Source organism: Mus musculus, chromosome 2 (genome assembly GCF_000001635.26).
Source record: "Mus musculus strain C57BL/6J chromosome 2, GRCm38.p6 C57BL/6J".
Lineage (NCBI taxonomy): Eukaryota > Metazoa > Chordata > Mammalia > Rodentia > Muridae > Mus > Mus musculus.
The window spans coordinates 133,428,724-133,500,812 of NC_000068.7; the positions used below are offsets into that span (position 1 = coordinate 133,428,724).

General features: G+C 41.4%; 3 long non-coding RNA genes across 7 annotated transcripts in view; 2 read left to right on the plus strand and 1 right to left on the minus strand.

Moving 5' to 3' along the window:
• Gm31851 overlaps positions 1-1,135 on the minus strand; it is a 6,479-nt gene extending 5,344 nt beyond the window's left edge. Inside the window, exons 1-2 of one of the 2 annotated variants that reach the window (XR_866756.2) lie at positions 951-1,135; positions 224-380 (exon numbers count right to left, since the gene is read on the minus strand). This is a non-coding gene — a long non-coding RNA (predicted gene, 31851). Of the gene's footprint in view, positions 1-223 lie in introns of both variants that reach the window. The other variant, XR_866755.2, reaches the window with a different exon arrangement.
• Positions 1,136-3,373: 2,238 nt separating this feature from the next.
• Positions 3,374-23,252, plus strand: A430048G15Rik. 2 transcript variants are annotated; one of them, XR_001783619.1, is made up of 4 exons: positions 3,374-3,482; positions 15,916-16,031; positions 17,476-17,598; positions 23,065-23,252. It is a non-coding gene; the product is annotated as an RIKEN cDNA A430048G15 gene (long non-coding RNA). The 2 variants fall into 2 exon arrangements; XR_001783618.1 differs by lacking the exon at positions 3,374-3,482 and adding an exon at positions 14,411-14,494.
• An 11,102-nt stretch (positions 23,253-34,354) lies between these two features.
• On the plus strand, positions 34,355-38,292 carry Gm14100. Of its 3 annotated transcripts, XR_866758.1 has the most exons (4): positions 34,355-34,559; positions 34,909-34,965; positions 35,478-35,652; positions 36,808-38,292. It is a non-coding gene; the product is annotated as a predicted gene 14100 (long non-coding RNA). The 3 variants fall into 3 exon arrangements; XR_003954145.1 differs by having other exon boundaries at positions 35,478-38,292; XR_866759.1 differs by having other exon boundaries at positions 35,496-38,292.
• The last annotated feature ends 33,797 nt before the right edge of the window (positions 38,293-72,089 follow it).

Here is a 72,089-nt window from a genome sequence, read left to right on the forward strand (position 1 = left end):
TGGAAACAACAGTCACAGTTTCATGATCCAAAATAATAAATAATTATTGTATTTAGAATATATTCCAGCTGTGCTGCTGGCCCTATTTTCATTAGTTTAAAGATAGTGGCCGGCTGGACTCCCAGAACAGTAGTCAATCAACTCTCAAGTCATCTCTTTAAGAAAATGAGAACAAAATAGAGTTTTGCAGAGAGCAATGGCAAGGACCATTTAACCCACTGACCCTGCTGAAGCCAGGCCTTGTGTTTGCAGAGCCACTTTTGTTTCCTTTCTACTTTTGCATTTTTAGGTCTCCTCTTGCTGTTGTCTGCATGCCCATGTTCAGATGGATGCAGAGGTTCTATAACGCTGAAGTTTATGTGCAGTATTCCCTTATGGTGCTGAAGAAGAGGGAGAGATAGAAATAGCTCTGAACATGGACTTCTTCATGGGCAAAACTAAATCACCAGAAGTTGTACATTTTAAGAAATCAAGACTGCAGCATTTATATATCACCCTGCACCAGTAAGGTCTCCTGGTAAATTTTTGTTTTGTTTTTAAACAAATGCTTTGCTTGCCCCCTCCCTTCTGTTGCATTTGCTCTGGTTACCTTGTCATTTGGTAAATGGTGATAGTATGATCAATCAAAATCTCCTTTTATTATTCTTGAAATACATAAAACATCCCCCCTCCCCATACAGGTCTACATATAGTCTTTGAATTACACAAATATGTGCCCTATAAACATGGCATTTCTACACATCCTGCTTTAACTTACTTCCCATAAAAGAAGAGAGAGAGAGAGAGAGAGAGAGAGAGAGAGAGAGAGAGAGAGCAAAACCTCATGTGGAGCCTTCTTAACTTTACAGCTGAGAAGGAATGTCTTCTGATATGCCTGTGCTTTGATTAGCTTATCTCCACCCACAACTTCCCAACTCTACAGACCAGCTTCTAGATCCCTGCATCCAAACCTTCTGCCTCTCTACTAACTCATGAAGCCTTCATGTCAGGAACCATGGGACTCATTTACACGCTGACTTCCCTGCCTTCCTGGTTGTCACTCCAGCACTTCTGATAGTGGGTAGTTCTGCGAGGCATCCCTCTGCTGGGGTGTGAGGCAGGAATGCACAGCACCTAGTTGCAGAGGAGTTCCCAGGCTTGGGGTGGAATGGTGCAAGATGTCCTTAGGTCCAGATGTTGTTGGGGGAGATAAGTCTGACCACACAGAGAGATGGGCTTGGCCTGGGCTTTCCAGATAAGGGAGGTGAGACTGATGGCCACTGGAGGTGGGGTTTTGCAAGTTTGGTTCTTTCAGATGAGTGTGAGACATGGCACCCAGTGTTTTAAAGTTATCAGCCCTATTAAAATGATTAATAAGAAATGAAACCTGAATTAAAGTACTAGGGATACAGTTTAGTGGTATAGTGCTTGCCCAGCATGCATGAAACTATGGGTTCAATAATCCAGCAAACTAATTACATAGGAAACAAAAATCATGAAACACTTTCTTTGGGCTTGCGAGACCAGATGGTTTGTTGAAAGGTACTACCATCTACCAAACGTGACTACCTAAGTTGGATCCCAGGAGTGTATAAGATGGCAGGAAAGAACCAGTTCCTACCAGTTTCCCCCTAATCACCACACGTGCACGAGCCGTTCAAACTTGAGTCTCCTTGTCGCTAATATTTGGTTTCTCTAAATCTCAATATTATGCTAACTTTATATATCATGTTAAAATCAGTGGAGTTATAGTGTGACCACCAAGTCATTCCCACCGAAATGTATAATATATAAATAAATGAATAAATAAATAAGTAAATCTATCAAGTTTGTAGAGCAAGCCTGGCCAGCAGATTGCTTGCTGTGTGTAGTTTAGACTAGACAACAACTGATGCCTTTGGAAATATGTAGAGATTATTTCAGCTCTTTTAGGAACCATGACAATTCTACCAGCAAAAGCCTGTATCATACTATTGGGCAAAAGGGTCACAAAACTAAACCAATTATTCAGTTGCTTCTCAACAGGAGCCTTTCAGAGAAGATGAATCTTCCCTATTTAAGGAGAGGAACTCAAGACAGGAAGTTTGAGTGAAGTGTTAAAGTCATCTAGCAACAGAAAGTCACTGCCTCCAGCTATCTCTGCCCAGAGGAGAGCAATTAAACTATGTCCCCTGGGATTCTCCAGCCTCTAGATAGAAGCAGGATTCCATTGCTTGCTGCACTAACCCCACTAACACAAGCTCTTCTTATCTGCCAAATGCAGCTGCAGTTGAGTTCACTGGAAACATGTAATTGCTGTGAGAGTGTTCTGTGGCTATACGAGAGAATTAGAGGACATTTTGTATGAAGAACTAGGAAATAAAAACTTGAGTTTTTTTCCAAGTAATCACTTTACCTTTGAATCACATTTTATCTGGTGATGTTTAAGAGAATATTTGTGTCAAAAAAAATCTAGATAAAATTGCTTTCCTGATTTCAAAAATAGAGGAAAGAGTAAATATTCCTTTTTAACTGGTGTTGCCTTCGTTTGGGTCGAATTTAATGCAATTCTCCACCAGGTGTCGCTCTGGTGAAGACATGGTTCTCTTAAGGCTCTCCACCCACTTGTTTCTATGCTTGGGAATATTTTTGATAGATCCAGTCATTATTTCTAGGCTACACAGTCAAGAGAAAATGATTTACCATTATATATATATATAATTATATATATATTATATATTTATAATTATATATATATATATATATAAAAGATGGCTTGTAGACAGAAGGCAGGAAGGCAGATGACACCCAGCAGGCCTTGTATGAAGATCAATGGCCCCGGAAAGTATCAGGTCAATTCCTAAGTATCTAAGGAAGGACCAGAAATCACTGGTCTTGGAGGAATCTCCTGGGACTAGAATTAAGAATCTACATTCTTTAGAGACTCTCAGGCTTCCCTGGACCATATAAATAGAGTAAGTATGTGTGAGCCAAGGGGAGTGTGTGTATCAGGATTCGTGTTCAGGGAGCCAGTTAGTTCTTGATCTAGTCTCCTGAAGGTATACGAAAAGCTGTGTCCTCACAGTGCTCTGGGAGGAAGGTCTCTTGCTTTCTATAAATTTGAAACAGGCAGTGAGTCCTCAAGTATTAACAGCATTTGGCTTAGGTCATTTCTGGCCTTTCTCTGAGTTTCAATAACCCAGCATTGCTGGAATCCATCTTGAGGGTGTCTGAGTCTGGAGCAGCCAAAGGACCTGGAGTGCCTCTCTCCGTGTGTTCTGTCTTCATGTCTCTACGAGTTCCTAATGATTTTGTTGGGGCAGTCCCACTGAAGTCCAGCAACACCCTGTCTAGATTAGGTGGCATGCCATGTGACTAACCGGGTTCATGAGGCAGCAGAGCCTGAGACCGGCGAGAGAAACTGCACCGCCAGAACGCCTTGCCAAATCCCACAGGAGCTCAGTGGTGGAAGCAGGTGCTAATTATCGTTCGGATGAACAGGATATGCATTTTTTTGGGAGTGGGTAAGAATTTCTGGTTAGACAAGCTCCAGATTCTTTGGCCTACTTCGAAAGCACTGCCTTTGCCATCTGGGAGGACGAGGTTTGGTTTCCTGATGAGTACCTGCTCAGCCAAAATGGAAGGCTCAGCAAGGGGGTGGGGATACTCATTTGGAAGCCACTGTTATGCAGATAAAGGTTCCTTCCCAAACTAGGCCATGGGGCGTGTCAGTGCTCTCCTTTCTGGTTCAAGAAGAACTCTCTCTTAAACTTATTTTTATAAGACTAGGTATGGTAGCCCTGTGATGTAATTGGATAGATTACTGGCAGGAAAGAAGATTTTAAACTGTCCTAGATAGACAGTCTGAAGAAGGGGAGGAGCTTAGAGAAGGGTGGGGATTCTGACTGGGAACACAGCCAATGGGAAAACCCCGTTATTAAACCGAGCCCAGTTCACGCTTTCATCAGCAGGAGGGTTTAAATGTGTAGAGACGCTAGAAGTGGAGATCAGATAAGTCCTCCCGAGCTGGAGGCAAGGCTGTCCTTCAAAAGTATCTAAGTTGGGGTGTTGTTCAGGAAAAGGTTAGAATGGGGGTTTCCTTTCTTGGACTTTGGAAGATCTGGCCTGGTTCCTTTTTATAATGATCGGACTTCCTACCTTGATCAATGGTTCTCTCCCCTAGCTACATGGTAAAATCATCTTTAAAATGTTACCATCTCAACCCCACTTATCTCGATAAATTAGGATAAGGTTTCAGAGATACTGCTGCCCAGAAGTATTTCTCTCCTGGTGACTTCATCAGGGTGAAGAACCACTACTCTAGAATAATTATCTCTAAATATGGGGCCCACATGCTAATAGTCTCCTCCTCCCAAACCCACAGCATGTGTTGGACGATTACACCATTCTTCTGTATTTTGTAGGACATGTCTAAGTCTATGCTTCCAGTTATGGAGATGAGAGGAGCATTTGAGATGCTCACAGGGCACCTTCATTCTTTGGGTATTCAGAGAGCATCCTAGAACTAGAGTATGCGCATGTGCTTTGTGTTTCGAAGTGTCACGCTCATCCCCATCGCTCCATCTACTGCTCTCTTGGATCCATGCAGATGGAAACTGTAGCTATGCAACTCCAAGTCAGTGTTCTCGGAATAAATAAATCATCAGGTGAAACTAATCTACTGTGGTTGCAAGAAACTGATATAAGATTTGGGGTATTGTTTTTTTTTTTAAATTTCTCTGTGTTGGGGCTGAAGAATTAGCTCAACATCTAGGAACACTAATGGTTTTTGCAGAGCTCCTGAGTTGGATACCCAACCTCTATGTGGTAGTAGCCCACAAGAAGTAACTCTAGTCCCAGGGTAGCAGATTTTCTCTTCAGACCTCAGGCACACAAATGATGCCTGTACACACACACACACACACACACACACACACACACACACACACACACGCACACACGCACGCACGCACGCAAGTGCGTAAAACAATCCTACATACAAAATAATACGATAAACATATCTCTTAAGAAGTTATTTGGCTGTGTCAAAGTGATTAAGGAACCGTCAAACCTGGCTTTCTTTGTTGCTTTGTATTATTAAACAAAAATCCTCATTAAATATTATTACTTACTGTAACATGATAGGAAGATGTAAGCAGTGATTAGCAATTGATTATCGCTTCTATTTACATCTTCATTTATCGAATCAGTCTTTTAACTCTTCTTCCCGGGTGAAGAGTGTGTGCCTCTTTCTGTATATAGGAAGAAAGACAGAGGCTCTGTTCATCTTAAAGAGCCTACAAGAATCTACTCAGCCTACTACCAAGAAAGCTACGTGAAGTGATTTTAAGATTGTTGTACATGTATCAGAGTGGCCTGGGACACTTGGACACCTGGGACACCGCTTAAAAGGGAATACCTTCCAGACATGGTATTTAGAAAGAAAACTAAGGCCAACAGTGGGAGACTACTTTGGGTAAGGGGGAAACGATCAGTGACTCAAACACTCGGCACGTGAACAAACTAGGTACAGTAACTCTGGTGATCAGGGAGGAAGGCAACAGTGAGGCAGCTTCTGGAAGGTCAAGATGGACAGGTATGATGCGAAGGGACTAAGACCCAGGCCAGACACTAGACTAGAAGCATTCTGAGAGTAATGGAAGGAACCTGAAACCACCCATCCATAGGACTGAGAAAGCCAGGCTGAGGGATGTTAGGGAGCTGAGCAGGGGGTGAGTGGTCAGCAGTATCAAATGACATTGGCTGTTGTGGCAAAGACACAGGTCATGGGTGAGAGAGATGTGAAGTGATTCTAAGTGCTTTACACACAAGCTAAAAACAAATGATAAACCAATGGAAGGAGAGAGCATGGTGGCTAGAGGGAAATCTAGGATCAAGTTAAGACTTTTGTTTTTATTTATCCACATTATAGATTTTAGTTAGCGTACAGAGTAATGCATCTTGGTGACATTTTCATACATGTCAATCATCCTCCAAACTTTCTTCCCCTTGGCCTTCTCTTAAATAGTATCTCTCCTGCTTGAATTCCGTATATATTTTCTTTTTTCAATCTATATTCTGCATGGGAGATAAATACATAGTATTTGTTGTTCTGGGTCTGGCTTCTTTAGAATAATGATTTCCAGTTATATTGACTTTCCTAAAAGTGAGACAATTTCATTCTTCATTGAAGCTAAGCAAAACACTGTTTTGTATTTATGCTGTGCAAAGTGTGGCTTTTATAATGGAGGAGAATCTTTACTTGTGTAGGTAAACACCCAGTGCCTAGGGTGGGTGTGTGCTGTGTTTCACACCTTTGCGGGGCTCTCGGCTCTATGCACTTCTGTTACCAACTCCGTGAACTCATCTCTCTGAAGCATTCTGAATCTGACTACCAATTTCAGATGTGTTCTAAGCATAGTTGGTCTGTCATTGTCACTTAGTAGGATTCTAATAGTTAGGTTGCTTTATCTTACTCTGTCTCCAAAGATTTCCCAGAGGTCCTAAATAAAAGTAAACCTTATTATAATTCCTTCATGCAATGCTCCTGTGAGGTTTTTTTTTGTTATTTTTAAAACATTAAATATACTGTACTTTAATACTTCATACAATAACATCTTATTTTTAAAGTCATAAAATAGAATTATGCCGTTGACACTATTGCTCTAAGGAGTATGTGCTGTCTTCCTATTGTGTGGTGGAAGTCTACAGTGCTCAAATGGTGAAGGTTTTCACTGCATACATTATAACAGCTCTGTATTTGTAAACGAATACTTGCTCATTTTGCCTACCATTCACCCTGTTTCAGGTTGGCTGATGGATAACAGCAACTTTATTTCTTGAAGGTGGTAAAAGTTGGGCTGGAGCCATGACTCGGTGGTTAAGCTCATATACTACACTTGTGAAGGGCCTGAGTTCAGTTTCCAGCACCTATGTAGGCAGACAGCTCACAATAACCTGTAACTCCTGCTTTAAGAGAACCTGATGCTCTCTTTTGGCCTCCATAGTCAACTGCACTCATGTGAACAATGCCTGCCTCTCCCCTACACACAGTGTACATAATGAAAAATGAAATAGACCCTTGCTAAGAAAAGAGATATGTATGATGTTAAAATCACCTTCAGGAGACAAAATAACATTTCAAAAGTCAACATTTTGACATTTTACCTCAAAGAGCCTTAGTTAATATCTTCACAAAGGAAAGTATTTGTAGTTTTTGAAAACAAGTCTTTTGATGAAAATGGCCTTTGTCCATAAAGAAGCATCATTTATCTTCCTATTTTGCTTTGGATGTGAAATGCCCTCCACAGGCTCCTATGTTTGAACACTTGGTGCCCACCTGGTGGTGCTGTTTGGAATGGATGTGAAACCTGTAGGGACAAAGCAGGACTTGGCAGCAGGGAATGCATCCGTGGGTATGGGTCTTTGGGGTTATAGTCCAGGCCCTGCCTCCAGCCTCCCCTTCTCTCTGCTTCCTGCTTGATGCCATGTGACAAGCAGCTGACACAGCCCCAGAGCCATCACCTTGCTCCTGCATGACGAGTTCTATCCCCTCAGTGAGCCAAAATGTTTGTCTCTTTGTTTAGTTTTCTATTTTCTCAGGTATTTGGTCACAGGAATAGAAAAGAATTCATGGACTTTCTTTTTATTGTTCCTTTCCATTCTTTCAAACATTTGCACTTCCTTTGACCAATGTCAAGTCTTCACAGGTAAAGCAGCTAGTCCAAACTTCCCAGAGGAGCGCCATCATGCCCAATATCTGCACAAGCAAATAAGTGCACCTCTGTTCGTGTTTGCCCATATATTCTTGGGGACTGATCGTACTTTGGCCAGAGAGCTGCATGAAAGGTCCCTGCAAGCAGAGGGTCTGTGGCTGTAGTTTAGGAAGAAGGACAAGAAGAATGACGTTCTTGGAGACTAAGATTACTTTTATTTGCATCTATTCGTTTTATTAATTTTTTAATTAATTATTTTATTTATTTGCATTCCAATTGTTGCCCCCCTCCTGGTCCCCCCTCCCAGAGTTCTTCACCCCATTCCCCCTTCCTTTTGCCTCTGAGATGGCTCTCTTCCTCCCCTCCCTGGGCATCCCCCTTCCCTGGGGCATTAAGTCTCTATAGGCCACTGCTCGTCCCTTGCCTGTAGAGCCTTATGGTAATCCCTTATTACAGATAGGACAAAACACTAGAGACTTACTCAGTTTTTCTTGGAGACAGGTCAAAACACATGACCATACCCTGGCTTCTGAGAGGTAAGGGCAAGGCTGCAAAGAAGAGTCCCAAGAAAAGACTTTCTTCTCTAGTAACAGAATAGTGCTGGAGATGCGATTCCTCCCCCCCCCCCCCGCCCCCGTTTTTTTAAACTAGCTTTAAGCTCAGCTGTAAGTATGTGTGTACTTAAGGTTGTGGCAGCCATGTGTATGACCCTGAGGGAAAACCAAGAAGCAATGAGAAGCCACACCCATCAAGGCACCAGCACTCCTGGGTATCTTGTCAAGGGTAGACTGTTATTCTGTCATTTTCAATGATTTCCCAAGAGTGCTTCACTATTTTCTTAAGCAAGCTATTCACTTGGTCCCCGCTAAGGCTAGGCTGCGGGGCGCTGGAGCGCTCTCGGTGAGCGTGATAGCAATCACTGCTGCGCTTTGGAGAGTCTGGTCCACGGAAAGACAGAAAGTAATTAGAGGCTATCAGATATACATTTATCTCGACTTTGTGGGAAGTCTGTGGTCACAGAGGCTGCCTTGCGAAAGTGAAGTTTGAGAAGCTCTCTGGAAAATGGAACTGAATGGAACCAAGCCTGTGAGGAAAGCTTTGCTCTAGTGCCTCTGTGAATGGGTTAATAAAAACCAAATCACTTTAGAGCGGTTGGAGTCAGAGAATAGAATTGCAGGAGGAATGGTAGCCTCCACTATTTTTCAGCTGTGCAGGCAGTCTCCTAAATCAGACTAATGCAGTTCTGCATCAGAGGGAGGATTCTAGGACCAGCCCCACCTCATCCTCCCTCCCCGCTCTCCACAGCCCTTGTTTTGATCATGTTTATAAATAGGAAGCATCACCGCGCTCGCTCACGGTAGCTCCATCACAGACACTGATTTTCATTTGCTTCGCTGTGCTCCTTGTTATAAACGAGCTAATGAATGATCCCTTTCGGCTAAGAATTTCCATAATTGGTTTCAGCCTCAGGGTGCTTTTTTGCTTGTTTTTAAACATTTCAGCCATTTTGATTTATGTGACTGTGAAAATATCGACATTTTACTTTCTCGGCTGCATTCGATCTACAGACGATTATTTGGCACAAAGAAATTTCCAAAATAGCTGAACCTTTCCACTTATTTAGATTTCACCAGAGTCCCTAGGGAAGCATGAAAACAGTCCGAGCTAGGGTCATTTTACAAAACTGCTTAGAGTCCAGCAACTATTTCTGTGCTTTTGGAATTCTGTAAACATATGGGGGAAAGAAACTTTGTCCACAACTATGCAGGCGTTGCACTAGGCCCTGGATTCCCCTATCCATGCATTGTTGGGAAGGGCCAGGGCTACAGGCTACATGCACAGTGGAGACAGACACCTCTCAGTCTTGTTAGAAAACTCCTCCTGGCCCGAGAGAAAATAAGGCTGTTCTCCCCTCCCCTTCCCTCCCCTCTCCTCCTATAGCCTTTGCAGATGGATATCTGCCTGACTTCTAGCGCTAGATTCATCTCCTTTCCTGGTTGGAGATCACTCCTGCATGTCATAGGCCTAGCAAACTCTGTAGGTAGTAACAGAATAGTTTGTATTTACATTAAAAAGGGTTGTCATGATTACTGGCAGGAAGTGTTTTGCTTGTGGGTAAGAACGATGAGAGATGGAAATCTATCTTCATTGTAAAGAACTTTGTGCTTGTTGTTATGGACAATACTACTTCTCCTGTGGGTCTGGGTCCTGAGTTTAACAGGTCCAAACTCCAAGCCACTTCCCTCTTTGGCTAGGTAATGTGGACCTTCCAGCAAACCTCAGATGAACATTTTCCATGTCCGAATAAGTTAATAAGTAAGGCTCTTTTTCCCAGATGAGGTTATGTGGATGTGCTTATTATAGAAAGGGACAGGGAATTCAGTGGGTGTCCATCTTACAGCTTTGAATTTGTCTCCTCACAAAGCCTTCACTCTCAATGGAGCTATAATGTAACAGTGTACAAAAACACATGATTTGCTCTTGTAGACATCACAGGCCTTTCACAGTGCATTGCTGAATGAACAGTGCTACAGCATGATGCAGAGGGTAAATATCTAAAATGTTCAGCAATTTTAAAAACTGAGTGCTAACATTTTCACCGTTTAAAATTATAAGAGCTGTGACAAAACTTGCAGATTAGATGTTTCTTGCCTTTTGGGAGAACGTTTCTGTGTCCATTTCTCCAGGGAGGTCTTTTTGCCATGTTCTTAATGGCCTGACATCCAGGAGTTATCGGGTAGATATAAAATTACATTTACGCCATTAACTCAGGTCTTTTGCCATCTGATTTTTAAAAATATTTGGGTATAACATTTCCTGCGTCGGGTACCATTTCTTCCCATGTGCATTTCTTTTAATCTTATTGTTTTAAGCTTGAGCACACAGTGAGGTGTTTAACTTACGCTGAGCGCTTGACAGAGCTATTAAAAGCGCAGTTTCAAGTAAGAGAAATATTCTAGAATTGGCAGTTTTCTTGAATGAAGAAGGGCTTGAGGGAAACAAATGGAATCTCAAGTATGTGCCTCATATTTTCCAGTCCAAGAATTTATTTTCTGTGGCAGTATGAAAGACAGACTTTTTTCTTTGGTTGAAGCACATGTTTTCCCATATGGGTTCACTGAGATATTATACTGATAATATAGTGACAATACTGATAATAGAAATCACTTGCATGTACTTTACGATGTGCAGTGGGCTTCATGTGAATAAAGCTGAGTTTTTAGCCTATAGTCATTCATATATATATATATATATATATATATATATATATATATATATATACTTGTTAAATACAGACATATGCATTATCCATGGGCTTCTGACTACTTGGTCTAAAAAGAAAAGAAAAACCTTGCCCAGCTAGTGAGGACTGGTTGAAAAGGATTCATTCCCAAAAGAACGGACCCGCCGTGGATGGTAAGTGAGGATCTGACTGACCCACAGTAACCGGACACCTCTGTGCTGACTCCCAAGGGCTGATGCCTGTATCACAGTTGATAGTGTTTTATGATGTTACCTTTGGTTGCAGCTTGATTAGACTGAGGGATTCCTAAGAGATTGAGAAAGCACATCTCTGGGCGTGTCTGTGAGGATGTTTCCAGAGACAATAGGCTAATGACAGTCTGACTTAATGAATGGCTTAATTCATTTATATGCTCAGTGTGTGAGTGGACTGTTGAGAGGTAGTGGAATGGTGGAAGGTGGGGCCTGGTTGGAGGAAGTGGACCAAAGAGGGTGTGCTTTTTGGGAACTCCTAATTTGTTCCTTTTTTTCTTTTTTTTTCTCTTTCTTTCTTTCTTCCTTCCTTTCTGTCTGTCTGTCTGTCTGTCTGTCTGTCTCCCATGATGTAAAATGCTTCACCACAGAATCCCTGCTTTGACTGACTGAAACCTTTGAAACCATGGACAGAATTAGTCTTTCCTCCCCTTGGCAATTGTTTAGAGCACAGGAGTATCAGTGTTTCATTCCAGGGTGGTTTTGATGCTTCGAGGATGTTAGATCCGTTTTTTTTTCCAGAAGGGTATCCTAAGAAGAAGGCTCTGAGGGGAGGGACACTAAAAGTGACAGGCACAGTTGAAGGGGAGGTACTGAGCAGTACTTGGACACAAATGGTCCATATGGCATATAATAATTAGTAAGATACCTGGACAGGGAGAATGGTTTTAGGTTAGGCAAAGCTGGTGAGAACTGTAAATGACATTTTCTAAGAATTTCAAGAGAGTCAGAGGATGCTTGTACTGATTAGGTCCTCAAGTAGAATAGGGATTGTAAATTGTGTACAGAATCCCAAGACATTCCCGTCTACTATCCAGGCAAGGGTTAATCTCAGTACAGCCTGTAAAGGGCCTTACAGAATAATTAACCCCTCCCTCAGTGGGCTTTGAGAATGGGGATTGTGTTGACTTAGTTTGAAGGTATCTATGAGTCCCAAAAAGAGCTAGAGATCTTCCTCTCAAGGAAAACCGAGAGCATGAGAGATCAGGTTATGATGGCACCTCCTACCACTAGCTGTGTCTTGTGGCAGGCAGTGAGACTCCAAAAGTGGCCCAAGCAAGGAAATGGGATTTCAGACAGTGGGAAGTACTGGTTTCTGTTGAAAGATCACTGAAGAAGACTCTTTCTCAGAGTCTTCAGCTATGAACCTTCTTGGTAAATACTTTGCTCAATACTGAGACTTCTTTTTACCCTGGGGAATGGGAGAAAGTGGTAATCAAAATACATTATATGCCTGCATAACACTTTCATGATGAACCCTACTGTTATATAAAACTTACACATGCTGAAAGAGGGAGGGAGGGAGGGGGAGAGAGAGAGAGAGAGAGAGAGAGAGAGAGAGAGAAGAAGGAAGAAAGAAAAGAAGAAAGAAAGAAAGAAAGAAAGAAAGAAAGAAAGAAAGAAAGAAAGGAAGAAAGGAAGGGAGAAAGAAAGAAAGAAAGAAAGAAAGAAAGAAAGAAAGAAAGAAAGAAAGAAAGAAAGAAAGAAAGAAAGGGAGAAAGAAAGGAAGGAAGGAAGGAAGGAAGGAAGGAAGGAAGGAAGGAAGGAAGGAAGGAAGGAAGAAGAACATTTCTAAGTCTCTTTTTTTGGTGACTTAGAAATCTAGTACCAAGCCAGTACAAAAGGGGAAAGAATTCTGGGATTGTTTTAGTTTTGTCTCTTTTTTCAGTTTCGCTACTTTTGAGGTTAAGGCATTTCATGAGCAACTAAAATACAACCTGCGCTGGGGGAAGATTCCTTTTTTTTTTTTTTTTTTTATCATGTATGTTTTTTTTTAATTTTTTTCTTTCCATTTATTATTAGGTATTTAGCTCATTTACATTTCCAATGCTATACCAAAAGTTCCCCATACCCACCCACCCCCACTCCCCTACCCGCCCACTCCCCCTTTTTGGCCCTGGCGTTCCCCTGTTCTGGGGCATATAAAGTTTGTGTGTCCAATGGGCCTCTCTTTCCAGTGATGGCCGACTAGGCCATCGTTTGATACATATGCAGCTAGAGTCAAGAGCTCCGGGGTACTGGTTAGTTCATAATGTTGATCCACCTATAGGGTTGCAGATCCCTTTAGCTCCTTGGGTACTTTCTCTAGCTCCTCCATTGGGAGCCCTGTGATCCATCCATTAGCTGACTGTGGGCATCCACTTCTGTGTTTGCTAGGCCCCGGCATAGTCTCACAAGAGACAGCTACATCTGGGTCCTTTCGATAAAATCTTGCTAGTGTATGCAATGGTGTCAGCGTTTGGATGCTGATTATGGGGTGGATCCCTGGATAAGGCAGTCTCTACATGGTCCATCCTTTCATCTCAGCTCCAAACTTTGTCTCTGTAACTCCTTCCAAGGGTGTTTTGTTCCCACTTCTAAGGAGGGGTATAGTGTCCACACTTCAGTCTTCATTTTTCTTGAGTTTCATGTGTTTAGGAAATTGTATCTTATATCTTGGGTATCCTAGGTTTTGGGCTAATATCCACTTATCAGTGAGTACATATTGTGTGAGTTCCTTTGTGAATGTGTTACCTCACTCAGGATGATGCCCTCCAGGTCCATCCATTTGGCTAGGAATTTCATAAATTCATTCTTTTTAATAGCTGAGTAGTACTCCATTGTGTAGATGTACCACATTTTCTGTATCCATTCCTCTGTTGAGGGGCATCTGGGTTCTTTCCAGCTTCTGGCTATTATAAATAAGGCTGCTATGAACATAGTGGAGCATGTGGGGGAAGATTCCTAATCTGAAGTGTTTCAAAGCCACTGACAGGCGCTCAGTGAGGAAGTAAGGAGAGCGAGTGTATGGAGGTCTGTGCTGGTCAGCTCCTCTGATTTTCAGTGATAAAGTTGTCTTGACAAAGGAGAGGTAGAGAATGCTTAGGGCAGAGGGGACATGCCAGAGACATATTACCTTATGACTGTATCCCTTTTATGTACCGTGAAATGCTCCTCAATATTCTGGCTTAGGCAGCAGAGGTAACTGGCAAACAGGCCATTAAAGCCAGTACTTCCTGATTTTGAGCCTTTGGCAGATGTCACTAATCAATCCGCTTTCCTCTCTGACCTGGCACACTTACTAAATTTGTACTCCAAGTAGCAACTAATTGCAGTTCATATACATTTACTACTTTGGTTTAGTTTTAGAAACATATCTAGTTGTAAAAGCTTATATATATAAGCGAATATATATATATTCGCTTAGATTTTTGATAATTGTTTTGCTTGTTTCTCTTTTTTATTTGTCTGCAAAAGCTGAATGAGATTATCTGACCCAGTGAGCACTCGATGAGAAGAAAAAAATGTAGTTCTTGGAGCCTGCACAACAATGCTAGGAAGGCAATGTAAGTCAGGATTTCATTCCCTCTGACTGTGGCTAAGTGACATTTTGTTCACAAGGTATGAGACTAGACTCAGACATTATGATTTCTAGTTTCTATCCTGGGAACTAGGCCTAGTCTTTATAATAATACAAGAAAGATGGCATAACACTGAGAGTCAGTGTATAGTAACAGATCTCTTTACAGGTCCAAATAGGTACGATTTGCAGAAATCCTTGCCTGACAATCATCTGTTTGTGCCCTGCTGCCGCATCTTGGAAGATCTTAGAATCACTGTCTGAGACATAGTTTATACGACCCAGCCTAGAAAAAAAAAAAAAAAAAAAGCTTAAGCAACTCCACTTCTGGATCACAGGGTGTTAACATATTAGTCAACCCATAAAGGCTCCCACTGGTTTATATGGAGTTGTAGTGTTGCATCACGGGTGGAGGGGCCCAAATTGTTTTTGGAGAAATATAAGGCTCTGTCTTCAGGATCATGACCCATGAGTCACACCCAGGTTCCTGAAGCCAAGTGGGGACATGGAAGAACTTGGCTCAGACACAGGGATGTGACTCATCAGAAAAGATGAACTGGTTTTGAAAAATAACAAGAACCACCTTCTATTCTCTGCCTGCCTGCCTACCTTCTCTCTGTAACAAAGAAGAGAAGTGGAGGAGATTGTAAAAGATGCATGAGCTGCGCAAATTATTGTTCCCTCTGTGTGCTTTTAGAGTGCCTGGTCCATGTTACAATGGGACACGCTGCTCAGAGTTATCCTCAGGAAGGGCGACTGGCAAAAGGACACCTGTATTTCTTTAAAAAGAAATCACTTGCCAAGTGTGTGTGAGAAAATGAGTAACATTGCAACGAATTCATGCTGTGTAGTATCTAGGTCCAGCTTTGGTCAGATCAGAGCTTCTGACTTGCAGTTTATGAAGTCCACTGGCAGAAAGTTCAAGGTCATCATGATGCACCATTGTGTATACAGTGGCAGAAGACCTGTCCACATGGTGACAGCTTGAGAGTGGGTATGGTCATGCTGTGTCATGGTCCCATACGCCAGGAAAACTTGTCATCTTCTGAAACATGTCACATATGGATTTGCCAAAACATTAAGATTTTGGGGCACTCAACTCAATTTTCTCCCCCTTCCTCCTCAACCTGCCATCCCTTCTGCCACTGTCCCTGTCCTTCCTTCCATTCTCCTCTCTCTTTCAACACTGTCCTTGAAGTAGTGACTTTCCTGCTTCAGCCTTCCCACTTCTGGGATTTCAGGAATACTCCACCCTGCCCAACTTTATTTCATGATTTTCAGAGTTTAGATTTGAAGAACAAAATAGTATTTTAATGTTTTATGTATCAGTTATAAATATTCAATTTAACTCAGATGTGAGAAATTGTATTCCCAAATATCAAAGATTCGGCATCCTTTTCTTTTCAGCGGAGGAAGACCACAGTGGGAAATGGCACAAAGGCTGGCACCTCACCAAGAACGGCAGGGATGGAGAAGCAGTTAACAATGGAGGAGCTGCTTTAATTCTCCTCCTTTCTTTTCAGGTGAGTTGGGTGGGCTTCTTGTCACAGAAGCAGCCCATCCACAGCCACCCTCCTGATGAATGTGGGTCTTCCCAAACCTGCAAGCTGCGGTCTCCCCTGGGTTTCCTAAATCTCGGCAGTGCCCAATCTACTGTATAACAGTAGATAATATTTTCTTCCATTAGTTCCTCTTCCATTAGTTTGTTTCCTCTCAAACAGGCTTCTTTCATTTCCTCCTGCAGGGCTTGCCCTGTTCTTATTCATCTCCATTTGTTACTCACCAACCATTCGTCCTACCTCCACAACAAGCTCCCAGTTCATGTGTCTCTGCCATCTTGCCTGAATGACTGACTGTCGTAGGGATCTCCTTGTTTCTGTCACTTACTACCACCAGCCAGTCTACCAGGTGCCAGCAGAATAGTTTCAGAAGGTAATCATTGGCATGCCTCTTTCCAGATGAAAACTGTTTGAGATTTTAATTCAGCAGAGGTACAAGACCTTGAATGTTTGGCACCACCAATCCTGTGGTCCTTGAGATATCATTTGTTACTTCCTGCTTTTTCCTCAAACTTTAGGCCAGCCTTACGCTGGCATTACTTCTACTCTATAGCAGAGTTGTTTCCTTCACCTGCCTTCCCATTTAAATTTGTGGGGTGCTGAATAGACAGAGTGTGGCTGGGGTTTAGGGTGAGTATGGACCATGCGACAGAAGAGGTGCTCCATGAGTATTTATGAGTGCTTCTTGGAAATGCACTAAGTGGTGATATTCCAGCATTCTATTTGTTTAGATGTTTTTTTGTTCTAGCAGAATAGTTGCTGATAGAGTCGCTTAGCCTTCCACTTGGTTTGCACCTTATGACTTTCCCAAGTCATGGCCTTTAATATCCTCTGCCCTCTGATAAGATCAATATTCCTAACTCTTCTTGCTATGCCTGATGATGAATTCCAAGAATCGTGAACTTCCTGAGCCATCTGCTGACTTTTGTTTATTCATAGGAGAGTGCTGTTTGGTCTCTTAACAATATTTGTTGACTGGATGCATGACATGGATGGGTAGTTAGATGGATGGAGAGAGAGAGGTGTGAAGAGAGATGTAGATATGAATGGAGGGTGCCCTGTTTCATTAACAAAGTATTTTAGCCCTTTTATCTCAATAATTTTCCTTTCTGTGTGAATAAATTTGCTGGGCCTCTTAATCCCGAGGGAAACTGTTACACAATGAATCTCTTGGTTCATGAAAATTGATAGTAGCAGGACGAAATGGCTGCAGAAGCCACTACCTTCAAGGTAGCTTTTTGAGGAATCCGTTGCTTTATGCTTTTCAGTGTTCAGTTACTCAAGGAAACATTTGCATGATCAAAATTCAGTGACAAACTCATTCTAGCAGATTCCTGGCTCTCACTATGCGCAGGTTGGTGTTGTTGTTGTTTTGTCTTTTTGTTTTTAATTGCTGCATTTTGAGCAGGCTTTGGATGCAGCTCTCCTCCTCCTTGATTCAAGGGTTCTTCTTCCATGGCCAAGAATAATATCAGAAGAGGCGGAGAACCTCTGGATGCCCTGCTCCTTGTCGGTGGGATCTACCTCTTAGGTCAGTTTGTCAGGCTTCTCTCCTCCCTCTGCTCTGGTTTCCAAGACACTAGGTGCAAGTGCCCCTCTAGTCTTGGACTTCCCCAGCTAAGTCCCACTTGGCATTTCTGTGCAAGGTTATGGATACACACGAAGCCCAGAATTCACTGCTTTTTTAGAAAAAGCAAAATAAGAGAAGGCATTTTTCCATATTCACAGTTTCCCACAGAAATGTATTCATAAGCTTTAAACTAGCCCAGGCTATGTTAATGTATGTGGTTGGTTTCTGTGCCAATTTTCATTGTTAATAAGATGTTAAATAAAAGGTTTCTTGTCTTCCCCTCTCTACACTCCTCCTGTGATGCTGAGTTCATAAGCCCATTCTGTAAGTGTATTGGGTTTTTAGCAGAGTCAGAAATCATGTTGTTCTTTTAGCTGCTCACAATGTTTGCTTTAAGCCCTTGATAGGAACATGGGGCTGTGACAGCAGCAGCTGAGGCAAACAGATGACTCTATACAATGCTGTTTTATATGGTGGTCCAATTCATTCCTAACATTGGTTTTGGCCTCATGAAATCAGTCAGGGAAATTCCACCCTTTCACCTCACCCTGCACCTTTTTTTCTTCTAGGGAAGAAAATATTCATATTGCCTTTGGCTTCATAGTTCTTCCCCACAGTAGACCAACACAGCACAGTCTCAAAACCCAGGAGAACCCCAGCGGTTATTGTTATTTTTATTTTAACCAGGTGACGTGACCGTTCACAATGAAAGCTGTCACCTTTCTAGGCCATGAGCTGGCATGTCCTGGTCCATCCTGGTGGTCAGGTGTCAGTGTGTTTTGGTTCAAATGCTCTCTGCCCTATTTATTTCTGGTCACACCACACCACCTAGGACTGTCTTTGTGACTTTTGCTGCGCTGTTGACTCAAGTTGCAGAAGACATAGGGGTAGCAGAAAGGTCTCTAGCCAATTGTGTGGCAAAGCAAAGCTCTGGGGACTCAACTAGGAGTCATTGAAGCTAGGTCCTCTCCTCCTCGGATTCCTGGAAGGTTCTATGACTCCATGACTGATTCCCTAAGTCAAACTAGCCAGGAATGCATAGAGCCAAGGGAACACTGACCTATGTGATGTGGTAAGAATCAGCAACCCTGAAGGCAAGGCAGTGTCCATGTGCTTGCTGCTGGAGGAGCTTCCCTGCACACACCAGGCTTCCAGGGAGATAGCTAAGCTTCTGTTGAAGCCATTTCCATGTAGAAAACAATGGCAGAAGTCAAACCCATTTAGCCGATTCAATTACATGAGACACTGAAAGGAGAATGCACAGTCCACGACTTAGTACATTTTAGGATAAAGTATTGTTATTAATACTATTAGCAATTATGAAATTATTAGAAATTAACAGTGAGTTATTATCAATACAATAAAGATTACAAGCATCATATTATAATACCATTAATCATACATATAATCTATGCCCTGGATAATTAATAGTACTAGCAATGATTGATAGCTATTAATATATACTGGTTTGTCTCATAGTTTTTTTTTCTTCATCTAGACAATGGATGTATTTATGTTTACACTGAAAAACCCGACGTTTGTAGGAATTTTTGTAAAGAGGAATAAATTGCTTTGTGCAGTTCCTAGGCCATCAGCTCCTACTCAGGGCTTTCTCCCTGGTAGCCTCGGCTTCTTCCTCCTTGAAGGAGAAATTCAGACTAAAAGTAGCAGGTTGTATTTCAGCAGTGAGCTTGTAAGACCAGAGGCTGGCTTATGTCACAGAATGCCTGTCTCCTCTAGGGATTTGGGCACCTGGACTTTTATCTGGAAAAGCCTGTGTATCCCTTCTAAAGTACAGATTAAAGCTATAATATGGAGTACATAAAACATTGAGAAGGAAACCAAAATATTCACTTCATTTTTAAATTAAATGTAATTATTTCCTTTACAACCTAGTACCAGCCCTTTCTCTCCTCCCAGTACCTAGCCATGCAAGTTCTCCACCCTTTGAGCCCCCTCTGGGTTTCAACTGCCTCTCCTGCACATCAGCATCAGATAGCTGTAGGACTAAGCACATCCTCTCCCACCGAGGCCAGACAGGGCTGTCCATTAGGGCCTCAGGATCCACAGGCAGGCAGGCAACAAGCTCAGAGACAGCCCAAGCTCCAGTTGTTTGGGGGAACCCTCATGAGACCAAGCTGTTCATCTGCTGCCATACATGCAGAGGTCTAGGTCCTGCCTGTGCTCAATCTTTGATGGGTGATTCAGTCTCTGGGAGCTCCCAAGCATTCAGATTAATTGACTCTGTTGGTCTTCCTATGGAGTCCCTGTCCTCTTTGGGTCTCTCAATCTTTCTCCCAACTTTTGTAAGACTCCCTGAGCTCCATCTAATGTTTAGGTATGAGTCTCTGCATTTCTTTCCATTGGCTGCTGAGTGGTGCCTCTGAGAGAACAGTTATGCTAGGTTTCTGTCTGCAAGCATATCAGAGTATCATTAATAGTGTCAGGGATTGGTTCTTGCCCATGGGATGGGTTTCAATTTGGGGCAGTCATTGGTTGGCTATTCTCTCAGGCTCTGCTCTATCCGTGTCCCTGCACATCTTGTAAGCAGAGCTCATTTTGGGTTGAAGGCTTTTTGGGTGGATTACTGTCATTATCCTTCTAGTGGGAGTCTTTCCTGGCAACAGGAAGTGACCACTTTAGGATCCATATCCCCCACTGATAGGAATCTCAGCTATAGTCACCCCCTTATACCCTCTGGGGCCTTTCCCCATTCCAGGTCTCTGGCTTATCCTAGAAACTGACCCCTCCCAGCAAATCTCTCTTCTCTCTCTACTTTTCTCTCTACATATGGTCTCTTCATGCTCCCGCACTCCCCTCCTCACCCCCCCCTTTCACCTAGTTCCCTCCTTTCATCCACATTGGATATCTATTTTCTTTCCCCTTCAGAGAAAGATTCAAACATCCTTCAATGTGCGGTCCTTGTTATTTGGCTATTTGGCTTCTTTGTGTCTGTAGATTATAGCATGATTATCCTGTACTTTGTGTCTAATATCCACTTATAAGTACATACCATGCATGTCCTTTTAGGTCTGTGCTACCTCACTCAGGATGATATTTTCTAGTTCCATCCATTTGCCTGTGAAATTCATGATGTCCTTATTTTTAATGGCTAAGTAGTATTCCATTGTGTAGATATACCACATTTTTGTATCCATTCTTCAGTTGAGAGACATCCAAGTTGTTTCCAGTTTCTGGCTATTACAAATAAAGCTACTATAGGCATAGTTAAGCAAGTATCCGTGTGGAAAGGTGGAGTATCTTTTGCATTTATGCCTAGGAGTGGTATAGCTGGGTCTGGAGGTAGAACTATTCCCAATCTTCTGAGACCACCAGATTGATTACCAGAGTGGCTGTACAAGTGTGCATTACCATCAGAGTGTTCCCCTTGTTCTTCAACCGTGCCAGCATGTACTGTCCTTTGATTCTCTGACCTTGGCCATTCTGCCTGGTACAAAGTCAAATCGTAGGGTCATTTTGATTTGCATTTCTGGGTTTTTGATTCAATTCTACTAATCCACCTGTCCATTTTTATACCAATACCATGTGATTTTTTTTTTTAACTATTGTTCTGTAGTACAGGTTGAAGTCAGGGATAGTTCTTTTATTGTTCAGGATTGTTTTAGCTATCTGGGTTTTGTGTTTTCCCATATGAAGTTGAGAATTGTTCTTTCAAGATATGTGAAGAATTGTGTTGGAATTTTGCTGAGAACTGCATTCAATCTACTTTTGGTAGGATGGCCATTTTCACTATGTTAATCCTATGGATCCAAGAGCATGGAACATCTTTCCACTTTCTGATATCTTCTTCATTTTCTTTCTTCAGAGACTTGGAGTTCTTGTTATACAGGTCTTCCACTTGCTTGATTAGAGTTACACTGAGGTATTTTATGTTATTTGTGGCTATTGTGAATGGTATTATTTCCCTGACTTTAGTCTCAGTCTGTTTATCACTTGTGTAGAGGAGGGCTAATGATTTCTTTGAGTTAATTTTGTATCCAGCCACTTTGCTGGTAGTGTTTAACATCTGTAGGAGTTCTCTGGTAGAATTTTTGGGGTCATTTATGTATACTATCAAGCCATCTGCAAATAGCAATACTTAGACTTCTTTATTTTCAATTTGCATTCCCTTGATCTCCTTTGGTTGTCTTATTGCTCTCACTAGAACTTCTAGTGCCATATTAGAGAGATAGGGAGAGAGTGGGCAGCCTTGTATTGTCCCCAATTTTAGTGGAAACTCTTTAAGTTTATTTCTATTTAATTTGATGTTGGCTATTGGCTTGCTGTATATTGCCTTTATTATGTTTAGGTATGCCCTTTGTGTCCCTGTTCTCTCTAAGACTTTTAATATGAAGGGGTGTTGGATTTTGTCAAATGCTTTTTCGGCATCTAGTAAGATAATCAGGTGTTTTGTTTTTTTTTTTCTTTCTTTCAGTTTGTTTATATGATAGATTACATTGATGGAATTTCATATACGGAACCACTCCTGAAACCCTGGGGTAAAGCCTACTTAATCACAGAGGATGATATTTTTTGATGTGTTCTAGGATTCAGTTTGGGAATATTTTACTGAGTATTTTTTCATCAATGTTAATAAGGGAAATTGGTCAAAATTTTCTTTCTTTGTTGAGTTTCTGTGTGGTTTAGGTACCAGGGTGACTGTGGCCTCGTAAAATGAGTTTGGCGGTGTTCCTTCTCTTTCTATTTTGCGAAATAGATTCTGAGTATTGGCATTAGCTCTTATCTGAGAGTCTGGTAGAATTCTGCACTAAAACCATCTGGCCTAGGACTTTTTTTTGGTTGGGAGAACTTTAATGACTGCTTCTATTTCCTTAGGGATTATAGAACTATTCAGATAGTTTACCTAATCTCGATTTAGCTTTGGTAATTGGTATCTGTCTTGAAAATGATCCATTTCATTTAGATTTTCCAATTTTGTAGAGTGCATGCTGTTCCTCTAATAGTCTATCAAATGGCACATTATAGCATAAAGTTTAAAACAATCACCGTTTGGAAGTACTGATGAGTAACAATGACTTATCTGGGGTGTAAATATATATGTATATGATTTTGTTTCTTTAGGGATATATTAATATGTCTTGCTATTCATTGCCACTGTGGTGCTTTGCCTATATTCATAATTAAAGGGAAAGAAATATTTTAAATGGTGGTTAGTTCATATAGAATAAAACCTTTCCCCAGAGCTGGTTAATAGATGCCATAGTAAGAGTACAGCCTTAGCCTTCTCTGACTTCACTGATGTCCCAAGCTGTACTGTTAATGGTGCTAGGTGCCACTTCCCACCACCTCCTTAATTCTCATGGCTTCCTATGTATGTTTTCTTGCTTCATATGATATCCCTAGATCTGCGAGGATCTGCCTTTGCAAACCTTGGGTTTAATGACAGAACTTTTCCTTTACATTTAGCTATTGGAAGAATGCTTAGATGATTTCCAACACTGTAGTGGACAACAGCACCATCTGAAGCACTCGGTGAAACCCAAATACGTTCTGGTCAGCTTCCAGTTTGAGCGGACGGGTCTAGAGAGGTGGCTTAGTTTCAGTATTTTGAAGAACTCCTCACTTCTTCTGAAGCCGGTGCTCTTTAACAGGCTGATACTTCTGCTGAGAAAAGAAGCCTTTTCCAGGCTTGATATCTCTTATTTTATTGTATTCAGAGTCGGGGTGAGTGAGCAGCCATTGTTCAATGGTATGAAGACACCACAAGATCATGAAGGTGGGAAGGGAAGGGGCGGGATGGAGGAAGGATAGTGTAACGGGGGTTTTAGTAAGTGTGTTTATAACTGTCTAATATTTAAACAGTTTCCTTTAATCCAGCTAGCTCCCAAATAATTCAGATTAGACTATTATATTTATTAAACATGCTTTAAAGGCACAAGAGCTAAGCAGTATCACTCTGTTTTCATCCTCCGAACTAATCTGGCTACCTTCCACCCAAATCCCTGAAACACTTGGATTTTATGGCTTAATCTGCTTGAACTGTTTTGAATAAATGGGGGGAGGGGGGCAATGCTTATACGACAACGAGGCAGGAAATACTGCAACCAGATATAGGGAAGACAGAAATCAGCATCTGAATTGCACAATACAGAATAACATAATGCCTACAGCGTGGGAGGAAGACAGGAAGGGAGAAGGGAAGGAGGGAAGAAGAGAGGTTGAAGCAAGCCATCCATGCAACAACTCAAGTGGAAATGCAGGCATATATATATATATATATTTCAGTGGTGGGAACTGCAGTTGGTGTTTAGTTATGGAATTGTCATCAGTGTGAGTAGTTGAGGCAACTATCCCTAGGATGGGTAGTGATATAAAAGGGGAAAAATTGATTCACCCTTTTCCTCTCTCCCTCTTGCTCTCTTTGCCTTCAGGATGCTTCCTCAATGCTGTGACACAGGCATAAGGCCTTGATCTCATTCAGGCCCTTAGACTAACCAGCCTCCAGACTCATAAACCAAATAAAGTTTTGTGGATTTTGAATGACCTAATCTCAGGTACTTTACTTTTGCATCAGAAAGTATACAAAAAAGAAAAAAAAGGAAGGAAGATGGAAGAGAAAGAAAAGGGGGGAGAAAAGAGGAAAGAAACCATGAAAGACTTAAACTCCATTCTTAAACTCCATTAAGCTTATGGGAAAGTAAACTTTTATCAACAAGAATACAGAGATAAATTAAAATCAGCAAGAAGAATGGACGGATTTCGAAATTCAACAAATATTTACTGTGTGCTTTCTCTGTTCTAGGGCAAGGGTTGCAAACTTAGACACATAAGGAACCGGGCAAGATGGTGCTGATGGACAAAGGCAGGATGTTCTCTGCGCTCTGGTTCCCCCTCTAAAAGGAAACAATGACTGATATGTGACAGTCTGCCAACAACCCTCCGCCGGCAGTGTTTAGAATGGCTCTTGAAATCCCTTGAGGTCCTAGAACTTCTGTCTGTCTTCTCCAAAATTTCAAGGAAATATGACATTTTCTTTTAAGGAAAAAAAATGGAAACCTCTGCCATCCTATTGAAATATAAAATTCCTTCACAACATGGCCACTTGAAACAGCCACCCTATTGTTTCTCATGGACCTTCGGGTTGTATTCACAGCTACAGTGGGGGATGCCCAGGTTCTGAGTTTCCATGTTTGAAGTCTTAGCTAACAACATGGAAAGCTAGGAAACTGGAACCATCTAACGGCTATTTAGAGACCTTTCTGGGAAGACTCACTGACCAGAATTATCAACTGACCAGGTAACCTGTCTCATCAAGAGGGTCTCAGAGAAGTTGGACATTATGCTACCTTGGTTTTCTGTGGCTGTGAGACAGCACACCAACAAAAATTGGGAGACAAAGGTTTATCTCATCTTACACTTCCAGATCATAATTCAACATGAAGGAAACTCAGGGGAAGACCTTAAAGATGAAACCATGGAGAGATGTTGCTTGCTGGGGAGCTCACTAGCTCTCTCACCGGCTGAAGCTTAGCTACCTTTCTTATATAGCCCAGGACTACCTGTCAAGGGATGGCAATAATCACCATGGGATGGGCCATTCTGTATCAAGCAGCAACCTAGAAAATGTATACAGACATGCCCACAAATCAATCTGATTGAGGCAATTGTTAAACTGAGCTTTCTTCCCCCAGTGACACTATATTGTGTCAAGTTGGCAATTAAATCCATCCAGTATAGATGTTTCCTGTGGTGCCTCAGAGCTTCATGCATGAATGTTCCCTCAAACAAAGAGGATGCTTCACGGCTTTTTAAGATCTCATCTTAGAAAGTGTAAGGTGTTAATCCAGCCTTAGCGTCTTGGTCCAAACAGTGACAAATCCAGCTGGATTCCAATGGAGGATAATTATTTTCTGTCTCTTGCTTCAGGAGTGATTTTACCTGCCAGATGAACATGTTGAGCCGGAGATAATTTTACAACTCTTTATGAAATATATATAATCAATAGTAGTATATGATTCAAAGCTTTACTTCAGAGCGGGGGGTGTGGCTCAGTGGTACAGGGCTTGTCTAATATGTGAGACCTTGAATTCAATCCTTTAGCCTTGAAAATACAAATAAACATCCTTTTACTTTAAAAACAAGTTAAACACTGCAGGTGCAGTACGAAACATATCTATAGGCTGAACATGATACAGGTGTGTCTGTGTGTTGGAGGGTGGCCACTAGCTTTTCACCTTGGCTTTAGAGTATGAGAATTGAAGCATGGTTAAGATTAGGCTTCTCTTGCTTGTGTGTATGTGTGTGTGTGTGTGTGTGTGTGTGTGTGTGTGTGTGTGTGTGTGTGTGTATTTGTGAATAAGAGTGAGGGCACATGCCATGGCTCATGTGTGAACATCAGAGAACAATCTAGGGTTCTTCACTCACCTTTGGCGTTGTTTAAAACAGTCTTTTATTGTCTGCTTTATATGCCAGGGTAGCTAGCTCATTCTCTGTCTCTACCTCCCATTTCCCCAGCTTGTGGAAGGAACATACTGCCATACCCAGCTTTACCTGAGGTCTGAGGAGTCAAACTCAGTCTTCATTTTATGGCCCGAACCATGTCTCTAGCTCTAGGCACTTCCTTCTTGAGAACACCATATAGTAGTATGAATTTTTAGAATTTCTTTGAATTAGATATTTGCAATTTTTTGCTTTTTTTTTTTGTCCAAGTTGAGAGGATTTAGCATCAGGGGAGGTACTGAGACTAGGTGCCACCATGTACCAGGAAATACAGAAAAGTGGACTTCCTCCTTCTTAGCTCTAAGTGGTATAGTATACGGCTAAAGAAACGACATACCTCTAAAAATACTTGCAAGAATGACAGAATATGGCCCCTCACTCCCTCTGTAGGGATGTACTATTCGAAACAGACCTCCACATTACGATTGATACCCATGAATTCGCAAATCATTCATGAAACTCCACTAAAGCCTCCATTTGCTTTTAAATGGCATGGAACTCCAGGCTCAGATTCATACATTGCTCAGCTCCCTCGCTCCTTCAGGAATCAAGTCTTACTAAATATGTTTGGGAACTGACATAGGATTCAAGTACAACTGAAAGGGTGAGGGTATGCACTTCGCATTAACATTGTTGATCGCCAGGCTCAATAGTAGCTACGATGACCTGGGGAAAATGTTCTGAAGGACTCTAACTTCTCTGTCTTCCTGGGTATGGAATGACAGGGCTAAGTACCTCCATATCTCTTCTGACTAATAACGGATCCCTTGTCCTACAGAGAACACTTCTCACTATGACAGTACCTTCAGCCTACTTCCTAGCTCATACAGTGCATCTTTGGTAAGTCTGTGCATTCCATTCATTATTCAAAGGTTATACCCGAGCCAGGATTTCTATAGCCTTCACCATGATCCTGTGTGTCAGGGTGAGGTGTGTTACAGACGTTCAAGGTTATTGTCCAAATGTTAATTGTGTAAGTGAGGTGCCAGGTCTGGCAGTTCGATCCCAGTTCCCTCTGCATTTGGCAGGTGTCCAGATAAGTATGTGAGCACAGCCTCTGTCTGAGCTCACCTTTACAGGTAATAAGACAGGCATGTGGCATTAAAGAGCAGGAAGGCCATCAAAGGTTGGTAATTGTTTAACTCTTCCAGCACACACCTCTGAGTACACGACCACACCCAGCAGCCTGGTAGGACGTGCTGTGCATGACTGGGTAGAGGCATTTGATACAATGAGACGAGGAAAGGGGTTACACAGAAGCTCAGGGCTAACACAGAAGCCAGTCCACAGCTTGCCTAATATCTTAAGACCCCAAAGTGCCTGTGATTCTGGGAGACTGCTTCTCACTAGCTAGAGAAAAGAACAATCATGGGACCGTCTGCTGCCTCAGTTTCCTCACTGCTGTATGGTGAGGGATAAAAGCTTGACACCCTTAAGACTCATCTCAGCTCTGACATCCCCTAGTGTGGTGGTTCTCAAACTAGAGGAACTAGCAGAACCATTGGCAAGCTTAACACAGAGCCAACTTTGTTCACAGGGATGCTGATCCCGAGGCAGAGGCAAAACTTTGTTTTCTTATATAGTTCCAGTGATGCTAAGCTGCTGATTTGGGGGCCACACTCTTTCAGCCACTGTTAGCCTCTTTGATGCCTGGCTATGCTCTGAGGATCTTTTGGGGCTCTCTCACATACCCTTAGTGTCACAGGAAGGGGGCTCCTTTGCATGAGATTTCATTTCTTGGAATTTTTTTGGTCCTTTGTTTTCTTCTACCATTATATCAGCCATTTGGAGAACACTGGAGTTTGGAAAGGAAAAAAATAAAATGACACATTGGACTTTGGATTAGGCTATATAGCATAGGGGTATATTCTATATTCTACCCAGTTTATTTATAGCTTTGTAGAAATGGAGATTGCATTGTGCTTTAGATTGCCACTGTCACCAGCAAGGCGACCCACATTCAAATCATTCATGGGACCAGGCCAACAATATCACATTGTGCACTGATTTTTATGTGAAGCAGCCTGTAGGTGAAGAAGAAAGAACATTCATGCATTAAGAATCTAAAATGTTTTCAGCATTTTATTAGCCAAATTGAAGCCTATCACTACCAGCTTGCAAATTCCACATGGTTCCTTCTCGATTCTGTACCTTAAGGATAAGAAAAGGAGAAGTTACAGAGCATTTTACTTTGTCTTAATTCCTGTTGCTTTTGCTTTAATTAGAAAAAAAAATGTGTTCATCATGAACAGCCTGGCATTACTTTGACGGTCCTTTCTGTGTATACAGGTATTTCTTGATTTCCATGTGGGGTTGGTTTCAGGACTTCCACAGGTACACACACCTTAAAATGCTCAAATCCCTTACACAAAGGGCATGGTATTTGCCAATGTCCTGTGCATATTTTCCCAAGTGCTTTAATCATGTCCAGGTTCCTAGCTGTATTTAAAAATATAAATACTGTGTAAGAAGTGGTTGTTGTACTGTGTTGATTAGCAGTTCATGGTAAGACAGTGATAGATAGAGATTTAGTACAGGCACAATTTTTTAAAAAGCCTTCCCCCCCCCACCCCCCGGAGTGTGTTGAAGCCATGGATGTGGAACGCATGGAAACAGGGAACTTGCTATGGTCTGGGAGCTCATGCCATGTTGCTTTGAAACTAGCTGGCAGGGATCGGGACCTCTTGGCATTCACTTTTTGCTTGAATGTGAAGTACTATAACTTGCTTCTTACAAAGATAACATGCAAGTGGTGAGGCTGTTCCACCTTCTGTTTTAACCCCCATTCCTTTCCTCAAGCAGCACAAAGCCACAAGGCAAGGGATTATAATGGCCTCCAGCTAACTTTCCATACAAACTGTGGCTCATGCCCTCCTGATTGACTTTGGAATCTTGTTCTTCCCCAGCCAGGTCTTTAAGGGAGACCACAGATGTGGCCAATCCCTGTCATTGTAACCTTCAGAGACAGGTCCTAGCTGTCGTGACAAGATTCCTTAAATGAATGTTGTTTTTAGATGTTAATTCCGGGGTCATGAAGCAATTGACTTGAATGAAATCTGTCAACAATGGGCATTTCATCAGAACTAGGTAGTGAGCATTTGGAGGATTCAAATCTTAACATTCATATTTAACTGTGATGTGGAGCCAATTTGAACCAGCTCAATGCTAGTTGCCCAAATCTTTCTAACTCTACATTCAAGAATGACTACACTCAAGAATGTTATCAGCATGAAATCTGTGTGGTAGAAATATTTACGTAACAAAAATAAAAATATAATTTTGAGATATGATTTACTAGGACACTGCTATGCTTCAAGCATAAGCCCTGCAGCTCATTTTATTCTTGACGAACATCAGAAATTTAGCAAACGACATCAGAAGCATTCTGGTGTCATGGTCACCAGTGGGGTAATCCATGGGGGATGTGACAGTGCCCAATTCTTCAGTGAACAGAGTGTTTGACTCCAAAGAGTCAGTAAACTTCTAAACAGATTTTCAGCCTATAGTTATGAAATGTTCCTATCTCTGGTTACTGATGGGAAGATTCTGCTACTTGCCCTGGGCTAAATTTTGCCCCTGGAATTGTTTTGCCATCAGTTTCAAGTGAAGCTTCTGGGTGGGACAAAAACTCAAGCCTGGGCAGAAAAAACGTCAAGCCAGGCAGCGTAGCATTTGGTACCTGCTTATGAATAAATGTTTGCAATTCTGGAAACTTTCTCTTGAAAATTGTTTTCATCTTCTCTGATGAGTAGGTCGGTGGGTGGATGCTTCACTAATCTCTCATTGTGAGAAGCTGCCAATTCCAAGGAGAGGAACGGGTAACTATGAATTACCAAGATCAGTTTGCGATGTGGATTATCAAAGCCCTAATTAGGATCAGTATAATAGGAATCTTCATTTGCAGCTGGAGAATTTGGAGTGTAGGTCTGAGGGTCACCTGAGTTTCTATGACTTATGAGACAATCCTAGTTGGTTTCAAACCAGCTGACTCTAATGCACGCTTGTTTCTTCCCTTTCTGTAGAAGTTCACCCCTCCCCTCCTTTAGTGTTGTACTTAAAATTTCTTAAAGGGAAACTCCAGGGGAAGAAACAGAGGCTGCATTGCCTCGTGGGCTCTGTGAGGAAATGCTCACTGACCTGAACTTCCCTGTTATCTGCTGTGGTTTGGGGCCATGTTTCCATTTCTGCTCACTTATGTCATAAACTAAAAAACATCTCAACTACCTGTTCTTGCTGCCCAAGCACCACTACTACCAGGTTCAATACAAATTACAAGTCTTTTATATTCTGATGACCTTGACTCTCCACCATCCCATCTCAGAGTCCGGAGAGCAGTGACTGCCTCTACTTCTGAGCTCTTGTTTGTACCCATGGATCATTTCTATAGAGTGCACCTTGGATGGGACAGAACATCTACCAATCTGCTGTCAAGACATTTCCTAGAAAGACATTGGGGTGAACAAAACTGTTGTTCTAATCATTTCTTTGTCTTTTGGAGCCTATATAATCTTAGGAGAGTTACTCAACTTCGTTATGATTGCATGTGCTTATCTGTGAAATGGAGTATTAATATGACCCACTTCATAAGTTATTCTATGGATTAAATGAATTAAGACACATGAAAGTTTTGAAGCAGAGCCAAGTATACAGAAATATGGAATTAATGTTACTCTGTGCAGTGTATTAGCCAGCTTTTAGTGCTTCTTCCTTGATATACCCATGTATGACTGAAAGGTTAGCCTTGTGCTGCACACCTCATAGTCAGCCTTGCTGTTTAATTTATTCAGCTTGTCGCCCACCCATCAAAATTGTTGTATTAGCTATCTTTTATTGTCTAACAAATTTTCCCAAACATAGCCCTTAAAGTGAGTGTGTATTGCCTCAGTTTTTAACATCTAGAAATTCAAGAATAGTTTAATAGTATGGTTCTGTCTTTGTCTCTCCTGAGATTGAAGTCACTTTGTTAGCTTTGGTGAGTCTCCCCTGAGCTCAAGTAGGAGATGATCAGCCTCCATGTTCACACACAAGGATGACAGCAAGCCTCAGCTCCTTACCATAGGGGCCCCTCTAAAGCCTGCTTAGATGACCTTGCAGCATGATAGCTGGTTGTTCCAGAGAGAGACAGACAGACAGACAGACAGACACAGAGACATAGACAGAGATAGACACAGACACCAAGACAGAGACAGTGACAGAGATGGGACAGAGAGAGGAGAACCAAAGATGATCTTTTTATAGCCTATCTCCAGATGTGATGTCTAATGGCTTCTGCCATACCCTATTCACTAGAATCACAACACAAATCCAATCCATTCTGAATAAGCAAAACATTAGGCTTCATCATAAATGGGAGCAATTATCATAGAAACTGTGACATCTTTTCAACCCGCACAAATATCTTTCACAGTCTAGAGAACATAGTACTTCAATTTCAAGTAGTTGCATTCTGTAGAACAATGAACACAGTTAGCAAATGACAAAGGAATGAATTGGATTCCCTGAGGTCACATCTTATCTCTAGCTGTCTCTTCTTCCCAAGTCCTCTTGATGGGGTTACTCCATTGATGTGTTATCATACTCTTATGCACTAGATTACTGGACGATTAAAATCTACCCACTGTTTTAGACACTGTGCAATCCAGTAACCTAAGATGTGGTAAAAGATATGTGCTGTCAAGTTCTTTCTTCATTTGCAAGACAGAATCGGAGTAAGGACCACCAACATGCCCCTTATGTTCTAGGTTCTTACATTTTCCTTTTCCTCCCCTTCTTTACTCTCACCGTGACTTCCTTTCTCTTCTTAGGAGTGAACACAATAAAATTCAAGCCCAGGTTCAGCTTTGAAGTAAATTATAACACAAAGAAAAAGATCACATCTTCTTGGCTGGACTGTATATGTGCAAGACTGATCAGTGAAAGATACTGGAAAACAAACATTTATGGGAAGATTTTCATCTTCTCACTGTACAGTACTCAGAAAGCCTGTCTGCTCAGGGTTCTTATAAGTCATTTTGGGCTAGGGAAAGAGAAATGTCTCTTGCAGGCTAATTCAAAGTGGTCATGCTACACATTCTTTCCACACAACTTCCAGTTCTGTCTCCATTTCTGTTCCATGCATTGATCAATGAGTGGGCCACAAACCCTCCTGCAAGCCTCTGCCCCTAGTCACCCTTTTTGTTGACATTCCAAACTGCTAAGCTCACGAATGTCCTGGGAGGACAGTAGCTCCAGGACACGTATTCCCTAAGCGAGAATCCTTGACTTTCACGGTATGTGGCTTAGCTATTTTCCCATCCTTGTAAGGACTTGACATTGTTTCAGAAAATAGTGTCGAATTGGGGAATGTCGTTTCTAGGTTCTTTCTCACTGACCCGTGCCATTCAGTTTCCTTGCTCTCCTCAAAACCTTTTTTGGAATGAGGCAGGCTATAAAATAAACAAATAGAACTGTCCCTGAAGTAAAATGAGGTTGGATAATTTGAAGATTAGTTCTTTCTCAAACACTTGAAGGGAGTTGATGCATTCTAGACTTACACAAGGACACTGAATACATCTTAGGAGAGGAAGAATCACTTAATGGAGGGACAAGTCATTATGGTTGTGTGTTTGCCCAACTGTATACACATAGAGATCTTAGAAAAACCCAGCTCTTCCTTCTCAAGCATACTGAAATCCCATTACAGTCCTCATTGATGATCTAATCCATCTGGCCCAAGGGTTGCTGGGATCTGCTACAAACTGACTTCAAGCCAGGCATCCTTGGAATCAGTAAATAAAAACAGTGCTTTGTAAACAGTAGAACATGCTATGTAATGACATGTTTCACTATGCATATGTCCTACCATCATGTATAAGCTTATCTAAATAAGGAATGTTATCCAGAACACCTGACAGATCTTCTGCCCTGAAGGTGATCTTCAATACCCCTCAAAGGCCTGCGAGTTAAAGCTGAGGCACTCTGGTCTTTTGTTTCTTTCTTCTGTTTTGCAGCCATAGGGCAAAAGTCTGCTCTGCCACCTCTTCCTACTAAAATATTTGCCTGGTCACAAGCCCCAAACGACAAAACTATTAGACCGTGTACCTCCCATCCAAAGCGGTAGCCAAAGACAGATGCTTTGTCTTCCTAACAGTGCCTTCTTTGAATGTTGGAGGGCCAGACAGCTACCTGATCATTGCTGAACACTAGTTCTTCAGTAGAAAAAGAAGGCTGCAATGGAAAGTGGATTAATGTTGGGTTGGATTTTGCTGTTTCAGAAAACACATACACACATGCACAAACACAGGAATCATTCCACTGTGGGTAATAGGCAGTGGGAAGTAATGAAGAGTTGAATCAGAAAAGATATTTCCTCTCAATGGAATTTTCTGGAAGGCATCTCTTCTAATAATAAGTTGGAATCTACTTTTTAAATCCTTCGGTCGCAAAAGCAGAATGAAGCTGGTGGTGAGCAATGGAGATTTTTTATTGGGGGGAGGGTTATGACCATAATATAGACAGAGGTTAGTTACTGGGGCAGCAGCTCACAAGTACAGGGATGGTGGTAGTACAATAAATACATGTCTGGGAGACATTTGCTGGTATCTACAGATGTTTTTGTTGTGTAGTCGTAGGGGAGGATCCTGGTACTTGTGGATACAATCCAGGATGTTTCTAAGGATGATACTAAGAGTTCATCAGTTTCCTCCTTCTAGAAACCTGAAATATCTCTTTAAACAATGTTTGTTCATAAAGTATATTAACTAAAACCACATGAAGATAAAGCTTACCCACAATGGAGTAGATATGCCCATCTTTGATTTCTTTCAACTGAGCTTGTTTGAAGGAAACACTTTTTTCTTGGAAGTCTCTGAATATTGTTATCAAAAGCACAGTACGAAAAATGAACACAACTGGTAAAGTACAGAAATTATCATAGCCTTGCTGCTCATAGCACACCCAGTGGCTCTTCAGCTGAGAAAATAAAGGGAACACAACTCTGCTTCCTTGGTAATCTCTGGGCTTTAGAAAATAATGACCGAGCATCCTTATTTATTTTAAATGATTTGGATTTAGCATGATTTCTGGATGGAATTACTAGCAGCACCCTGTCCTGAATTAGATAATCAATAATATTATCATGCTGTAAAGTGTTACCTGGGGAAGGAGTGGTCAAGTACAGTAAAAGGCAGGCATAGTTACCCCAGGTTTTCTGGGTAGTGTCTGGAATAGACAGGCTAGACTGAGAACAGAGGCGTGCCTGCCAGAACCAAATGTTCCCAAAACAAATGGCTTTATCAGATGAAACTATAACCCAGATCTGAAAATGATTGAATACAACTTCTGTGGTGAGAAAAACAACTTAAAGAGTATGAAGACTGGCTAAAGTTGAACTTCAGGCCACGAAAGATTCTCAAAAGCTGAAGCCGTGAAAGGGGGTTGCAGGGAGCACTCAGAGTTCATGTTTCTACCTCCACAAAGTACAGGTAAGAGACAGAGCACAGGGCCCTTGCTTCTAAAACTATGCAGCTACAAGGCAATGCCGGAAGCTAGTTTTCCACCTGCCAGCACAGGGACCTTCTAATTACCCAGCATTACTGGCCATTCATCTAACAAATATCTACTCTAACCAAGCTTGTATGCTACATAGTGAAAGGCATGGAATGTAAAATACTTGAATTCTAGTGAACAATTTTCAGACCAAGAATGGAGGCCTATGACGGCAAATCTGAGTGCTTGTGAGGAAACTGAGAAAACAAGGCAGGAGTCTAGTAACCTCAGTTATGGGTGTTCCTTTTTTGTTTATTTTGTTTGTTTTGTTTTTCTTTTTTCCAGAAACATACAGTTGTTCATGGAATGTTTTTGTGTTCCTCCCAGGTGTAGCTGATAAGAGTAAGTTTACCTTCCATTTCGAATCAGGCCTTTCTTTAAACTTTTTTATATCCTGGAGCACAGTACTTGGCTCCAGCATTACAATTTTTGGTGCTCTTTTTTTTCTTTAAATGGTACATTTTACATTTCTCTTTGCTCCAGTGGCTCCTTTCACTGTGAATCTCTGTAAGGTGATTACTAATAACCACAGGACACAGTCAATACTAGGCTGTCTTGAAATTTTTCCTGTCAATGCTATTAATACAAAACTTTTCAATTTAGCCTCTGGTATAATTTAAGGACAAAAGCAGAAAGCAGACACATTCTATGCCAAAATGTCATAGCAATGGTCTCTGGGCAATGTTGATAACATTCTTCCCCTCTTAAACTATTGAACTGGGCCCCCACAGTTCATATCAGCCTCAGCACCATTGACTTCCGTGATCTTACTAGGATGGAGTGCTAAGCCTTGCTTGAAACATTCATTTAATTTTATTTATTTATTTATTTATTTATTTATTTCTTGTCCAAAGCTCTAATGTCTTCCATAGCTCTCCAACAAATAGCATGACCAAGACAGTCACAGCAGCACCTCATGCCTGGTCACGACTTCTGTCCTAGTCAGCCTTCTATTGCTGTGAAGAGACACCGTAACCAGTGGAAATAAAAGGAAGCTTTTACTTGGGTGGCTTGCTTTCATATTAGAGGGTGAGTTCATGACCATTGTGGTGGGAAGTAGACAGGCATGATGTTGGAGCAGTAACGAAGAGATTTACATCCTAATCCTCAGATATCAGGTATACAATACACACACACACACACACACACACACACACACACACACACAAACACACACACGAATGGGAGAAGGAGACCCATAACCAGGATGTTCTGTCTGGATATGAGAGACCAGTGATAATGCTCCAGTTAGTTCTGAGGGGGGCACAAGAGAGCCAGCTAGGAGAAATACTGATAGTCATGTGAAGATCCAGCTCACAGCTCTCGTGGGATCAATGAATTGACTCTATCACATGCCAGGAGGAAAGATGATAAATAATTTTTTAACTTTTCTTGATAAGCAAAAAGAACACCAGACTCTTGAATAATTTTATGAGCATTTCAAGGGAAAGAATTACTTTCATGTTAGTAGTTGTTTATTTTTGATTGTTACCTCATCAGAATGCATCCCCCAAATTAAGTCATATACAGTCACTGTGGCTCTACCACTCTCCTATTCACTATTCCTCATAAGAAGCTACCCCAAACCCTAGTGGCTTAAAAATGATGCTGAGTTACTTTCTTTACTGTGGTATATTAGAGGCAGCACTTAATGAGGATAACTCATTTTCATCCCACCCAGTGTTAAGCAGCTCAAGAAAGGAGCCCTGAGATCCCCCATTATCACAGGTACTCCAAGGGATTGCCAATATCGGAGTTGTTCATGAGAAAGGCTGGTCCATTTAAAAATATTTTGAGCTACAATGGACAATAAGAAGCTGATCTGGTAAGCAGGGAACAGATGTGTTCTGCCTGGCTTCATTTGGTCACATTTGTTCAGGTTCATTATCAGAGACTGGGCAAGACAAAGTGGAGGAGGCCATCCCACCAGAACTGCTGTAGTATTCATAGGTTCTGTAGGTGAGAAACCTGACCAAGAAGCGAAGGCCAAGATTCCATCTAGAGAGAAGGGAAATGCATCTGTGGAAATTAATGAGAAACGCAGACATTCCATCTGAGTTCAAAAACTGAAAACTGGTCAGACCAGAAAAAGATCTAGAGAAATATAACAGGAGACAAATTTCACAGGGTTTGCGACATGATATCTTTGGAATGGAAAAGAATTTGTTTTGCTTTCCACTGCAGGAGAATAGTCTCCATGTCAAAGGGGACATCCTGACTTTCTAGGATCACCAGGATTACCATCTCCACAAGAGACACCTTCTTACAACCGGAGACAAATAAACTTGTTCAGAATTTAAGAGCCAGTGGAATGCCTTTGGGCTTGGGCTCACTGGTTACTTAAATCAAATAATTTTCTTCTTCTGGATGTCTTAAATCCCAATGATCACCATAGGACACATTAGAAAGACCATGAAAATTCTGGAAGGTTCCATAGGAAATGTTCCTGCCAGTAGGATATTAAGGTTGAACCAGCCAAGTGAAGAAGGGAATCATTGCTCTTGGAGGGTGTTGAATTTCAACCAGAGACCAGAGAAGACACTCTATCCTCAGAATGCTTGAAGTTTTATACTAGGCCACTCCTGGGCTGCTTGGACCTGATCTGCCTTTGGACACATCAGACAAGAATTAAAGTGTTTGATTATTGTGTTTCAAACGTGAATTTTCTCTGGCCTCATCAGGGAAACTTGGAAAAGATGAGACACCATGTGCACTTTAATTGTTAGGTGATTGGCAAAGGAATGCTCTTCCTTGTTGAGAAAAGCTGTCAGGGAACAGAGTGCATTAAACCAAAACTGTTGCCACATCTGCATGTGGGGTTACAGGGCTCCGTATACCCTCCCTGCAGCTAGGGTCATAATCCTACCAACATGTCTTCTGTCATCGTCAGTGAACCGACCCCAGACAGCAGGGCAGTGACAGTGATCACGCCTTCTAGGGGCTCCAGATGAACTGGTTTTGGTTATTGTCTGTGCTCTGTGTTTCTACATACATTTACAAGGTGGACCAATAGGAGCTCTCTCAGAGTGCTGACCCATTCCAGACTGCTCTCTTTTCAGGGCTTAATTTCCTTCTCCAAATTCCAGTCCCTGATACTATCACATTAAGGGTTATAATTTCAGTGTTTAAATATAGAGGCCACACAAGGGTTGAGTCCATGGCAACCACATATCTCCTCCCCTTTCTTGCAGTTGCTCCCTCCATTGTAGACGGGACAGCTTTTACTAACCCATTTGGTTCTATTCATTTTTTAAAAATTCTCATTACCTTGGTTTTTAAACCATCACACAAGAGACACAGTAGACACTCATTAGACACAAGAAATTCTTCTTCAATGGGCGTGGGCGGAATGACATTTTGGTCTAACCTGACGCAGAGGCGCCTTTTGCAGTGTGGAGAGTGTTTTCTGCTTGTGCAGAATGGGCGGCCAGAAGCACGGCTGACCTTAGCCTCTGCTTAAGCAGTATCCTACTTCCCAGTTTCTTCTCTTAAGTACGTTGGTTCATCTGAATGGTATTTTTATTTGTTTGTTTGTTTGTTTGTTTATTGAGACACAGTTCCAAATAGCTTAGGCAAGCTTCCAACCTGCAGGGTAACTTAGAATGACCTTTGATTCCCGATTCTCTTGCCTTTACCTCTCCCATTCTGGGTTTCCAGGATGTGGCCACTAAGCCTGGTTTGAACACTCTTTTTAAAGAGCTAAATTAATAAAACCTCCAGGAAAGCCATCTGTGGTCTCTATATCTTAGTATTTTTGCTTTTAAAGTAAAAGACCTTGATTAAGTTAAACCAAGTTATTTGTTTGTTTGTTTTTCTTACAGCTCTGATGCTGTAAGATTGTATGTATGGAAGCAGGATTGTCTATGCATGACCAATAGTTGAATTCACTAAAACCTTGAAAGCATTGGGCTTATACACTTCTCATGCAACAGCACAAGCAAATCAACGTCATTGGATGAAGTTCTCAATATGTTGTCCTGGCTGGCCTGAAACTCACTATACAGACCAAGCGGACTTTGACCTCATGGAGATCTGCTCTCTTCTTCTTCCCGGGTGCTGGAATTAAAGGTGTGTGCCACTATGGCCAGCTCACACCCAGAAGCTTTATGAGTTTATTGAATATATTGAATGTGTGTTAGAAAAACAGCAAAGAATTTCCTTAAAATAGTTAAAACCCGAAGGAATGTCCTTGCTTTGCATCATTATCCATGGGCATCTATGAATCAGCAGGGAAAGCTCCACAAATAGACACATTTGGTTTCCTAGACATTGTTTATTTGGTAGCGGTTGGGTGGGAGGAGGAAATGGGAGGTAAGATTAGGGAGAGAACACCACTTATAATAACTGTGGATGTTATTAAGCAATAATGCCTGGGACTGCAAAACCAGTCAGTTTCTGAAATAATCTCACAGGACCTCCGATACAGATGATGAATGGAGTACATTTTGGTACTTCATCATAAATTTAACTCTAATTGCCTTAAGTTAATGATATACTTCCTCTGAATGTAAGAAAAAACACAAAAGAATATAGAGTAACAATGTCAGCTTCCTAAAAAATAAAAACGACGAAGGCATAAATTAAAAATAGGAAGTCAGCAGAGAGAGCTATTGCACTAACATCCAACTCCACCCTGGCATGACTCGTAAGCAATCTGAGCATATTCTTAGGAAAAAATTAAATTTATGGCTGCTGACATTAAAATTGAAATTTGTAAGTTAACTAAGGAAACTTGTATCTGAGTAACAAGTATGGAATTTATCCTCCAGGAGTATGCTGGTTTTGAACATTGAGATAAGAATGTCAAGAGCTATGCTTAATAAGTATTTCATGGCTCCAAATGGATCACTTCTGTGGTTTTTTTTAAAAGGTGATGAAATATTTGATACAACAAATAAGAACAAGGAAACAATCTGTACAACGACTCAGGATAGAGTTTTTGACCTGAGGTTTTGGTAGACAGGGAAGAAGGTGTCCTTCAGAACAGGAGCATCGCAGATAGGATGCAGGACCATAACTGCACCAACACTCACAGTGAAGATGATGCTCTTTCAACACAAAATAGATGTCTCCTTATGTGTTTCTTGAAAATAAAGATAACAATTCTTAAGCCATGCCAGTGAAGAGATAAACAGCGAAGACATTCTCTTTCAGTCAGTTCAGTTTTGAGACTTCTTTCTTGCCCTTTTTGTCTCACACAATAATCTTTTCAGCTAATAATTAAACTCAGTTTTGCAAACCATAATGAGCAGTGAATGGTGAGTTTCCAGAACTATGCTAACAAAAGGGATAGACAATTTTATATTGTCAGGTATGGTGTTCAGAGGTGTTCTTATACCAGATTTCCAGACTGGGTTAGATCATTTACTTGTGAAATATTTTCATTAAGTATCATTCCTATATTTTTTTAATTTATAGAAGCAACAGTCATACATCTTAAAAGTCAAACTGTGTAGAAATATCTAAAGAAAAAAAAAGAAATTCTCCTACACACCATTTTAAAAAAATAAAATAAAATAAGGTTGTGGTTAGTTATAGTTATCTTCTCTGACATAAACAGTTCATAATTTTAAAAATTCAGAAATTGTGCCAATCTACGTTTTCTGTAATTTCTCCCACCTTCTAACACTGGCTTAGAGATTCCCACTGCTGGTCAATCGCAGGCATTAGTTAATATAAACCATGGCAGCTCCCTTGGTGGAAATGGTAAAGATGCCAAAGACAGCCCAGATGCAATGCCTGTCTTTCACACTGCACCTGCTTCCCCAGCAGAGCTGCTTACATTTGTTTCTTAGGCTCTGAAATATGGACAGATGAACATCTCTTTTTCTACTGAGAAATCAAGGCTGCAGGGTGACTGCAAGCCAGACTGCAACAGCCGTGAACACGCAGAGACACAGAAAAAGAAGTCACTTTCCGTGAACTAAGTCATCCTTTCCTGGACTCTGAAGGGGGAATTTTACCTAAAATCCCCTTTCTGAACGTAGACAAAGCAATAAAAGTTACTAGTGATGCCTACTTCTTTTTGTTCTACTCTTTGTTTACCTTTGATTAACATTTTACTTCCTTCCCTTTGCCTTAGTTGATTAGAACAAGCTGGTACATCTTCTCTTTACAGATTGATAGAGGAAGCAGCAATGGGTATTTTTGATTGCATGGGTCCTTATTCCTTGACTTGAAACTACCTCAGGACAGTTTGATAAACATGGGCCTCCCTTTCCAATGCCTAAGAGAGTGAGAAGCTACATAGAGGTTATTCGTGTTTGGACCCTACTAATATAAAATAGATACAATTGATTTCACCTCAAAGAGTACACAAACTACCAGACTTCTTTCCCTCTTTAACGTACTCTTGTTTGCCACACAGTAGGCTTTCTCCAGTGCCGCTTATCTGCTTGACCTTCCCACTCATTGACTCCCCACTGACGTTGGAATAAAATTATTCCTGGTATTAAACTCAAGAGCTCTACATGACCAAGCATCACTAACATTTCCAAGCTCATGGCCCTCCAGTCCAATTCCACGTCAAAGCTTTTTCCTTGGAATCTTCTTTTCTTGATCTTTTAAAACCACAGCTCTAGGGCTGGTAAGAAGGCTCAGCAGGAAAGTTTTTATGATAAACTTGATGACCTGGGAACTATATGGTGAAGGGGGAGAATGGGCTCCTATGAGTTGTCTTCTGACCTCCCTGCATGTGCAGGCACACATATATACAGATAGAAATAAATGTAGTATAAAAAGTAAGATATTTCCTCCAATGTTCAACTATTTGAGAATATTTTGTCATCTTCCCCCTCCTATCTAAACCACGCAAATCAACACATTATTCTCTTTTGCTTCATTTCCAGGACCTATCACTGTTTGTCAGTTTTTTTAATTTACTTATTGCTCATCTCTTTTGACCAACATAATATAGAACCCAAGATGAAAGGAATATCCTATACAGATGATTCTATCCCTAGACCTTGAAATACTTCTTGCACCAAGTTAGTGCCCCATAAAAGTCTTCTGAGAGAATTAATCCATGCATGACTACCACACTGCAACCATAAGAAGTAGCCTCCGAAAGTCACTCTGTGTGACTACTTCTAATCACTCTGTTGTCTCCTTGTGTTTTCGTTCCTGGCCGTCCATATGTTCCTGACCTTTGTGTGGCTTACTCTTTGAAATTGTGTCATCTCCAGACACTCCCACTCTAATATCTGATACAGCCACCGATCCATGTCTTGGGGGTGAGAAGTCAAGTAAAGTGGTCATTTTTACCAGCAGAACTAGTTCTAGCTCTTGTCATTCAGAGTATGCAGCTCTAGCTTTCCCTGCGAGAGCCTTGTGCCCGCTGAAAATGGGCACATAAATCACAATATGTTCAAGCATGTTGGCTTTATTCACTTTCCATTTTGTAAAAAGAACATCTGTGATATCAATTTGCTGAATGCATAGATGCATATTAGAATCGCAGAGCATCTTCCAACATGTCAACCATATTATCTGTTGACATTCGTACATAAAAGGTTCCTAGTTCTCCACAGGGAAAGCATGAGCCACCAGCTGGTGCATTTTTATCCCCAATTTTCAACTTAGTAATTAGCACCTTTAGAACTCTTATGCTGTGCCAGACTTCCGTTGAGGCCTTGCTTGGTTAATCTCCAGCCAGATGCTGTATGACACAGGGCATGTTTGACCCATTTGTACAGATGACAAAACTCAAACTTAATTTCTCAGTATCATATCACTAGTGGATGCCAGTGACAAGATTTGAACCCAGGCAGTTATAGATAATAGAGTCTTAAACAACAAGTTCTACTTTTCACAGTTTTGACGTTCAACACTGTGGTTACTGCCTCTGCCTTGCAGACTCCATATGGTTCACCTTCAAATTACAATCAAGTCCCTTTTAAACATCTCTTTAACACCATGAAGACCAAAAAAGAAAGTGCCCAGCTCCCTACCACTCCCCATGGCCTCAGTTGAATTCTTCACTGGGAAACATCATGTACAGTATGAACAATGTTCTAGCTACTCACAACCTGTTCTGTTCTTTCTCTACCTGCCTCTTCATCTTCTCTTTTGCATATTATTCATCTCTCCAGACCCAACTCTCATATCTTTTATCACCTCCTTAGAGGAGTTGATGAGTAGCCTGTGGTGCGTCTACTCTGTTGGTCACTGGCTTTTATTAATCTCTCTTCATCCTCAGCTATCTTCAAAGACAAACTTCCAAAATCAGGCTTTGACATTTGTTTCTAGGACATGCTCTGTGTTGTAATATATTTCTTAAAACTTTTTATGTTCTGAAAAATAAAAGGATACATTCTAGAATAGCTAAAACATTTAAAATGCCAAGTGTTCAGCTTTTGTAAGATTGTTTGGCTGTACCCACAGAAGCTAAATGTGATATAAGATGCAGAAATTCTATTCCAGAGTATCCTGTCTAAGGAGCCAAATGTTTATGATCCAGAGACTTGTTCTAGAAGGCTTATAAATGGTACAGTTTATGATACCAAAGACTGGAAATCACCCAAATACCCAGAACTGCTATAATTCACAAAGAGATCACAGTATTTATTGTTAGGTATATGTATATACGTCTGCAATGTGTAGCTGTAAAGCACCAAGAATGAAGCTACAATAGATGTCACAACAGCAGTGAAGACAATAAAAAGCCAGGCACAGAAGAGCACATCCATGAAATTCCCCCTCACTGGAAGAAAGGGGACAAAATGTGTCTTTAAGGGTTAGAAGTGCAGTTCCCATTGTGGAGGTAGAGCTGACTGGAAGCGGTCACAAAGAACCTTTCTGGGTGTTGGTGTGCTTTGTTCTTAACTGGGATGATCTGACTGTAAACAGTCCTCTCTGATGGGTAAAGTTTGCTCCCCTCTTGGATCTGTTTTGTCCTGTGATAATTTGGTGGAGACATTGTACAAGGTGAGGGAGGAGGGACAAATAAAGGAAGCATAGGTGTGAGAGACTGTTTGGGAAAGTGAAGTGAAGTAGGAAAAAAGAAAGGCTCACTGTTCAAGGAGTTCCAGGTCTCAGAATTTATTTCAAGTCTTTCTTCAGATGAGACTCCCTTCCAAATTAGCATGAATTGTGCTAGGAAGCTGAACCCTGTGTATGTATGAGGGAGAGAGAGAAAGAGAGAGAGAGAGAGGGAGAGAGAGAGAGAGAGAGAGAGAGAGAGAGAGAGAGAGAGAGAGAGAGAGGAAAGAAAGGGAGAGAGGGAGGGAGATGGGGAGAGGGGAAGAGAGAGGGAGAGAGAAGCTAAAGTCAACCTTAGGTGCTATCCCTTAGATATTGTCATTTTGTGAGATTAGAGTTTCTTTCTGGCCTAAAACTTGCTAAATTAGCTATTCTGGCTGGCCATTCCCAAGGATTTATCTGTCTCTGCCTCCCCATTGCTGGAATCACAAGTGCATGCCTCCACACTGGCCCTCTAAGTTTCAGGTCCTTGTACTTTCAAGGCAAGGTCTTTAATGGCTGAACTATCTCCTGATCCTTGTTTTATGTTTAAAATTTTATCTCACTTTCTATCCAACTAGACCTTTACTCTTCACAAGGTGCAATGTGACATCCTTTAGAACAAATGAGTCAGAGTCAAGCATCTACATGGCTAACAGCAAATGTACAGTTGCAGCTATTTCAGCTTAGGATAGTTTTACTTGGCCTGTAGAGGATGGTGATTATCAATTGTGCATGAAGGAAGTGGTCTGATTACGTGTAGACATCTCTCCTTTCTGAACAGTGGAACGGATGGGTGTTCACAGCCCCTGCTAATTTGCAAAGAGTGGATTCATTTCACAAGCCAGTGACTCTGTCTGGCATTGTTCCCATTGCAATGGCACATTCATGCCATTTCTTTAGTAAGTTCAAAGTTATATTTCTTCCCTGTCACAGGAGTGGGATTTGATCTGTGTTTCTTGGCTAGAGAAAACTCATGAAGATCAAACACAAGCTTTGGCAAATGAGACAGTGATCTTCTGCTGAAGAAAATGAATTTTCCCCTTTTCCTAAGGCAAGTAAGTGAGAATGTTGGGAGTTATGATAGTGTTGAATTTCAGATCCAGTAAACTGACAAAGCCCTGTTCTGATGCACTATTTCCTTCTATTTATTTTTATGGCTCCCTGAGAGCACAAACCAAGCCTCAGACTGACGGTTGAGATGAATGATAGTCCTTAATACTGATAGCGTATATGAAAAATGAAACTGCATATTTTGAGATGTGTGCTTCTATGTGTGTGAGTCTCTCTCTCTCTCTCTCTCTCTCTCTCTCTCTCATTTTATTTTTTTTTTTTCGTTTTTTTTTTCTTTTCTCTCTCTCTCTCTCTCTCTCTCTCTCTCTCTCTCTCTCTCTCTGTGTGTGTGTGTGTGTGTGTGTGTGTGTGTGGTCCTTATACTGGAGTAATATAAGGACAAAGGGAATCACAGGTCATAAATTAGTGAATAAAACGTTTGAACGACACCCCTAGCTGTTATCCTTTTCTAGCGAGGGACACACCTTTACTTTTATGGACAGTTTAAAGCAATTGTGTCCATCCTATATGCTTGTAAGATTTATAGTTGTCTTCGGTCTGCATGTAAGATTTGTGTTCTCATATAAACTCAATAGCCAGAGTCTCATCTGCATGATGAAACACACAAAGTAATGCTTTATTGGAATAATGGTCAACACTTAGTGACTCCACTCTTTTCCTAACTACTTTGACTAAAATTTCCCCCTATGATACCCAGAATTATTGAGATTCCTCATGTAAAAATATTCTTAGGAATTTATTGCCTTTACATATTATAGGTGATGAGAAACTGTGATCAATTAAATTACAATGTGCATAGATTTAAGGTTCCTATAGATTTATTTTAATAGCAAGTGGGGCTATATTCTTAACCTTGTTGAGGATGTGAATTATAACAAGTGAAGGAGACAGGGTTTTCACAGGTTGGAAGTGTGTTCCTTATTACTATTAGCATGGCATCTTCTGCTGCTTCAATGAATAAAAAGCAGAGTGGCTGGAGGAGATATGGAACCACATGCCAATCAGATGCCTAGACAGACCTTTGTAAACTCAGGATCTAGCCAAAACCCACTGGGACCAGATTAGCTCAAGATCAAATTCTAGCCCTAAGTGAAGTGAAGGGGAAGCCAGCAGAGGCTGTCTGTTTCATCGGCTGGTAGAATGCCACTGGAGAATTTCAGTCTCTTCTAAGGGAGATGGGGGATTTTGTTCTGCCCCTGACTATGGCCCTTGGCTCTATTTATTCTCCTATCCAGAAGCTAGCTGTCAGAGAAGTTCCCATTCTATTTAACTATTTTAAACAAATCATGTGTGTATGTGTATATGTGTGTGTGCATGTATGCATATGTGTCTGTGTGTCTATGTGTCTGTGCCTGAAAGAGAAAATATACACAAGGGTGGCTATCTTAGTTGAGAATTTCTAGAATGACATCCAAAGCATGGATTTAAGGGGGACCAGTTTATTTGGACTGCATATATGACAAGAGGATCCTCAAAAGTCATCCTAGACCAGTTTCTTAAAGAATTATGATTGTGGAGGCAAGGGCACCTGAAGGTACTATGGCCCATGGGTAGATTAATGACTCCATCTATTAACACCTTTGAGAAGGATCAAGTTACATGTTCAACAATGTTTTCAACTTGTAAATTATTCTAAATGGAAGGGAGTCTGTGAGTCAGTGGGCACCTTCAGAAAGACTGGCAAGAGTCCTGGGGCCTCTTCAAACTCTTCTGACTCATTCTGTCTCACAGGGTTAGTCAGGTGGCTCCTCTTTATTAGAGTCTCTATCTAGGGACTGGTATAATAATGGCCTTTGTCACTCTTGGGAATAAAGGTGCCCTGACCCATGATGCTGTGAGGCTAAGAGCTCTAATGCTTGTGTGACACTCTTTCTATTTTGTCCCAAGCAATGAGTTGAGTCAGTAAGACAATCCTATTCCAGACTTTAGGATACTGAGTCTCATTAAGCAACTATACTAGAATTATCAATTACTATGGCAGTAGAGATTAGGTACTAGAACATCTATATTCCAGGTTATTCTTCAGTTTTCCAGGCCTTCCATTTCCTTTAGAAAATGAAGAAATAGGTGTAAAATAGGCCTGGTTCTTTCATGACCCAGAAAGACTTAGTCATACATAACCTGGGGATAATTTAACTCTTCTGTGTCGTAGTTCTATGTTCATAGTTCTATGGGTAACAATGTTGGAAAGCTATAATACCAGATACTCCTAGACATACAGAAGAATGAAGACACAATAAGCCCATTGCAAATAAAAAACCTTGTAAGCTGAAAGTTCACTGAACACAGTACCTCGATCTGAACATCACTGAACACAGTACCTCCATCTGAACATCACTGACAAAGTACCTCCATCTGAACATCACTGAACACAGTACCTCCATCTGAACATCACTGAACACGGTACCTCCATCTGACCATCACTGACAAAGTACCTCCATCTGAACATCACTGAACACGGTACCTCCATCTGAACATCACTGAACACGGTACCTCCATCTGAACATCACTGAACACGGTACCTCCATCTGAACATCACTGAACACGGTACCTCCATCTGACCATCACTGAACACGGTACCTCCATCTGACCATCACTGACAAAGTACATCCATCTGAACATCACTGAACACGGTACCTCCATCTGAACATCACTGAACACGGTACCTCCATCTGAACATCACTGAACACGGTACCTCCATCTGACCATCACTGACAAAGTACCTCCATCTGAACATCACTGAACACGGTACCTCCATCTGACCATCACTGAACACGGTACCTCCATCTGACCATCACTGAACACGGTACCTCCATCTGACCATCACTGACAAAGTACCTCCATCTGAACATCACTGAACACGGTACCTCCATCTGAACATCACTGAACACGGTACCTCCATCTGAACATCACTGAACACGGTACCTCCATCTGAACATCACTGAACACGGTACCTCCATCTGAACATCACTGAACACGGTACCTCCATCTGAACATCACTGAACACGGTACCTCCATCTGAACATCACTGAACACGGTACCTCCATCTGAACATCACTGAACACGGTACCTCCATCTGAACATCACTGACAAAGTACCTCCATCTGAACATCACTGAACACGGTACCTCCATCTGAACATCACTGAACACGGTACCTCCATCTGAACATCACTGAACACGGTACCTCCATCTGAACATCACTGAACACGGTACCTCCATCTGAACATCACTGAACACGGTACCTCCATCTGAACATCACTGAACACAGCAGTACCTCAATCTGAACTTCAGAGCTTCGCCTCACCTACCATAAATGGACCGAGAACACTTACACTGATGATGTTTAATACAAAATGTCCTTTACTAGAAAGTGTTGAATATTTCTCTTGAGTCATTGAATTCTGTGCTGAAAGGAACAAATGGTCCACAGTTGCATTGTCCTAGAGATGCAAAGGCAGGGACTTTCTGCAGCTACTCTAGTCTTAATATATTCACTAAAGTGGGGTCCCTTCTCAGGTGACCCCTCACACCCTCTAACATTAGCAGACAAGAGCAGGGGCCCTGCTAGGTTTTTTTTTAACTTTTATAAATGATAGACTGTCTTAAAACACACAGTAGTGTATTTATAATACTAAATTATATTTGCCACACAAAAGAGGAATCCTACTCCTGAGTTTTGATCTAAGAGTAATGAAAGCCGAGACTCACATGCAAAGCTACATGTACCTGTTTGTAGCAGGTTTACCGATAATTGATACAATAGAGAGAGAGCTAATGAATGAATAACTGGTGTGCCAGTAACATACTGCAGTACCACCTGCCAACTGCTCCTAATAATAAGAAATAATAAGATAATAATAATTCCTAATAATAAGAAATAGGCAACAAATAATAATAAGAAATAATAATAATAATAATTCCTAATAATAAGAAATAGGCAACAAACTAGTTCTGAGCAGCAGTGTGAAGACTTCCCATTTGGTACTTTGTGTAAAAAAAAAAGTGGCTACCTACTTTATATTCCCACAAACATTATAATATCTGTGAAAAGCAGAGTTGTGAGGACAGAATATGGCCTTGTGATTGCCTAGACCTTCCTAACTCTAGCCTTAAGAAGAGTTTGGCTTTATGGAAATATCTCAAAAGCTTTCACAGGGTGAGAAACTGTTCTGTACTGCATGGCTGTGGACACCTGTCAAAACTGGCTGAATAAATTACACCTCAGTTCCTGTCCCCCAGAACTAAGAAACAGGAAACTGGTAGATCTATATTAGGTCACTAAGGTAATAGTGACATGGTAAGGGACAGAAGGGTATCAGAAGTGATCTAAGAGCCGCGGAAGGTTTGGCAGTGAGGTTATAAGATGTCAGGCTGTCCCTTCTGGAGCCCAAAGTTGGTAATAGGTTCTTGGGGCTATAAGTTCTGGTCTTGAGCCCTTCTCCAATTATTCTATTATTATCAGTATCAGCACTGCCCCATCTGTCTCTGTCTCTCTCTCTCTCTCTCTCACACACACACACACACACTCATACACACACAAACACACACACACTGACCCACTCACACCCAGAGCCATAGCAAGCATTGCAAAGGGCAAACATTTCCATTGCTGCCAAAAGGTCAGGCTGAGGATGAAGCTCAAAACCTCGAATTTGTCCAGCTGTCATCTCCCCGTCTCAGTCAATACTATGAATGTCCAGTTCTATCCTGAACATACCTGCAAATACATCTACTTGGAAAATACTGGCAAATAAATTTAGAGAGGTTTAAAGTGGGAATGAATACCTCAACCTACGGGGTGGAAAAAACCTGTGTCCTGCTCCTGTGGGCAACCCAACCTGTTTAAACTGCTAAAAACACTCAGGCAGAACAAGGAGAGCTGAAGAAATAAGCCTTTACGAAAACAGTTCCCTCAATATTCCTAAGTTTAATGGCTCAATATTTAGCACGAGTTTCATAACTCTGGCTTTTTTTGGGTGAAGGAAGCTAGGGGAAATGGGAATACAGTAAGGAGTTTCAAGACACTTGCTGTTTGTAAGGCTTCTTTTTAATGCACCATGATGCACACAGCCTTGCCAGGCATGGGGTCAGGCTGTTTCCTCGCAGTGAACACTCAGGAGGCAAAGAGGGAAACTAGGTTAGGCTAGCAGGGAAAATGTGAGGAGCCTGGAAAACGTCATCCCAAGGTCTGACCACGATCCTCCATTACTTTTGCCTGTGCCCTCTATTCCCTACACTCCTAACAGGACCCCAGGGCTCTGATGCTGATGCTGAAGTAGCCATGGGCCCAAGAGGCTGCAGTCTAACGGAACAGAAAGAGACCAAGCCACCGGTGACAAGAACATAAGGTGAGGACTGTCACTGGAGGCCAGATAGGCTGAGAGGCCAACAAATGTGAACTTGAACTGTTCCTATTTGTTCTGGCTTTTACTTGTGAGTGGTGTAGGCCTGAGCAAGCTATTTAACCTCTCTGAGGCTTAAACTTCTGTCTTAGATGGTAATAATAATAATAACATTACCCAAAACATGTGTTTGAGGGTAAATAAAAAAATTGTGCAAAGAACTTGGCTATCACCTGACTCATAGGACATAGTAATGACAATAATTTCATGAAAAGGGAAAGGCTGAAGGAGATTCCAAGATAGTAGTGACACTGTATTATAATCACTGTTGCTAATGTAACAAATAGCTAGGTTAATCAGCTCATTAAGGGAAAAATGTTGATTTTGGCTCATGGTTCCAGAAACTTCGATCTGAAATTGGTTGACTGAATTGGCCTAGGGCTTATTTAGAGAGCATGCAGCAGAAACAATCTACTCATCTGATAAATATAGGAAATAGAGAGTTAACCAGGAAGGGACTAGATCTTAGTCTCTCCTTCAGGGGTATAGTCCCAGTGACTTAACATTCTCCCACTTGGTGGAACATCTTCCATGCTCCACTCTGTCCCAATAGTTCCACAGGCTAGACCCCAATCCTTCTACACAAGGAAGCATTCTAAGACACTATTCAACCATGCCAACTCTTAAGCCTGATGTAATTTCTTTTTCTTCCTTTTGAGATCCAGAATTTTAGTATCATAGACACAAAACACTTAGGAAGCAGTGATATTGTTGCTGTGTATAGCAACATTGAGTATCTCAGATACACTGGGAATCTGAGTGTGCTCCAGTCACCCTTCCCAGTTCACTTGCATTCAGTGAGGATGCATCTCAATGTGTCAAGCATCATTGCATTTTTTTTTCTAATCACCTGAACTTTTATTGTGGCTTTTGGTCTCATTTTTGTTTACTAAATAACAACACACACATTCACACAATGCACACTGATATTCATGCATGCACATGAATTCACATTCACACAATGCACACACTCATAAATGTACATACACACACATTCACATTCACAAAAATAAACACACCTACTCATATGTGCATGTGCACACACACGCGCATACACACACACACACACACACACACACACACACGCAAGTAAAATAAAAGTTAACAGAATTCTGTGCTTACCAATAATGTCAGAGCTAGAGGTTGTCAGTGGCCTTCAACATGTATGACCAGGTGATGGCCTTGCTGCTCTCCTTCCTCACCATGAAGCCATGTGTGATAGAGTTCTACCATGTGTGTGAATTCCCCAGGTGGACATCCTAGGCTTTTTTGCAGGAAAAAAATAATTTAACTGGGGAATATATTTTCAACACATGGAAAGATAAAGTTTTGAGAACCTTCAGAACATTTGACTCAAAATACCCTTCAGATACCACTGCTCGGTATTTACCATACTTCTCGGAAAACTTTCATTCAATATTTCATTTGATGTTAGTAGTTTGCCTATTTGTTACAGATACACTAATATGTAAGCATTCGGTGTATATGTTGAGTTTGGAATATTTTTTAATTCATACAGACAAAAAAAACAATTTAAAGTTGGATTTTCGAATTAACAAATGGAAGCTGGAGAGATGGCTCAGTGGTTAAGAGCATTGGCTGCTCTTTGAGAGGCCCAGGGTTCAATTCCCAGCATCCAAATATCATCTTACAACTGTCTGCAGCTCAGATTCCCATGATCTGACTCCCTCCCCTCTGTGCAGGTCAAACACAAATGCCCATAAAATAAAATAAATAAATAAAGTACAGAATTAACAGATGCTAGGGTCTTTTAGTCCAACTTTCCTGTGATGGATACTATGTGAATAGATAAATAAATCTTGCTAGCTGATGCACATTCTTTAACTTCCTGTGCATGTGTAGGCAATGCACGCCCTTCAGGGGACAGTACTAAGGCATGACTTCCTCTCTTTGCTTCTGTTTCCAGTGCTTGCTGTGAAAGCATTTCTTAATAAACTTGCTCATCTGTTTTTGGGCTTTGGGCAGAATTCTGAACAACTCCTACCCCATTTTTTAGTACTTTGTACATGCTATATTTGGAAGATCTTGTTGAGAGATAGGACACACAACAATTCATGTGGTATGAGGTGACCTTAGGCACGTTGATGTTTTCAGGCCTTAGTTTCTCCATCTGTAAGACAGGAGCCAATCACACCCACTTCTTGTAGGGCTTACTAACTTTTCCATGCACTTGGGACTGGGCAACTAATAAATAAATGTTAGCTGCCGGGCTTCCCTTGTTATTTCCCTTTTAACTGGCAGGCCTCCTGGAGAGCTCATAGTCCAGCACAGAAGCAAACACAAGTCTTTACAAGGTCTACGTGTCACTAGAGACCCTAGGACAGAGAGAGGCCAGTGGACTCTGAACAGGAAATGAGGAAGCCTCAAAAGGAGAGGTGAACCTTGATTCATTTCCTCAAGAAGAAATGCAGTTTCACCAAGAGAAGAAAGGAGAAGAAGTTGCAGACACAGCAGACAGAGCAGAGCATGAGCACTGGCTTAGGTGGGTCATGGATTCAGGGAGATAGATGTGGGCTGGGAGTGTACCAGGGAGATAAAGAGCTCCAAAGTGTGCACACCTTCGTGTGCTTGTAGATATAATCTGGCTTCTTTCTTGGAACTTACATTCCAGAATTAAACATCATTCGGGTATTTGTGACAAGCCCTGTCTGCATGGTTCTTCTCTCACCATACACTATCACGCTCCTTTAACTTTGCAGCCCACTGGCATGCCTCCAGTGGACAGATTGCTTAAATGCAACCAGGCTGCTGGGAAACACTTTGAGATTTGGTGATGACGTTGGCATTGACAGCTACAATCACTTGGTATTGGTTGGTGGTAGAACAGGGTTTCCCAAGCTCTAGTGATTCGACTACAGTGTGGAGTATGCATTCGTGCTTCTGATGCTTCTGTGGCCAGCTGGACCTGGTGAGGTGGTGCCTGATGATGTCACTCAGAGAAGCCTACTGCAGTCCCCTCACCCCACCCCATGCTACCGGACCTCTGTTTGGTCAGTAGTCCAATTACATTGATTAGATTATTTCCAATCTTCTGCTTTCTCTTGGTCCCCAAGGCTATAATCAGACAGTGGGAGACTGTGACAGCATGTAGGGACAGGAAGAGAGAGTAGAAAGCCACATGGCTTATTGCACTCCCTTCTGGCCTCTCTCGGGTTCTAGTGGTGGCAGCGTTCATCTGTGGCCACAACTCTTGCCAGATGACCCATCCTCCTGCCCAGGCTATTCATTTCCTGCCAGTGCATCCTTCAGCTCCCTGTGGCTACTGGCAGTCCTGGTGACCAGCCCCTCCCTCTTGGTTGGTTTTCCCCTGCCAACATGCCCATTCTGAGGCCGATACTAAGTACTCTCAGTCTAACCTTTTGGGACAGGCCACTCCTTTCCTACAGAGATCCCAAGCCATCCAACACCTTGCTAGTCCAACCTTTATCCTGAGGTAACTAGAATGTCTCAGCAAAACAATGATGTCATTTTTCAAATTAGTCTTTGAGAATTACCTACAATGAGTTTTGACCATATTAAGTCCCTTCTACAAGTTTTTCCAGATCTCTTTCCTAGCTACTCAACTTTGTCCTCTTTGCTTACCTGTCAAGTCCAAACTGTGCTGTCCACATGCTATCAGATACATGACCTTCTTTGGACTGGGTTCTACTTACCAGTAGAAACGCTCTCAAAGAAACCTGAGTCTTCCTCCCCTAGTAGCTATCATTTTTAATAGCTCCTCAGCTAGAGGTGAGAATTAACATATACCTTCCCTCTTCATATTGAGATTTGGTCTGGTTTGGGTTTCCGAATCCTGTCATAACTACGGTGAGTTCATATGTACAGTTGGCTCAAGTTGTTTCCTTGTTCATCACTTCTGGCTTTCCCAGTCTTTCTATCACTGCTTCTGAGGTCAATGATCTCAGAGCCCTGGGAGGAGAGGGTGCAACATAGATATTTCATGTGAGTCTGAGCATTCCTTCTCTAAAGGTTCTTATTTACTGCACCTTGGTCAGCTATGGGTCCCTCTGTTAATCACCATCTAGTGCAAATAGACATTTGTCTGATGAGAGTAGAAAGTTGCATTGATGTATGGGTACAAAGATAAGTCATCAGGAGTCAGTTTAATACTATGTCCAATTAGCAGGGGTCTTGTAGAAGGTTCTCCCCCTATGACCTAGGATCTATCTACCACAGGTATGGATTTCATCTTGAGAAGCAGAATTTAAATTCAATCAGAAAACAGTTGGTTTCTGTGGTGATATTCCTGACACTATTGCACCAGTGAACATGTCTTGTCAGGCCAATTATTATTGAAAATGGGTAAGACTTGTAACTATCTCCTCTGGCAGATTGCATATCAAATTCCAGCCTTATGAAAGCTAGCCACTAGGGATCTTCATCCAGGTCAGTACTAGCTTGAAATCTCCATGGTCTATGACTCGGGTATGTTATGTGTTCAGCAATAGAGTCTTAATATCAAATTTTGAATGGTAAGCAATATTCTGTAATGTTTGAGGGCATCTTGGACATTACCAACAATCTGAAAGAGGAAGGGTTAAACTAGAGTGAATGATAGAAGGACTGGATAGAGGAGGTGAGGAATAAATATGAAGGGAGGAATATATAACTCCAAAGATCTTTGGGAAAAGTCACATGGGAGCCTGCCTACTACTGAAGAAGTTTCAGTGTGTGTGTGTGTGTGTGTGTGTGTGTGTGAATATGTGTTTGTGTGGAGAGGGAGGAAGGAAGAAGGAGAGGAAGAGACAGAGACAGAGACAGAGAGAGAAAAAGTTAAAATGTAATTATTCTATAATGGGTCAACAGTGCCCTGGCTAGACAGCACAGTGCCAAGAATAGGTTTCCTTCTCTGGTGCTGTTGACATCATGTATTTTGATATAATCTTTAGAGGATTCTCCTGGACACTTAAATATTATTAGGTGCTATTGTCATTACAGACATTGTTGAAGTGCTAATAGATGGCAGAATTAACAATTGTCAGGTCTGGGAAAGTATCAAGGGCATCTCGCCTGGGACAACCCTTAATGTTTATATTCAAAGAAACCGAGGCCCTTAGTGCTTACTCACATGCACGCAGTTTACAAGTAGTGGAGCTAAGGATAGTATCCGTCCACATTGAAAGGGGGCCAGCTGTGTTTACATCCATTCTGTTTGGCTTCTTTAATTAAGCTGTTGATTCCCTGGATGACCTCATCCACTTGTTTTAGGCAGGAGTTACGTAAGCCAGGCTTCTCCACGAACACTTTATTTGCTCCCTCTGAGAAGCGCATCATACTGTACCAAAATAAGCATGAATTCAAGAGAATACCCCCATTTCATTGCTCCTCTGCCTGCCTCTGACTCATTTACTCCTGGGCCTGTGAGCTTGCTCTCATCAATCACTCCTCCTCCGAAGAACTCCCTGCAACCGCTGTCCTGCCTCACAGTGTCCCTGTGGCTGGAGTTGAACACCAACCCCACAGAGGGTTCCCTGTTAGCCAGTGGACACCACTTTCTCAGGCTCTCACCTCTGCACACAGAACAGATTCATCTTGGGAAGGTTAAAACCCTTCTGGATTTCAGAATATGTGTCAGGCCATCCAGTTATAGGATGGAAATGTGCTGGCATGTCTATTCGATGCCCAACCTGAAAGCAACAGAATGAAATGTGAACACTTTTGTCCTGTCTTATTTTTAATAGATATCAGGGGTTTTTTTTTCTGGATTTTAAACAGATACACAAACAACCATACATTTCAGTAGGATGGGCTTCCCCTCTCAAAATGATCACAAACTTTAAATTACCTTCTTACAAGAGTCTTAAATACATACCAGTTTGGAACTGTGGCCACCAGATTTATGTCACATAATGCTTCTGTTTCTATTCTATCCATGTAAGGGGTTGATCTGAGGGCCAAATAGTAGCCGGACCATTTGTTTCACCGAGTTAACAAATCAGATTGGGTAAAGCAGGCAAGTTAGGAGACCAGAGCAGGCAAAGCTGCATGTGCTCTCAAGATCTTTCCGCTCAGCTTCTAAGAGGTGGGGATCCTCCCAGGAGGTGGGATGGGGGTTGTTGCTATAGCAGCTGCAGGTACAGGCAGGCCATACCTTCTCTCAGTAGCTTTATCCCAGAGTCCTTTTCACTGGTTAGCAGAAGCAAATTCTTAGTGCTTGAAGCAAGCCACAAACATGTCTACCTAATCACCCTTCAATGTTAGAAGGAGAAAACAGACTTGAATTTTCTACTGTCATTCTTAATATGTAATATGTAATCAATTTTTATTATGATGATAGAAACACAGTATCTACATTCTTCACAAAGTTTGCAGTCCTTTCAAACAGAATCCCTCACAAGGATGAAGAGTCAAAGCAGTAAGGCAGGGCTGAGAAAGGAGGGATGCAAGCTATAGGTTGTGTGTTTTTATATTCATTGACTCATTGCTTGCATGAGGTAAGTGAGGCTTGTGGTATGGGCATCATAAAGGAACTAGTGAAGTAGCAGGGATTAGGACTCCTGTCCATACCCAACACACTGCAAACTCTTTTTTTTTTTCTAATTTGTGTAAAGGCTTTGTATTCCTCTGCCTTCTTCCAAAGTACTCTGTAGATAATGATCTGCATGCTATCTGTTTGTTACGAGATGGAACCATAGGGAAATTGGTGGAGAAAAGATGGGTGAATAATTAGGCTATGAGCAAGCAAAGTGACCAGAGCTGCTCAGGTTAGGACCAAGGGGTCTGGGTGTTTCTTTTTCCATCTCCTATGACATGAGCTAAGGGTTACTTTTGGAGCATTCACACAAGAAGGGATTAGAACTCTGGCCGATCCCAATTGCAGGGAACCGTTCCTGAATTAGGAATTCCCTGTAGGTAATTTCAGAGCATGGACATGGACATGGACATGGTTGCTTGTGTGTAAGAAGTAATTCAGTTCAATGGCATCATCCTTTAACTGCTCCTCTTACAGAAGCTGATTGTAAGGATAACAATTGTCATTCCCTTAGCAAGAAAGCATATGGGAAAAGTCCCACCACATTCCAAATGCCAGTCACCATTACTGTCATCTACATGCGTTCTGTAATGAACAATCTCATTTTAGAGCATGCGTTGACACAGACTGACTAGGGAAATCAAGGTCCCTTCTTGGTCTTCTTAGTGTCACTAATGAAAGAGTTTAAGAAATTACTCAAATGGATGCTCACAGACAATTTTACTGACGTTTGAAAAGAGAAACACCTCATGGCAAGAAAGCTATTAATTTCAGCCGCTGCCAAAGGAGAAAAGAGGAGAAACAGTAGAAAAGCCATGCGCTTTGAGTTACTAGTGTAGGGATCCATCACCTGGTGCCAGACAGATTCATAGAAGAATATTCTTAGCTTCTGGTCAGTATTCAAAAGAAAGAGAGAGACAGGGAAGAAAAACAAAAGGAAAGATTATATGACCCCCCAAAGGTGAACAGATCTAACAAACATTGCAGCAACCTTAAGTCAGCTTCTAGGGTCTTCTCTAGGGGCAAGAATTCTGGGAAGGAAAAGTATAGTATCTTATTTAGTGAATCATCATTGACTTAAGGTAAGCCAACCTTCCTAGGGGTGGTGTCTCCTTCCTGCTGGGTAGCCCTTGGCCACATGTTTAGCCCAACTAGACTGTCAGGTCCCCAGACAAGTCAGAGATTCTATTCTCTTGACCAGAAGAATTTTTTCCTTGGTAGGCTTTTACTGCCTCTCTACAAAACTTCCTCTGCATGGATTATAGAGGGTTTATCAACAGTATATATTGCCTTGCATTGAACAAATGGCCAAACAATGGCAAAATTTTTAGAATGTGGACATTCCTCAAGGCTTCGGTGAGACACAATTTGCCTTTTAAAATTAGGAAATTACGGCATAGAGTGACAAGCTAAGACTCTTACACAGGTTTACTGAGTATCCCATGGAGATACACACACACACACACACACACACACACACACACACACATATATGTGTCATAACTATGAATGTATGTGTGTGCTTATGTGCATATGTTTATTTATATATGGATGTAAATGTGCCCAATAGATGTGCTTTTAGGCTTGATTTGTGCATGTGATACATGTCTTATACAAACATATACATGTGCATGTATATGGGTGTGGGGAATTTATTTATCCAGATCTTTGGTGTGCTGGCTAATCTTTTTTTTTTTTTCCATTTTTTATTAGGTATTTAACTCATTTACATTTCCAATGCTATACCAAAAGTCCCCCATATCCACCCACCCCCACTCCCCTGCCCACCCACTCCCCCTTTTTGGCCCTGGTATTCCCCTGTACTGGGGCATATAAAGTTTGCAAGTCCAATGGGCCTCTCTTTCCAGTGATGGCCGACTAGGCCATCTTTTGATATATATGCAGCTAGAGTCAAGAGCTCCGGGGTACTGGTTAGCTCATAATGTTGTTCCACCTATAGGGTTGCAGATCCCTTTAGCTCCTTGGCTACTTTCTCTAGCTCCTCCATTGGGAGCCCTATGATCCATCCATTAGCTGACTGTGGTGCTGGCTAATCTTATGTCAACTTGACATAAATTAGAGTCATCTGAAAGGAGAGAACCTCAGTTGAGAAAATGCCTCCTTAAGACTGACTGTAAGTCTTTTTTTTTTTTTTTCATCAGTGTTGATGGATAGTACCATCCATAGGCTGGTAATTCTGGGTTCTATTAGAAAGCCAGCTGAGCAAACAACCAGGAACAAGCCAGTAACTAGCTCCCCAGGTTCATCAGCTCCTGCTCCCAGGTTCCAGGCCTGCTTGTGTCCCTTCCATGACTTCCTGTAGTAATAGACTACAACATGGAAGTGTAAACGAAATAAAATCTTTCCTCCTCAACTTTCTTTTGGTCCTGGTATTTCATCATAGCAATAACAACTCCAAGACACTTGAATATTCCCCACCAGCATGACATAAGCTTCCAGCCATGTGTTCCCTCCTCAGTTCTGTATCCTGCTTAGATACTGAAATGATGTCTCTGCTACTTGATACAGCCCCACCCACTGCCCCCCACACACACCCCCTAAGCTATTTGGAAGTAGGTCTTAGATAAGAGGGATTCTCTTTCCCTTGTGTGTTCTTTTTCTTATGCTACTACATGGTGACTTAGAAACAGTCATTCTGGCTCAGTTTGTTGTTTCATAAATAGTATGTTCTATCTTATGTTAAAGGGGAAAGAGAGACTGATTTCAGTTTCACAGGTGTATGATATGTATGCCATTTAGGAGAAGATAAAAAGTGTAAGTATTTAAGGATGTTGGAAAATTTTAAGTGTTTCTCAAACATTTGTGTTTAATCTGTTAGGAACTCTCTGTTTAGTTTCCTTCCCCATTTTAATTTGTTAATTTGTTTTGTGTGTGTGTGTGTGTGTTCAACTTTTTGATTCTTCGGATATTCTATATACTAACTGTCTTAGTTAGGGTTTTACTGCTGTGAACAGACACCATGACCAAGGCAAGCCTTATAAAATCATTTAATTGGGGCTGGCTTACATGTTCAGAGGTTCAGTCCATTATCATCAAGGTGGGAGCATGGCAGTATCCAGGCAGGCATGGTGCAGGAGGAGCTGAGAGTTCTACATCTTCATCCAAAGGCTGCTAGTGGAAGACTGACTTCTAGGCAACTAGGGTGAGGATCTTATGCCACACTCACAGTGACACACCCATTCCAACCAGGTCACACCTATTCCAACAAGGCCACACCTTCAGATGGTGCCACTCCCTGGTCCAAGAATATACAAACCATCATACTAACCCTCTATAAGATGTATAATTGGTATAAAAAATGCTTCATTCATTGATCAAATACTTCTGCTCTTTACCTTCCAGAAGCTATTCAGTTCTATGAGGTCCCATTTATGAACTGTTGATCTGTTTAGGGCCTACGCCCTCTCTGTTCCATTAAGAAAGCTCACTCATGTACAAATGCGTTCAAGTCTATTCCTTACTTTCTCTCCAATCAGATTCCAAGCTATATGGTCTTCTGTTGAGGTCTTTCATCCATTTGGAGTTAAGCTTTGTTCAGGATGATAAATATGTGTCTATTTTCATTTTTCTATATGCAGCACTTCAGTTTGACCAGCACCATTGACTGAAGATGTGGTCTTTTTTGTTTTATTTTGTTTTGAACCTGAAATCTGGGATGGTTCTTTTATTATTCAGGATTATTTAAAATATCCTGGTGGTTTTGTGTTTCCATATGAGCCGAAGATTTTTTTCCAATTTTGTGAATAATAGTGCTGGAATTTTGATTGATATTGTATTGAATTTGTAGATTGACTCTGGTAAAATGGCCATTTTGACAATATTAACCTACTGATCCACAAGCATGGGAGATCCTTCTATTTTCTTATGTCTGCATCAGTTTTAAAGATTTTATTATACAAGTCTTCCACTTGCTTGGTTAGAGTTATTCCAAGTTTTTTTAAATGTTATTTTGAAAAGTACTGTATCCCCATTTTCTTTCTCAGTATGTTTGTGATTTGTAAATAGGAAAGCTACTGATAGTTATGTGTTGATTTAATTATATCCTAATACTTTTGCTGAAAGTGTTTCTCGGCTATAAAAGATCCCTGATGGTGTTCTTTGTGTATAAAATCAGGTCATCCCCAAATAAGGCTATTAGGTCTTCTTCCATTCCTATTTGAATCCCCCTCATCTCCTTCAGTTATCTTATTGCTCTAGCTAAGACTTCAAGTATTACATTAATTAGGTATTGAGAGAGTGGACAACTTTGTCTTGTTTCTGATAATAGTAGAAATATTTTGAGCTTCTCTCCATTTGAGATTGTGTAGTTATACATTTCCTTTATTATTATTATTATTATTATTATTATTATTATTTATAATGTTATACATTTCCTTTATTTATTATTCATTTGTATCACTAGTCTCCTCTACCTTTTACCATGAAGGGGTGTTGGATTTTTGTCAAATCCCCTTCCTGCATCTAGCATTCATTGCTGCGGGGAATTAAAACTGTCATATCCCTCATGAACTTTAGTGTGGAGATTACTAAAAAAGCTGAAAGTTGACAAGATCTATCACAATATCCAACTATACCACTTTGGGGAATATACCCAAACAATTCTACATCTTACTTCAGATACACTTGCTAAACTATGTTTATTGTTTTTGTATTTGTAATAACCAGAAATTAGAAACAACTTAGTTGCCCATTAACTAATGAATAGATAATAGAAATTTGGTATATTTATACAATGGAATATAATATAGCTGCTAAGAAAAATGGAAGTATGAAATTTGCACATGATTAATGAACCTAGAAAAAAAAATGTCTTAACCGAGATAACCCAGACTCTCAAAGACAAACATTAACTATTTTTCTTATGTGTGGATGTTTGTTTTTAAGTTTTAGATATCTGTGTTTCATTGAGAATGACCACAGAGGTTATGTAGTTAGTAAGGGGCCAGGGGAAAAGAGAGGGTCTTACAAGAAAGGGGAAATAGAGGTATTATTATAAAGAAATAAAGGGAAAACTCGAATAGGAAAATTATATGAGGAAGACACTGGAAAGGCATGGTAAAGGAAGAAGTATGGAAAGGAATAACTAATGTTATCAGGATTTTGAAAACCAGATGGAAACTTGCTACTATAGAAATTTCCTAAAATGTATATGTCTATGAAAGGGATTTAAATGCAGTCACTATAAAACAAGTGAGGCAGTGCCTCAGTAGACACCTTATGACACCAAGTAAAAGCTCCAGTTTTTATAATGGGTTGTGTCTTATAGTTTTCTGGTATCCTTATCCATTTGATGTTAAGACTCAGTTGCTGAAGATACCACTCACTTATGCCATCAAACATGGAGAAACTGAGCTGGTACCCAAATAGAAGTTTCACCTGTATTGACTGTTGTTCATGATGCTGGAAGACATTTTTCAGGATCCAGAGGAGTAGCATAATCATCAGTTTCACCCAGCTATAAGCCCTACAACTTACAACACAGATTTAACTTCAAGATATACTGTGTAATAGTGGCACGGATGTTATAGACCCAACCACCTTTTTATTGGGTTTAAGGCAAAAATCCATGAGACTTAACCCATATAGGACACTGCTAACTTGGCCAAGAACCCAAGACTAGATAAGTTACAGACCTAGAGGTAAAGCTACTATTATTAGTCTGCTAAAGGAAAATAGAATAAAATGATTCTTAATAACTCTGTCATACCAATAGATCAGCCTTCATCAGGAGTTTCTTCTTGCAATAGATGGTAATTAACAGAAAGATTTGTAACTAGAAAATGTGCAGAGAGGAAAGACTTTGGAGCACTGAGCTCTAAATCTGATGTCTTTATCAAACCTCACTCCTCAGGGCTCAGGGACATATGTGGGAGAAGAGAAGAGAAGAAAAGATTATAAAAGTCAGAGATGACTCCAAGAAAATTGTGTCTTAGAGACACAACAGAACTGATGTGCATATGAACTCACAGAGACTGTGATAGCACACACAGGACTTGCACAGGTTCATATCAGACAGAATTACAGCACTGGGGAGGAAAACTGGATGTATTTCCACCCCTAACCAAGAAGCTATTTGCAATTGACACCTGCTGGGAAAGTGAAAATTAGTTTTTATTTTTTACCCAAGTGGAGTGTCACTGAAAATACCAACCATACTCCTGGGCAGGCCCCATGACCTAGGAGTAGCTGACCAATGTAAAGCAGACTCCATGTGTGCATGTGTGCGTGTGTGCGTGTGTGTGTGTGCGCGTGTGTGTGTGTGTGTGTGTGTGTGTGTGTGTGTGTGTATTTACTATTGTACTATTTTTTGGTTTACATTTTTTTGTATAATTGATTTTTTTCTTGTTTTAGTTTGTCTGTTTTGATTTTCTTTTTTTTTTTCTTTCCTGATTTGCTTTTTGCTTTTGCTTTTGTTTTTGTTTTAGAAAGGAAGATGGAGAAAGAAAGAAGTTGGGTGAGTAGGGAAAAAGAAGATCTAGAAGGGTTTGGGGGATGGGAGAACTATGATGGAAACATTTTGTATAAAAACTTTTTAAATAAAAATTTAAAATTCTAAGTATTTAAGTGGAAGATTCTCCTGATTAGTTAAGTGTTGTATCCCATTTGAGTTGTGAAAAGATCCCTACCAAAGGGATAGAAGTGGCTTGTTCAAGGCCACCCAGATTCTGATCTCTGTCCCTTTCTTCTGCACCACAAGGCTTGTGTTTTCTCCAAAGTCTACCAAGTCCTCTCCATGAGCGTTTGGAAAAGACCCATAATGTGCTGGTTAATCTCTGTGTTCCTCTCCCACGCCCTCTGCCTGTCTTTGCCCTACTTTATGTCAGAGCTAACTTCTGGCCACTGCAAACAGGGCTTGGGTATTTGTGCCCCACATTCTCTCATGAGGATTTCAGGTTTGACAGGAATCAGGATCTTTGACAATGGCCATGTGGTCAATAACCAGTGACTTCCTCACATGGCTGTGGTTCCTTCTGAATTCCTGTGCCTCTACCAGAGGTGCACACCACTGCCAGTGTTGAGAAGAGTGAAAAATCTCCTCATTACTGCTGGTCCTGGTAGTTCATGCTCCTTGGCTTTCCGTCCCCCTTCTTCCCTCTGGATGGTTAATATGTCTGTTAACACCTTTTCATTGAAAAGTCAGATAGCACTAGCCCTTCTTGTTGAGACAGAAAGTGCACGAAAGATCTCTTACTTTGAAAATAGGAAATTAAAAACTATCTTGCCAGGGTCGAATGTGGGTCAAATCACCCTGTGTATGCAAATGTGCCCATGTGACCCAGGAAAAGGTTTTGGGTTTGGTTGAGTTTGTTTGTTTTGGGGAGACAGGGTCCCTCCCTAGTTCTGGGACTTCAGACATAGACACCATACTTTGCTGAAGGCATTTTTTTTAACCAGCCATCATTTCAGGGGTGCAATCTCACTGTATTTAATGCCTTAAATAAATGGGACATATTACAGTTGCTCTTGATCTTCTTTCTCCATTTCCAAAGAAATCCAATCTGGCACTATGGCAGAGTCTTGACGTATTCATTTTAAGAATTGGTCCCTTGATCTAGATGCAAAATGGTGAGATCTCAGCTCTCTTGGGTTCTTACCTCAAGCAGCTGCAGTAATTGATCTGTAAAGGGTGCTCTGCCTCTCCCATTCCCACCTGTTACTTGAAAGCCGAACCAGAGTGACTCACCAGCAGCCTAATGCATCAAAGAAGGGAAACGAGTTCTTAATAGGTGGGGTGAGTGCCCCAACTGCACTTGAGGGTTTGGGGCACTGAGACCAGCCCAAGAGAAAAGGCAAAAGGCAAGTGGTTGCTACAAGCAGCCATCTCTAGCAATGGTCATTCTTTGAAAGGTTCTCTTCCCTATTTCCATTTTGACTGGTCGCATCCCCCAAACACCGATCTTTAGTCTTCCTGGTACTTCTCTCAAGAACATTTTTTGTCTCTTTAGTATACATCTATTAAACTCAGTCAAATTCTACTGAGACTTCTGGGTGCCTATCGCATGCAGGTGCTAAGGAAGATGTAGGGGGAAAAATGATTTTTTTTCCTGACCCACCTGAAAGGTCATTTGTTCTGGGTCAAACAAAACAAAACAACAACAACAACAAACAAACAAAAAACCCCAAAACAGAAGCACACTAAGATAAACTGTGAAATTGCCTGATAAATTAAGGTATACATTTCAAACAACCTGCTAATCGAAGGAGACCCCCTTTATATGGCAGAGGTTATGTGTTATTAATGGTTAAAAGTGTAGGCTTTGAAGCCAGTCAGGCCTGTGTTCAGAATTCAGCTGTAGAAGACACATGCCTTTTGACATTAAGGATGTGGCCACCTTTCAACCCAGTACAGGCAGGATTTTTTGTCTTTGTTTTTGATAAAAAGATCCCATGTTCTCCCTTCAGTTCTATGTTCATTGACTATTGGCAACTTCAAATCTCTTAGAAGTAGTGAAGTTTCACATTTGTAAAAGCTGGTCGCAAGGCTGCTTGCTTCTCCTTGCCTGGAGGGTTAGATGTGAGCATTTAGCAATAACCCTGCCTCTGCCTTTCCTTTTCATCTCTAGAATGAGAATAATATGGAGGGCATACATGTTATGTGATGTTGGCTAACTATAGACATAAAATCATAGTGCATTGTTTCTCTCCAGGTAGAGTACCACTGACACCACAAAGGAACAATTCCATCCAAGTGTGGCTTGGTGAGCCCTGAGTTTATTGAGATTATTCACAGGATCGTTGGTGGCTCACAGGCAGCTGCAACTCCAGCGAAGAATATCATCTCCACAATTTCTCTCCATACCCTTGGGGAGGGTATTGTGAATCTTGAAACTTTCTGTGCTTCCCTAGTTTGTGGGTATCCTTAGTCACAGGAGTCTCCCTGTTCCCTCCAGGAGGGAATATTTCAATTCAATGAAAGTAGCTCTATGAAAGATCTGCTCATATGACTATTTAATTGCCAGTAGAGTTTCTTCTCTGGATCCGTTTGGCTGTCTCAAGGAGAACCAGCTATCCTAGATATTGCAGACTCTTCTGGTTAGGAGGAAGAGGTTTCTTGTATTCAAATCCCCTCCCCAAATAAAGCAACATTTAAGAAACAATTCTTTGCTGGAGATAGCTAAACTTCCTAAGGGGAGCTGTGACTGACTCTGCTTCCCAGAAATCAGAAATAATTAGTGACAGATCCAGACAAAACAATCCTGTTGGCCAGGGGTGACCATCAGATCGCTCAGGAAGGAAAGAACATGTTGATGAAGTGGTGACCTGCAAGCCCCTGGCACAGGTGTCCAACCACTTCAGTCCTGAGAGACTGGGATTGAATTTCTAGGGTTGCTTGAGAGGGCTCAGGACATGCTGCGGGGTAAAAGGAAGGACATGAGGTGAGGCAAAGGTTTCTGCCATGTTACTGAAAGACACATGATAGCTCAACAGGGAACCAAGAGTCAGGTTTAATATTGTCGCTGCCCCACACTTAATAATTGAGGTCAATGGTTTATCGAGTCCTTCCAGAGGGCCACAGAAAGGCCAGGAGGCAGAGCAGAAGGCAGCAGAACAGGCTGAGCTATAGGAAACAGAATAAAAGCTCACACAAGCCAGTCTACCTGCTGATATCACTAGGAGGCACACCTAATAGGCCTGAACCCAGGTTTTGCAGGCTGCTGGATTTGCTTCTTGCATAGGTCTCGAGGAGCCTCTCAAAGCATGCCTTTTCCCAACACAAGAGTTACGTTAGCACAGATGCTTAATTGCATGAATTTCCACGGATGGTCATAAGGCAGAGTTAGACACAGCACAGAGACCAGTGGTTCTCCACCTACCTACTGCTGAGACCCAACACTTCTTCATGTTGGGGTGACCCCCAACCATAAAATTATTTTTGTTGCCATTTCATAACTGTAAATTTTCTACTTATGAATTGTAACATAAGTATCTGATATACAGGATGGTTGATATTCGATCCTCAAAGGGTTCGAGGTCTACAGGTTGACAACCGTTCCTTTATATGATGGTGTGTGTGTATGTAATGAAAAGGGGAACAAGGCTAGAGACCCAGGATATATTTGGATTTGAGCAGCTGCTCTGGAACCTTGGAAAGAAAAGTTGACTCTCCCATGGAGGCTCAAGTGCAGGGTGTAAGATGGCACTAACTGAGGCAGGGAGGCCTTTCAGTTTGTGAGGTGGGAATTCACAGGATGGTTCACAGGAAGCCATATGATACAGTTTCTCTCCGGACACTTTGCCTATGCTAACTGTGGAACTAGAAAACACAACAGGAAAGAAACTTCTGATAGCAAAGGGGCAGAAACGGGAAGGGCATTCAGAGGTCAGTCACTATGACGGGCTTTGTGGCCTTGTTGGTGGTACAGAGGGTGTATTTTTGGCCTATGGGTCTTGTGAGCTGAAAGAAATCAGGAAAGGGAAGCTGAGAGTTCAATCCTGTATAGATTGGGGGTTTAATTGCACTGTTTGTAAGTAAAAAAACTGTCAAGGCTTTCCAACAACCTTGAAAGTGCTGGCATTAATGGATAGATGTCCTGAGCCCAGAGAGAGGCTCTGCTCTTTGGCTCCTCGAAGGTCATCTGCATTTAGGGACAGAGGCTTGGAATGTTCCAGAAATCCCTTTAGCAGGAAAGAAGCAGCCTTCCCCCCAACTATCCAACAACTATGGAATATACTAAATCTCAACCACAGGGAGAGCAACTGTGAAGCCTAGGCCGCTGGGGCCCACACTGGGGCCCTTTGCTCTGCCTGTATCAGCAGCTGTTGGTCGGCATGATGCTATGAACTCATCCCTCCTATCTGTTTTGTGTTCTGGGAAGTGAAGCACATTTAAATCCAAAGGGCTAAGTACCAAGTTGCTTTTTCTAAGGACTCAAACTTGATTAGTTTTTGTTTTCTTAACCTTTGACCTGTCACCCATTCTACTTTGGATAGATAGATGTCTAGAGAATATTATGATTATTTGCATTTTTGAAATGATAAAATCCAGTGGTCGATACCTATTGAAATGATTTGCAGGATCAAAGAACAATGTTTAGAAAATGCTGACAGTAGGCTCATGACAACTATTGATTTTTTTCTATTAATTATTGCTATTGATTTACTTTTAAATAGAAAACACTGCTGTGGGCATGACATTATTATGAACTGTATTATAAATCAGGGACCAAGAAAATGTCCTAATCATGGAAGGCCTAGAGCAAGGTGTAGACTCCCTTCTTTCTGATGGATGAGCTGTTCATGCCTCAGTCTAGGTTCCTAACACACAAGTATTTGTTCAGCTCTATCACAAGTGGCCTGGGGTGTAGTCACAAGTGGGCTGGGGTGCAGTTCAGGCTAAGTGTGTGCTTAGTAGGCACAAGGCCCAGAGTTCACTCCCTAGCACCAAAGGGCTAAAGTTACTCTATTATCAATGTGCTATAGCTTCCTTTATGGAAAGAGGAAAGTGCACAAATCAATGTGATTTGTAAGAATGCACAAATGAATGGAAGAACTTATTTTTGTGATATCTGTTTTCCTCTTGGTCAGATTTTTATTTTGTTTCTCCAGCCGTTTCTCCTGTGGAAGAAGCCATCCTATATAATTGACATTGAAAATGAGTCATGCAACAAGTCTTACTGCTTTCCTTTTGAGAGATATTTTTATTAATTTAGTTTTGTTTCCATAAATTTTAGCAACAGGAAGATATGGACTTGTGGCAGCCACAGGGATGTGATCAAACAGATACATGAATCCCTTGTTTGTCTGTTAGCAAACACCATGTGGAAACTGACACAGCCCTCATAGGCTCTCTAGACAGATTGACTGTCAAGGAGTTTTTTTCTTCTTTTATTTTCTTTCTAAAGCTGATTATGCTGACATGTCAAGATGGACAACAGACTGCTGGAGGAAGGCCCGAGTTGCATATTGACCATGTATTATTATTGTGAAAGCATGAAGCTGGCAGGGAGAAGAGTCAGGGTTTGGAGAGGTCTTGCCTCACCTGTACAAACTTGGACTACATTGCCAAAGAGGCCCACACGCCATCACTTAGCAGTTCTCTCAGAATGAGTTACAGATCAAGGAAATAAATCCTAGCCACAGTTAGCACTGGGCATCGCTAGTAATATATGATTGAGAAACATCAAGCTTTTGAAAGATATGATGTCTCCTCTAACATTGCTGATGGCGTGCTATGAACTAACTTAGAGTCATTCAGTCCACCCATTCTCCTCCTCCCATCTTTCCAAATTGAATCTATTACATCCTTGGATTTATCAAAGCATTCTCAAACACTGAGCTGTGAGGGTGATGAGCTCTTGGTGACTGGAAAGGGACTCTATCAGCAGCACAGGGTTTCAAGCTAATTTGATTAGGATACCAAACTGCTTTCTGTTAAGGAGCCTACCCCTTTAGGAAGGGAAACGATCTAACCTTCTTGGCCCTCCATTTCCTTCTTTGTAAACAAATGGATAAGGCACTATCTGGTCATTTCCAGTTCTGCCTCAGAAAAAAGTCAAAGTCATTTGACAGTGTCGAGGGCTTGCTTCTCTGCTTGGTGAGATAGGTGCTCTGAGCTTATGTTGCCTTCTTTTAAAATGTGCTCATCCTTCCTGCTTCTCAGTTCTCCCTACCTTTCCATCGACTTTCTCCTCACAGCTGCACAGTAAAAACCATACAAAGGGAAGGAAGCTGCGTCTCATGGCCTCGGGTCCTGTTGTGTTTTCCCCAACAGACTTAGTTGGAAGACAGCAAGGCTTGTCTCGCAACTTCCCGTTTTCTTTATGGTTTCGTCTGACTTACATTTTCTCTTAAGTTGCTTTCTGTAACTGACTTTCATTTATTCCAATTCAGGAAATAATTTAGTTCATTATCCCACATGCAGGAAAAATGATAGTAATGTGTGCTTTCTTCTTAGATGCTGCACATTAGCGAAGTCCATTTGGGTTTCCCTGAGACAAGTTGCCTCAGCCAACTTGCCGTATGGATGTTTTAACAACTTCATATGACTATTAATCATGGGCCTAAAGGAAACAAACCAACCTGAGGTGGAATTCAGCTCAGCAAATGTTTGCTCAGTAGCTCTCATGGGCCAGGTCTGGGTGCTAGGTGTACAGAGGGTACAAAGATGAGTATATCAGAACCAGTGACAGAAGAAGCCAGAGAAGGTGGGTGAACATTTGCTTAATGTGTCAGTTGACTTGTATGCCCCAAGAGCATTGTATGCTTGGCCAGCTGAATCCAGAGAAAGTTGTGGGTGGGTTCATTGTGGCTTGTTTGGTAAAATATTCAGGATCTGTAAAGGTGATGTTTTTCAAGCCCTGGATCGCTTCAGTGGGAACAGTCAGCCCTTCCTCCTTTGGCTATGTGGAGCCATGGAAGGTTTTCCCCGATGCCACTGTTGCTTTGGAAGGATGAACAGCAGGAGTGTGTGGAGTAGTGAGTGGGCAGGCTGGGAGGCTGGGAGAGACTTTTCCCTGTCCTGCTCTTGATTGAAGCACCTCTTGCCAATCCCTACTCCATGTGGTTGCAGCAGCTCATGGCTATAAAAATGTGTTGACCCAAGAGGTTTAATATTAACCAAAGTTATAGTCAAAGTCAATTCAGAGGATTCAAGAAAAAAAAAACCTGATGCTAATAGAGAAATAGAAGTCAATATTTGTAATGTGAGTCACAGGCTTGAAATAGAAAGCTAAAACACATCGGCACTGCAGTTCCCAGCGGGCCATGGGCTACACAGCCAGCAGGTCTGCAAACTAGGCTGACCACCCTCCAGGGCTATTTTAAAACCTCCTCTGGCCCCTTCCTCTAATTGCTAAATTCCAGAGGCTGCTATTCCCGGGGAGCTCACCAGATAGCCAGCCCTGGTGACATCATGGCTGCTTTTGAGTGGGTCAATGGAAAAAAGATTTTTTCCCCCAGCTGTGAGTAACCTTTCTCTCTAGTGACGTGACATGGAACTAACTTATCATGATTTTATTTTGTGATCTACAGTTCACTTCACAGAGGTCATCATTGCTAAGGCCTAATCTTTGCTTGTTACCTAATTGGAGAAGGCAAGTGGGAAGAGAGAGAAAGAAAACAGGAATAGCCAAAATTAGAAATGCCTTTTTGTTTTGCTAAATATTTGATATATTAATACTAGAAGGGGGCATGTTTCCCTCTCAGCGACCTTGACAGAACGGGAGCTTCTAGAATTTTCTTGATAAGATTAGCTCCATGGCTACGTGTAATGAAGCTTTGTCCTGCCTCTGATGTCAATCTTCAACTGACTACTTTAATAACAAACTCTTAAAGAGTGAGAGAATTAATAAAAATGAAGGAGAAAAGGGACAGGACATCATGAGCCTACCCTATGAATACAGTGCTTTGCCTACTGTGGGAATAGAATATCCACCAAAAAAGGCAAAATTTAGCTGTTCCAACATATTGAAATAACCCAAGACCAGATAATGTCTTCTCATAGAACAACTCATTAAAATTTGAGGCAGGCTCAACATAGTCTCAAGTTTACAACTCAAACTATTGCTTCAATGAATCCTCTGGAGACCTAAGCAAGGTACATTACCTCATTCTTTCTTGGTCCCCTTTTATTTGGTATCTAGGAATCCCAGTTTGCAAAACTCAGCTTGGACAATGTCTTCTTAAAGTAGAAGCTATCCTTCCTGGTGATGAGATTAAAGATGGTCAGGCAAGGAAGAAACAGAAATGGTCATAGTTGGGTCAGAACAAAGATAACTACAGCTGACGAATCAAGGTAGGCAAGCAGCCAAAATGTGTTGCCTTGAAGTTAGTAATTTTTCTTCCCTTTGAGTACAGAGCTCACCAAGGCCGTGTAGTTTATCTTAAGTCACCTATCCCTGACCCAGCATCTGCTTCCTCATCAGCGTGATGGAATGATCATAGCCACATCTCCCTCAGCATGTTTGGAGAAGTAATTAATGCTTGCCAGGTGTTTTGAGAGCATTGATAAAAGACACTCTACCTACCCAGGGTGTCATTAGATTGTTTTATTTTCCTCTCCATAGCCAAGATCCAGTCTCTGATAATTTAGAAATGAGACAAATTAGAAAAATGTCAACCATGATGAAAGCCACCTTAACAATTGAATTTCTGTTGAATTACACTCACAAGAAGTGGGAAGCCACAATTGTCTTCAGATTCAACCATGAGGTTACTTTTTAAGGATCTATTTAAACCTCTTTAAAAGTAGTAAGTTATTAAAGGCAGGTGATGTGCTTCCGTTATCCATCAAAAATGGACTTTGTAAGTGGCCTCAGACATGCCAAAGATACACATGATTTTGTGTAGATTTCTTTCTGTTTCTGTAGAACACTGAGTATCTCATTGGCTGGTAGACAGGATGTATAGCAACTAGTAATTTCAGCATATTATACTCGTGTGAAAATTGGATTGCAACCAAAATGCTTCAGGATAGATCCTCCTCTTACAAAACAGAATATGATACATGTGACATGTAAATTAAGAGAGATTTTATTTCCCCCCAAGGAAGAGGCATTGGCCTGAATGCTTGCATGCT